The sequence below is a fragment of the Rhipicephalus sanguineus genome, chromosome 11 (assembly GCF_013339695.2).
Source record: "Rhipicephalus sanguineus isolate Rsan-2018 chromosome 11, BIME_Rsan_1.4, whole genome shotgun sequence".
Taxonomy (NCBI): domain Eukaryota; kingdom Metazoa; phylum Arthropoda; class Arachnida; order Ixodida; family Ixodidae; genus Rhipicephalus; species Rhipicephalus sanguineus.
This window is the reverse complement of record NC_051186.1, coordinates 44,208,750-44,280,838: the sequence shown is the minus strand read 5'-3', so window position 1 is coordinate 44,280,838 and position 72,089 is coordinate 44,208,750. Positions and strand designations below refer to the sequence as shown.

General features: G+C 47.7%; 1 protein-coding gene across 1 annotated transcript; it reads left to right on the top strand.

The window, feature by feature from the left end:
* Positions 1–13,101: 13,101 nt before the first annotated feature.
* Positions 13,102–67,837, top strand: LOC119373540 (uncharacterized). Its single transcript, XM_037643592.2, has 9 exons — positions 13,102–13,450; positions 14,093–14,341; positions 16,339–16,544; positions 20,893–21,050; positions 22,233–22,246; positions 27,076–27,459; positions 30,249–30,446; positions 39,875–40,080; positions 67,310–67,837. The coding sequence occupies exons 1-9, from the start codon at positions 13,381–13,383 to the stop codon at positions 67,442–67,444; spliced, it is 1,620 nt and encodes a 539-aa protein (XP_037499520.2). The 5' UTR covers positions 13,102–13,380; the 3' UTR covers positions 67,445–67,837.
* The last annotated feature ends 4,252 nt before the right edge of the window (positions 67,838–72,089 follow it).

Below are 72,089 nucleotides of genomic sequence, written 5' to 3'. Positions count from 1 at the left end.
AACAGGCGAAGGAAATGCAGCACTACTGCGGCTGATGTAGAAGGATTAGTTTTTAATTGAGGCGTTGGGGCAGCCGAGGTGACCTTGTTCAGAATGTTGCTGCAGTTCCTGGAGCAGCACCTGGAACTGGGAACGGGTCAAAACTCGCCTCTAAAAACTTTTGTTGCGCGGGGCGATGGCGTCGCGGAACCACGTTTGAGAACCACTCTTCTATGTTATGCATTACTCTCCCCTCCTCCTTTCTCTCCTCCTCAACCTCACTCCCCTTTCCCGTCACCTTGCTATACCATACTATACCAAGCTATGATGTGCAATGCTAGCGTGCCTGGATAGCCGAGTGGTTAGGACGCTAGCCTTCGGTTCGCGGGTGCAAATGCTGCCTCACCAAGAATTTTCTTTTCGCCAAGAATTTATTTCTTTCTTTCTCTCGTTCTCTGTTTCTCTCTTTCTCTCTCTCTCTCTCTGTACTCATTCTCTCACCAATCAGAGTTATGCCTTCCTGCGCCGGAGAAATCGGAGCATGTGTTTTGGGAGCGAAGCAGAAGATGAAGAAGAGGACTGAGAGGAAGAAGAGGACGAAGAAAGCGCATGCCGATTTATGGTGATTATAGTTCCTGTTCGCACTTCCCGGTGCAACGAAAAACTCAGACATCCGCCTTTAATATGTTTGACGACTCAGAGTACAATATGCTCAGAAAAATAATTGAAAAGTTGACAATAGTTGAGGATGTGCTCTACTTAGGAGGGCGCGGCTCTCCCTGAGACTATAGGGAAGTGTAGACTTGTCTAAGACGACAAAGCCAGAATTCTATATCTGCTTAGAGTACATCATTAATGATTTAGGGTGCTATAGGTACCCTACTATGGGACAGCAGCGAGCTGCCCCGGTATGTTCTTCAAGCTGTATGAAACCGACGAGACACCGGACGACAAATAAACTTTCTTACTGCTCTCGCGTCGCCGTAGATTTAGATAGGTAGATAGAAAAACTTTATATCGTATAAACTTTATATTGTGCTTGTAGGTATTTTATATTGTTTCGTTGTAATTATGATTGATATTAGTCTATATATTGTCAAACCTGATGTTTCGATTTTACACGGTGCTGTGCCGTGAGCACGGACAACGAACAACAACGGACAAGCTTCGACCTAAGGTGCTTCGCCGCTAAAAGTTTATTCCAATGGTAGGACGCTACCAACACTTGAGAACAGTGTCTATACAACAAGGACAATAGCATACATTAAAGGGGTCATGAACCACTTCTCCAGGTAGTGATCTAATGACCTCATTAACGGATTTTACTGCTTCACAAATTGATTGCCGCAAAAATTTCTCGATTCCATCAAGAGCGAGCGGAGTTACGGGGGTTTGGCGCACGCTCTCAGCGCTTTCTCTCTTTACTCGTCCCGGCGAGCGCACTGGAAGCTACACAGGGAGGGATGGCACGGGGGAAAGAAGTTACGTCAGGGAGAGTCATGAAACGCGATCGCTCTCCCGCTGTGATTCGCGTGCGCGACTGTGGCTACCGTGTAATGTTAGCAGACTGAGGAGTGCGGCGCCAGCAAGCGGCGGCACCCCGTGGCAAGAAGCGCATCTGATCCGAACGCCGCTCTCGATTTATGTCGGCTATCGCCCCATGAGGATGCTATGTCTTTTGCGACGCGGAGAAACAGATATGCGACGTCAACTGGCAGACGCCCCGCCCACCGACGAGAGTGAGAACCAGCCTCTGTTTGAAAAGAGGGCGCCTGAGAAAGCAGTAACTTCGCGCTCCGCTTGTAGCGTTTACGCGGCGCGCACGACTGCAATATTTGGCTGAGCAGTTCATAGCCGTGTCAACTTTCCGCAGGATGTGTTTTTTCAACAAGCCCAAGGGGTGCTTCATGATACATTTAAGAACTACGCACAATACATACATGAAACGTTGTTGCAGAAATGTCCATAGGACGTCCCTAACGCATATTACAAAGAACTGTGTTTAAAATGAGACTGACGATTCAGAGTACTGTGGGTGCTCTACTATGGGAGAGCCGTAAGCCTTCCATGGTTGTGCTGTTGCACCTACAAGCAAGTGTACAACCGTAGAGTTCAACCGAGAACGTACAGATAATTCAACTTCAACGGGAAAGTGAACTCATTCTATATGAGATGCGACCTACGCAAACACTCTGGGTATTCTCTTCTACGTCCGGGTCATACGTTAGAGGTCTTAACGTATTTGCAAAAGGCGCCGAAATGTCATGCATTATGAGCTTTTGACGCATTCTACCTTTAATTTAATGCTTACCGTGTGACTCGTGTAAGGGCCGCACTTTTTTTTTTTTTGCGATTTTGATGGGGTGCGGCCCTTCCACGGAAGTGTGAAATTTTTGTTTAATTTTCGATCCACGCATGGAAAAACCTATTTAATAGGGGTGTGCGAATATTCGACTTTCGTATTCGTATCGAATAACACCTAATCGAATAATTCGATTCGTCTTTCGAATTGCTAGTATTCGAAGTTTCGAATAATTCGACAGGACGAATACCTAAAACGGGAGAAAGGCGAATGGTGCAACTTGGTTAGCGTGGGGTGGCTAAAACTAACGCTAACGTCGTTACGGCAGGCCTTTCGTTAAAGCTTTCGCCGATATCCTGCTTCATAAGCGATCGCGCATGTTTATTTTAAAGGAGATTATGTAATTTGCGTACGTCAAAAAAAAAAAAAAATAAGAACACATGGAATAACTGTCAAGCCCTTCACAACTTCGCTTCCGAAACGAATCCACGGACTTCTTGTGTAGTTCGGTAGCGCATGCCGCAAGCGCCGTAGAACGTACCGACTTTGGCCCACAAAACCCTCGGTGATTGGCTTCACATGTGAAAACTTGTTCACGCTGTGCAGTCGCCACTGCCGCACCGCACCGTTCGTTCAGAAACTCCCATCGTCCTTGCACGCAATTGAAACGCTGCTGTGAACGGGCGCTCGAAGATTTTTAGGCCCAGAGCACCCAGTGCGATGAAGCACGACATTACACCACTGTATGATGAGCCGTATTACGCTACCATAGGGGAAGAAAAGCTAGCTACCGTACCCCCTTCTGTGAGCCGTTATAGGAGGTTAGGAGTGGCGCTGCTTATGGGATGGCGGCTCCGCTATAAACACGCTTGCGCGCCTATAAAAGCTGGGAAAAAAAAAAAATCTCCCGAACAAGCGCGTAATAAAGCTGTCGCCACGCCCTAGCGTCAGTGATTTTTCCTTTGCCTTGCCGTAAATGGTGGTAGACGTTTCGTGCAAATGTACTATTCGATATTTTTGGTCCCTATTCGGCACTACTCGATTCGAATTCGATTCGAGATCAAATTTCACTATTCGCACACCCCTGCTATTTAATCGTGTCATGACATATATATACCTAACGATGGGATATCCGGCGTCTAGCTGCGGACATCCTCGCTAGATGTCTTCATCGGTATCGCCGCTCGGGTTCGGCTCGTCGCCGCTGCTCGCGGGTATCCGCACGTTCATGTATCCAATCGTCCTCAGTGCCGTGCGTGGCATTGGATCTCTAGTAGAGCTTCAAACTCTTTACAATAATTTCCGTGCACACCGCAAGCGGTTGTGCTGTAGGCAGTCGTCAAAATGAACGGCAGCACAAAGGATCAATGGCGCCGGCGAGAAAAGCGACAAGATCTCCCTGAAGCACCTGAAGCTCACTGATAGCGGGATAGCACCGCGTGACGAAGCCGCAGGGCAGCTATTGTCATCTGGTGGCTCCCGCGAAATGCGCCTTACGCGAGACGCGATGACACTGCCGTTTGATGGCGAGATTTTCTTTTCTTTTTTTTTTCAAAATTTGGGGCTGCCAAGTTAGGGGGAACGGCTGGCCCTTACACGAGTGCGACCCTTATTCGATTATATACGGTATTCCTTTTAAATGAGAAGCATTTCTTAGCGAACCTTTGGCACTTTGAGCGTTTCTATCTATCTATCTATCTATCTATCTATCTATCTATCTATCTATCTATCTATCTATCTATCTATCTATCTATCTATCTATCTATCTATCTATCTATCTATCTATCTATCTATCTATCTATCTATCTATCTATCTATCTATCTATCTATCTATCTATCTATCTATCTATCTATCTAGCCGCCTACGTCTGCGTGTTCTCATGATCGCTCCCTTAGCTTGGTCAAGACCAAAATTGGCATGGGAGGGTAAGAGGATTTGACGAATGTGACTGTCGGGTCATGGCATGAATAACGTGAATATCCTGTCGCGTACGCGTCGTCAAACTCTTTCCTCCAGACATGCGTGGCACATACCCGTTTACCACGGGCCGCGGCGTACTGGTATGCGCCACAGGTGATTGACAGTTTTACAGCGAAAGCTGTTATGAGATCATTTCAATGGCCGTTTTTGGTGGCGTAGTTGTCCGCCGCCGCCGCCGCCGCCGGTGTCCGTAACCACTATCGCTCGAAATAAGAAAAAAAAACGAAATAAGAAAAAATTTCCAGGATGGAACGGGGTTCGAACCTGGGCCCTCTGCGTGGGAGCCCAGTGTTGTACCTCTGAGCCATGCCGGTGCTTGGAACTGCCTTGCAAAAAGACGCTATACAGGCTTCATGTCCAGAAGGAACCACATTAACATATGTAATTTAGTGTGGTAGAAGATTGAAATAACAACCACGCACCACACAACGCGAATTCTGTAACCAGGCGTCACACAATGCGAATTGCGCAACGAGTGGGCTGTTGGATGCCTCCAACCCGCTACAAGGGGCTCTGCAATAATTCTTCATTGTCATCAGGCACAACGCCAACAAAGTTCGCATAATGCCTTACATGTTTTTAGCGGGTACCACGGCTCTCCGTTGAATGACGAAAAATGGCATAGTGGCTGCTTCCCTACTTCAGAGAAATTATGATTTGTAGCATAGTGGGTTCCTCGCAAGTGCACTTGCATTGGTTGCCAAGGAAGCCCATGAGCCCATCATCCATATCCTCAGGGTCTCAATAAAGTTTTTCCCCCTCTGTCTGTCTCTCTTTCTCACGTCAATGTATGTTATATTGCATGGTGGGAGCGACCGGGCGTCACACAATGCGAATTACGTAACTGGTGAGCCGTTTAAAGCTTCCAACCCAATATAAAGGGCTGAGCCACAATTCTTCGTCGTCATCAGTCGTCACGTAAACAAAGTGCACATAATGCCTTACATGTGTGTAGCTGGAACCTCGCTTCTGCGCACAATGACGAATAATGGCGTTGTAGGTGCTTCCCAATTTCACAAATATTGTGATTTATGGCGTAGTGGTGTGGGTACATTGCTAGTGTGCTTGTATTAGTAGCCCCAAGAGAGTTTACAACGGGCTCTAGAAATGCCGCTCTTCCAGCTTTCGCTGTGACTGTGCTGCGCTTTCCGCGCAGGCCTGGCATTTTATATCTACCCAGGAACGGCGAGAACAGACATTGGTAATTTAAATACGAGAGCGTTAAGAAAAATCGACATCGGCAGCGTTTACCCGAGCAATGGAAAGAATAAAAATTCGGATCCCACCAGGAATCGAACCCAAGCATTCTGCGTGGCAATCAGGTATTCTACCACAGAGCCACGCCAGGGCTATCCGCGATGTGCAGCGCCTATAGGGGCGCCACTGAAAGCCGCGTAGAGGCGGCCGTTGGAACCGCTCGCGGGTCGCGTAGCAGACGCCTCATTTGCGCGCGTGCGATTCGTCGATTGTGCGCGTCCCAGATAATTACTTTTGCGGCAACAGTGTGCGCAAAGGAGCCACACTATAATAGTGGACATGTGTCCGATGTCACAGCTGTGTGGGACGACAATGTCCCCATACGCGACAAGTGTTTGTCACAGACAATCGACAACAAGCTTCTCCTACGAAGCTCATCGTAAGTACACCGCTTTCTTTATAACCTCCCGATCACTAACGCCTGCATGCGTTGACGCGTGAACCAACGTTTTTTCTCGACACAGTAGCTTCGTTTACGTGCCATGTGCTGATATAGTGGATTTTGAGGGAGCGCTGTCGCACCGGCGTATAGATTTCACAGGGTCGGCCACGTGAAGGGTCAGCGTTGGTAAGACATTGAAACCAGCACGATAAACTTGTGAAAAAATAAACGATAAGCTTGTCATCATCGGTGCAGAAGCGCGCAGCGAACATTCTGCACCGATGATCGCATTCCAGTGCCATCAATAGGTAGAATGCAGCCGATTTCGTACAGCACACGTGTGATTCCACGGCGCTTTTTTAAAGGAGCCGTCACCTGCCCTACATTCTCTCGCACTGCGCTTCGCGCCATTCGTTTTTCAATTGAGCCAAGGTATCGCGTCTTATCAGCAATAACAACCTCATGTGAATTGTAGTGTCGACAATGCAGGCGAGGCGACCAAGTGTAAACGTAGTAGCGTTCGCTGAAAACGTAGCGACAAAAAAGAAGAAATAAAAACACGGTAATCGTTCTAACACTGCCGTAAACAAAGCGCGATTGCTTACTTTCTACGTCGTACAGCCGCAATCCACCGCCGCCGTCGCTTTCGCTCATGAAATAGCACCGGAAACCTGTAGATGTGCGTTCCTGGCGATTTTTTCTGTGTGTTTGAGCAGCCGACAACGCAGCAGGTATTTTTCGACATCGCTGAGGCCCGCCAGAATCGTTAATTCACGATGAAAAACACATCCATCCGTGCACTCGCGTATAGACGCTCGCGGGAACACTGCTCGCCGGGCCCCGCGAGCGCTTCCGAGCCATGGCGGCAGATGGCGTCGTCGGCGCTTTGCGCATCGCCTATAAACTGGTTCGGAAAAACAGCCTATGCAGGCGTAATGTTGGTGCAACGTCAATTGACGTTGTGGTGCTGGCTATCTAATTTTGCAAGAAAGCAATAAACACAACATGATACTCCTACGATGCAGGCGTCATATCACATTAACGTCGGCGGTTCCAGTGTTGGCTCCGCTTCAATAGCAGTCTAATAAACATGGCATTTGTATTTCTATGATTCAGCAAGCTATATTGAAGCATTGCTCGACCCCGGAGGAATAGATTAACGAAAGTTACGTATGATGTTCACATCATCGCACCGTAAAGTGCACTTAGTCCGCCAGAACAACGCAGTGTTCTTTTCCTTTCTTACGAGGCTGGGCGATGGCCTCACGCTGACCGAGGATGATGCCAGACTGACTGACTAGACTAGGCTATACGCCCAGGTAGTCTACGAATACGACAAGCACCATCCACTGACGTTGGTCTACGTAGCGCTATCCAGGCCTACCAGCCTCGACGGCCGATGTCGACAGACAATTTGTCGACGAAATGACCGAGGCATTTACAATTTCCAACAGCTGTACTATACCTCATACTTCACTACACATCGACCCCTCGTCACCGCTATCACGACCGGATTCGATAACAAGTCATGACCAGCTGCTGGTGCTCACTGATTACGGTGATGATGACCTTGTTCAAGAACTGTCAATAACCTCTTCCACACATGCACACGGGTTCGTGAAACGTGCGTGCGTTCTTCATCATAAGGGACAAATATAAGCACTACATATCAGCTTACCGCTTCTGGTGTTGTTAATATCCACGTTGCCGGTGGAAGCGTTACCCAATTGTAAATAACTGGCTATTCGCAATGCCCACGAACTATAGGTGGCGCGCCGTGCTTTTCAAGATGGCGCCAGGAGGAGGGTCAACCCGATTGTTAGCATAGGAACAGAAGGACGTGCAGACGTACGGACGACTTCACCGCTTTCACCGGATGAAGTTATGAGCTGCGCTGAAATGGATATGAGACTAAAATACTTTCCCAAACCATGGAAAGTGCTAAGTACTCCCCACCTAATTATTTGCTGCGAAGTGAAAGGTTATATTTCAGCTCCGTTACCGTGCATAACGATGCTTTGCGAAATCCTGTGCGCGCTACATAAACCTGTATGAACTAGAATTGACGTATGAGCTGAATGGCACTCCGAGGTAGTACGTACCGAGCCTGCCTGACGGATTTGCCGCAGTAGTAGGCCGCCAGCGAGTAACGCCATCGCTGCTGCGCGTGATGATGGCTTGCAAACATAAAAGTGTTCTGCGATAATATCCCTTCGTCATTACTTGCGCAGTCGGAAACGCGGAGTCCGTCTTCAACGGAACACAAGCATTTAACATGCCATTCAGTAGCGCTTGTGTCACCAGCCATGCTGAGACTCTAGCCGTGTGTTCTTCACTCGCATGTTGCAGGTTCGATCAGCACGATCGAAACATGAATATCGAAAAGAATGCACACGTGTGCTTTTCGCAACGTCGAAGAAGTTCGCCGAGAGGCGTGGATTGTGGCCGTGACTGCACGCTCCATCGCTCTAACGATTTCGCTTCACTGGTCGAGCTCGAGCGTGTTGGCGGCATGCAGCGCTCCATAATATCCACAATAATTGTGATACATGCAATGCACAAGAGGAACTATGTTTTTATTTCGATCTCGCTCAAGGATATTATACATTAAATACAATCAAAGTGACTTACGAGCGTAAAAGAACATTAACGCACGAGGGGACGTGAAGTGCAACTCGCTCCTCGTGAGTTAGCAGCTGGTGGTTCATCGTCGCTGTCACTCTCGATGCTTTCACAGTCTTCTACGTCCAGTGAAACATCCTCGTCGTCAAGATGGTTTCTTTCAACATCACTGCTGAAAGCAATCTGAAGAATTTCCTCCGCCGAACGACTTCGACCATTCCGCGTCACCACGTTTACAATTAGAGAGCCGTCTGGGCGCGGAGAACGTTTTGCTGGTTTTGCTCTCAGACCGGTCAACAAGCAAATCGCTTGCAGTGTGCTGCCACCTATCAACAAACGTACAAAAACAAGCGGCGCAGCGGTGGCTATGAAACCCAACACCACCAACACACTGGCGAAGGACGGCGTGGATGGAAAGCGTTCGCTCCACGAAAGGCGTCGAGCAGACGCGTCCTCGAATGATTGAAACGTCGCTCGCACGATTCCTAGCAGCGCTTTGCTGACAAAGGATAGATGCCCTATTTTAATGTATCGCCAACTTGAGATCGCTCAGTTATACATGAGCACATAACGAGCCCGCGCGACCTCCCTCCCGCGTACAGTGTTATATGGGACTCATGCACTACAAGAAACACTGACCAATTATATATACAAGTAAAACAGGATGAGCTTCAACTGAATATGTCAGACGATAACATTTAACTTACTTACGTGGCTACAGTAAGCCTCGCGAAGCTGATAGTATGTGTACACTGTGGGCTAGCATTGAAAGCGCGAGTTGCCACGTATTTTCACGAAAACTTCGCTTCTCGCAAGAACGAATTAGATTTCTCGTGTCACGGAGGGCTCGGTTTGTTCACTGACGCAGGGAACATGCAAAGTCGCAGTGTTCCTTTCTTGCCAACGCGTTAACACTGAGCCTAGCACAGCCGAACAAGGGAGCGACTGCGTAGTGCCGCCATTTTGTCGTCTACTAACCCTCCTCGAGAGGACGCTCCTCGATTCCGCTCGGTGGCGCGACAGTCTATGGGCATTGCGAATATAACACATATGCGGCTCTTCAACATATATGTGTGCGTATAAAATTTATACAAACTTTTTGCACCATTTTGTAACGTTTCGCTCAGTAAAAAAATTACGCCACAGTCACCTTCCCGCCGCATGCTTCGCATAACATCGACTCCCACGGTACGTGGGATCCGCCGAATTTTTTTGGCTGAATTGGCCCAAATGCCTTTTTTTTTTTTTAGCGCAGTATCCGAGCCAGCTGCCCAAAGTGACGTCAGACTTAGGATATCTTAGACGAGGGGTCTCAAACACACATCCCGCAGCCCGCGGATCTTTTGCTTGCGACCCGCGGCTTCACATGGAAGTAATTAAGTTTTGTGTATTTGCTAAAAGTGCTCGCATTACTTTCTCGCCTAAGCTGCAGAGATGGGACTGGTCTCCGGCGTTTTCTTTCTTTTTTTTCTATTCGTGAGACACCCCATGCGGTCACTATGAGTTGAAACATCACCGCGGAACGAAAACTCTACATTTCAGAATCGGTGTCCTGAACTGAGTCATTGCGGAAATCAGTATCTATGTTTTTCGAAACCTGACGCCAACCCCCTTCTGAATTGACCGATATGTGGGATAGGATATGAGAAAGGCTTTCCTTCAAATGGTCTCGTTAGGTGAGGTTGTGTTCAAGCTCTCTCTTTCTCTCTGCACCCCCCCCCCCCCCCGCTCTCACCGCAACCACTGACCCGGATCTTGTGGGACAAAATTTTGTGACTGTGGTCCTATAGATGAGGTGAGTTTGAGACCCCTGTCCTAGACGTTCGCGTACTTACATTTAGGTGCACGTTAAAGGACCCCACGGGATGAAAATTGCCGCAACCCTCCACAATGGCGTCCTTCATAATTATGCCCTGGTGTTGGGACGTACAAAAGCAATATTTTTTTTCACATAGTGGGGAACTGAGCGTATACATATTTCAAGCGTGAAACATTTACTATGGCTTCCATGCCTCATCAAACACGAAAGGTGACCGTCGGTGTCAACACGAAGTGGTTAAAAAACCGTCATTTAATGACGGCAACATGTGACGACACCATGACGTCACAGGACGCTAAAATTTTTGATGTCGTCTCCCGCCATTATGACCTGACGTCCCATGTTATCCTTGCTTGTTCGAAGAAAGGCCGATGCCGGAGGCACTCCAAGACCACGTGAACTGCAGAAAGCTTCCAACGCCTCCGATCACGGAGGCAGTGCAAAACCACGCTTTAGGGTGCAGACTGATTTGAAGGAAGGGTGGTCAATACGATCGACCGAGAAGAAAACGAAGAAGGCTTTCGCCTTCGAGTCGTCTTAGGCGAATGCATACGGGACCGTATGACGTTTTGGAATACACTCAAACCTCGATATAACGAACGCGGATATAACGAATTATCGGTTATAACGAAGTAAATGAGGAATAGTCTTGTCGGAAACACAGTGTTACGAATAAACGTTTATAACGAATTTTCGTATAAAATGAATTATAACGAATATTCGGATATAACGAATTTATTTTCGTGGCATATGTGACTTTGTTATAATGAGGTTTGAGTGTACGTCTCGAGGTTTCTAGATGCCATTACCTTGATCTATGGCGGTAGGAGCCTCAGACGACGCAGTAGTCGTCCTTGTGGGAAAGCCCGTTGTCTCTGCCCCACAAAACGAAACAAAAAGAAGTTAAGGCCGCTTCGCACTATTGGTGCCAAACCTGAAGGAACAGTGGTGCCGGGCTTCCTTCCTTGCCTCTCTTTATTTTTACCTTTCCTTTTGTTCATCTCTTTTTTAATCTCTTTTCTCTCTCTGTTTCTTTCTTTTGTTTCTCCCTCTTTGTCGCTCTTTCTATATTTTCTTTAGTCTCTCCTCCTTTTCTTTCTCCTTCTGTGTCTATGTCTCGCTCCCTCTTTCTTTCTCTCTCTCTTTTCTCTTTTTCCCTTCTGTCTTGCTCTGTATGTTTTCTATATCTTTCTTGCGTCTGCTTCTTTATCTCTCTGTCTATTTCTTTCTCTGCATTTCTGTCTTTTTTCTCTTTCTTCCCATTACTTCTCTCTCTTTCTTTTTCTCCCTCTCTCTCTCTCTGCTCGTTCTCTCGCCCATCCGAGTTATTGCATGAAGGCGCAGCGGGGGAGCCCGCGACGGGCACACGTGTTCCGGGAGCAAAGCTGAACATGAAGAAGAGGACGAAAAGAGCGCGCGCGCCGGCCAAGTTATTGCGTTGCACGCGCTAGGCGCACCTGTGCGAGGTGGTTGCTGGGCAACGCCGCGAGTTTTCTGTCTACGTTACGCGGCGCAAAGGAAAGCTTAAAGAGCCCCGCTGTTAAAAAGCTATATGCATGTCCGAAGCTAGAGTAAGCATTATGCTCCCCAAGCTTTCTTGTTTTTTTGCTTTGCTCGCGGTCGCGACTTCGTGCATTAGAAATATATACCGAGTGATTACACTTGCCGCCTTGGCTACGAGTGGCGCTGGCTAACACTATCAGGGATGACGCGTACTGAAATACCCCAAGAAGTGGACGGGGAAACGCCTTCCGCCGTAGCCCAATCGGTATAGAGCATAGGACGCGTAATTCGAAGGTTGCGGGTTCAGATCCCACCGACGGATAGGGTGATTTTTCGTTGACTTTTGATTCATTTCAAATCTACGTCGCAATCATTGCACTACAGTTGAAGACGACGCTTAATGTACCTATGATTTTCTCAGCCTAATCGTCCGTTGGATTCATTCGGTTGTGTCTAACAAAGAAATGAGCCCCTCGAAAAAAATTTCCTTACTGGCTCATCGAATATTTACACCGAGTTTCGTAGCCACGTTCTATCGCTTATGAAGGTGCCAGCGTCCCTCACTAAACTCAATGTTCACTTCCTGTCTTCATGCACAGGTGAATGAGCTGTGATCACGTTTGCTATCTTTTTTTTTTCACGTATAGTGTTGATAAATGTAAGCTGGAACTCAGCGCTAGTCCTCGTCGCTCCCTTGCCTTTGTATCTTCCGCGCTATTTACGTAGCTATGGAATACCAACTAGCCCGGTCACACACCTTGCTAAACTCACCCGTGTGGCAGTCAATACAACGCGAATCTAGGTTGCTAGACATTCTTCGCGAGCGCGGCGTCTCGTCAAGGGCGTGTGAGGTGCGAGATTTGCAAAGAAATAATAAATAAATAAAAACACAAAGACCTTGCGCGGCAAAATCGGTCGCTCGTGAAAAAGTGACACAATCGGAACGACGACGCGTAACGTGCCTCGACAACCGGAACCTGTATCCTCTTAACTCTTCGTCTGAATATATAACATAGAAATTGTGAAACAAAAAAAAAATAATAAATAGAGAAACAAAGAAACAAAGAAGAGCGACAACTTCGGATCGCATGAAAGGCAGAAACAGCTAGAGAAAAGCCGAGGACGCAAAATAACTTAGCGTGTATGAGCGACAGAATGAGGAGGGCAGTATTCGAGCGGGCTGGCAACAAGCGCAGCTCGCACGCCGCAGCTACTTGCGTAAAGGTTTTGCGGGGCGAACGCCTTGTGTGAAAGCACTCGATCAATCACAGTTATAGACAACGTCTTTGTACGTGTCGTGCCTCTTACGTTATTGCACCGTGGTTTTGTCGCGACCGGTGCTTCGTATACGAATAGTGTGGAATCTTCGACGCAAGATCGACCCGAATGAAGGAAGCAAGGAAGGAAGGCAGTCGTGGGATGTGACGTATGGTACCGCACGATAATCTTGCTAGTAGAGTGACATGAAACACCTTTCGCCGGAGGAGACTGCTTGAAAAGTGTACGGTGCAACGAAGGGCCGCGTTGTGTCGACCATGGTTGTCAAAGGACTTGCCGCAGCGCTGTACGTCGTCGCTGCGATAGTGCTGGACAATGCGGCCCCAGGTAAGGCGAAACGGTAGAGCTGTATTTCGTGTAGTGATGGTAATAGTGCAATAATCGGTTGGTAATCGGATGGAATTAAAAGTAGGCGAAAAGACAACTTGCCGCCGGCAAGTTGTCTTTTCGTCCACTTTTAATTTCTTCGCATTTAGCACGCAATTACTACAGATAACGTCACCTATGCTTTCCTTTTCTTCATTCGTCTGTTGGTTCTGGTTAAGGTTGCGTATAACAAAGAAAAACGAACTCTCAAGTTCCCCTTCTATCGTTCATTCACTGTGTCCTTGTTGTTCAGGCGTGTCCCAAATTACAGTATGTTGTTCCAACTATAGCCCAAGAAGTAAACTCCTGAAGTAAGTACAGTGTCACAGATGGAATAAATAAATAAATAAATAAATAAATAAATAAATAAATAAATAAATAAATAAATAAATAAATAAATAAATAAATCACTCGCTAATGTCGTTCATGTGTAGGTTGTGTTCATGTGTTCATGTGTAATATAACGAAGGAACGCCTTCATGTGAGACGCGAGTTCGGTATAACGCAGTTCGACCGATAAATGATTGACGTCTTCGACCGCGACTGATGTCTCGAACGATGTTCATCTTTCTCCCGATTAATACTGACTACATGTGCCCACAGGTCTCGCCGGCTCGTGGTGGCAACCGAGGATGCCGATTTACCGATTGCGCGTGAAGATGGCCTGCTCGGGGATTCGGTTCGTGTACCGGTCAGAGTGGGGTGCCCGGCCGGCCAAAAACCACAGCCGACTCGAGGTGCAGCCAGTGCAGAAGTTCTTCGTGCACCACACCGAGGGTCCGGAATGCTTCGACTACCGGAGCTGCTCGGAGCGCATGCGCCACTGGCAGAACTTTCACATGGACACTAGAGGTATACGCTGTGAGTCTGAGGATTTAAGGGATAGATCTTATTTTACTTCGGGGCCGGGTAGGCGAAGGATTCAGGTCGCGTTGTTCATATTCATGTGAAACGTCCTAATGGGACAACTGCTGACCGAATTTTATTTTAAGGCGAAAGAGATCCCTCATCAAACGCGATAAATGACCGGCGGCGTCGGCGGTGTCACCATGAGTGACAGAAAAGATCACCACGTTATGAAGTCACCGTATATGACGTCATCATGACGACACAGGTCGCCAAAACTTGTGATGCCATCATGTGACGTCATTAGATGACATCGTCGCTTGGTCAAAGGTGAGCCGATCCCGAAGGCACTGTAAAACCACGTGAGATGCAGAAAGCTTTCGTGGGAGGGAGTAGGATATCTCGGGTCGGTCCACCTATGATAAATCAATGGTGTCGCGTGATGACGGGGGTACTTGCCTTCGCGGTGTGTGACGTCACTGTGACTTCACAAAATTTGGCGATCTGTAACGTAATGGTAACGCCCTATGATGACGTCATCACATGATTATTCTTTGCATCACTTCGTGCTGACGCCGACGGTCACTTTTCGGGTTTCATGAGGTATCTAAGACTTTTGCATTCATATAAATAACCCTGTGCATGCCATAGCCAGCGGCAGGCCCGTAGCCAGGGGGGGGGGGGCTAGCCCCCCCCCCCCCCCGAAATTTTGGTGAAATAGGTGTTTTTACCAAAAATAATAATGAAAATAGGTGTTTTTCTCAAATAGTCAAGGTTTTCAACAAGTCCCCCCCCCCCCAAAAAAAAAATTCCTGGCTATGGGCCTGGTTAGCGGCGTGACGTAATACATCTCAGTTTATCTTCGCAATGCGATGCTGGGTCCCTTCAAATTGCTTCCATCCCGTCAACAATAGCCTTGATCAAATAACACTTAAGATAACCACACTCATTCGTCGCCAGATTATGAATCATAGGTCGGCAAAAAATGTGGAGCTCACTCAGACTCAGCCATGAAATATATTTTGCCCTTAGAGCTCACTAGGACTCAGATTCCCGAAAGCTTTCCTCAACCGGACTCACTCGGACTCAGACTCACTGAAAATTTTCTCAGCAGACTCACTCAGTCTCAAACTGACGAAATTATTACTCACCCGGACTCACTCAGACTCAGACTCAAAGCTCTGTCTGAGTCTGAGTGAGTCGACTCATGAGTGAGTTTGCCGACCTATGCTATGAATACAGCAATGCTTAATTGTTTGCTCATTTTCACTGTGCCTAAATATCTGAGACATGAACTTACGACTCCATTGCGGTGCAGCGCGACAGATACAGACAAAGGGAAGGAGACGGACGCCACATCGGAACCCTGTGTAGGAGGAGAGCGAGCGTAAGTGGGCTGACATTTGCGGTGGCGAGGCAGGGAGGAGAAGACTACACTGAGGATCTACAGGGAATATAAACAAGAGATCCGCGTCGAACCTCTCTTCGACATCACTGTAGCCAGCAGCCTCCTCTTCGAAGCACGAGCCGGCGATCTCAGAACTCTGGCATACCGCCGGTGCTTTGATGATAGCATGGGTAGTGCGATGTGCCGCGTGTGTGGTGCAGACGAGGAGACAATCGAACACATGGTCGCGAAGTGCGAGGGCCTCAGGACAGCGCCTACAGATGGCACCACCTTACAGCAGGCGCTTGGCTTTTCGCCCACTGACGCTCCTAATGGCGGCGGAGTGGCTACGACTACAGCTACGACTAAGAAGCCACTCAGCGAGTAGTGGACGCGCCGAACCTCCGCTCGTCGAACATGCATACACACAGTGGTAGATGGTTGAATGTGTGTGTAATTACTTCTGTGTGCTTTTTTGTTTTCGCTTGATGTCTTCAAGGCCAGGGCGTCGGTTGATGCCTGCCCGTTACAAACGTTCAGGCCATAAATCCAATCCAATCCATGTACCGACTCGTCCAGTGTTCCATTTTACGAACCTGCGCATTCTGCCCCGCAGGTTGGGACGACCTCGGCTACAGCTTCCTCATAGGCGGTGATGGGAGGGTGTACGTGTCCCGAAGTTGGGACCGGAGCGGCGCCCACACCAAGGGCCACAACCACGATTCGCTGGCGGCGGCCTTCATCGGCGACTTCTCGCGCCACCTGCCTACTCCCGGGGCAATGGGGGCGCTCGCGAGACTGCTGCAGTGCGGCGTTGCCTTGGTAACGTATGCGCGCCATCGTAGATAGTATTGTATCGGAAACAAATTCCTTATTCACTTAATAGTGGTAGTGATGGTATGAGGAGAGCAAAGACGCTTATTTCTGTAACCCATAAGACAGCACGGAACAGCGTCATCGGGGGAAGGGGAAAGGGGAATGAAAGAAGAGTGCGGAAAATAGACGCCACCTTCTCAATACATAAGTGCAGCACTTACACGATTGTAGGCCGATCTATATTCATCCATATTTTAAATCAGAGGTTGGGGGTCGACTTACAATCGAAACCAAAACTAGTACCGCCAGTAACTGGGGGACAAGTGAAAAATCGGGGATGCCGTGACGTGGTTGCAACAATACGTTTGCTTTCCAGTTCTACCTATCGCATATAATCATTTCGCGCTCTTGTTTTGAAGATTTTTTTTTCTTTTTCAACTTTCTCCAAACCACTGTTTGCCGTCAGAAGTGCGGCTGCTGACTGGAAGAGCCGCTCTTCAATGAGCGATCGACCCTTTTAACGCTTCCATATGAGCTGTACGCGCCATACTTTAAGTGTCGATTGTTGATGGAATAGCCGCTGCTCCAGTCACCAGCGGCACTCCTGACGGCGAACGGGGACACAGCGGCGATTTGTTCGGGTGCCACCGGTACTTGATGTAAAAGCTCTTTTTTACTTTCTGGTGCATTTTGATGTGCAATTTTGGGGGTCGACCTACATTAGAGTCGACTTACACTCGTGTAAATATGTAATAACAACACCGAGTATGAAGCCTGTGTACCTCTATTGCTGTTAGAAAAACACCGGTGGGCGACCGGCCTTACCTTAAAAAAAGCAAACAAACAAACAAACAAACTAACTAACTAACTAACTAACTAACTAACTAACTAACTAACTAACTAACTAACTAACTAACTAACTAACTAACTAACTAACTAACTAACTAACTAACTAACTAACTAACAGGAATCTCTTCTCGGGACTAGGAATGCAACCAAGAACATCCCGCATTTTCACTCACTTAGAAACTCACCGCCACCGCCACCACCTTCTTTAGCCTCTCTTTTCGTTCGGGCCCCATTCGCGGCTGCGCAGAAGCCACGTGCTTCAAGTCAACTCTGTGGACGGTGTTTTCGCGCTGACGGTCCTATTGTATAACGCTATACAGGGTGTTTCAAGAAATGTGTCCAACCTTCTCAAAAAATCAGGAAAATGCGATAATTGCTCGGGGCTTTCAGAATTGCTTTTTCTGTAGCGGCATGAATCTTAAGGTAGTTAAGGACATCATTTCGGACAGTAATTAAGAAAGTTACATCAATTAACTTTTTAATTAGTGGAGTTAGGTGATTGTGTCAAACGGGAGAATTGAAGTGCTTCATGGGAGGAACCCATCCGAGCTTTGAGATTTCGAAGAAGCGGCCTCTAGTAATTGTTGTGGCGTAATGAAATTCAACGAAATGCAACGGCTTTCAACAGCGAAAGCCATAGAATTCGGTTGAATTTCATTACTTCGTAATTATTACTGGAGGCCGCTTTTTCGAAATCTCAATGTTGGGATGGGTTTCTGGCACGAATAACTTCAATTGCCCAATTTGACACAGTCATCTAACTCCCCAAATTAAAAAAAAAGTTAATTAATTTAACTTTCTTATTACTGTCTCAAGTCATGTCTCTAGCCATCTTAAGATGCCTAGCGCTACAGAAAAAGTCATTCACTCATTTTGGACGTCTCAGAAGAATATGGCAGTTGCGTTCTTCCATGTTTCTGTTTAGGTTTCGCCATTGAATTTGGTTGAATTTCGTTACTTCGTAATTAATACTAGATGCCACTTTTTCGAAATCTCAAAGTTGGATTGGGTTTCTGGCATGAAGAACTTCAATTCTCCCATTTGACACAACCACCTAAGTCCACTAATTAAAAAGTTAATTAATTTAACTTTTTCAATTACATCCCAAATTATTTCTTTAACCATCTTAAAATCCCTGCCACTGCAGGAAAACCAATTCTGAAGGCAGCAATCAGATATCGCATTTTCCTGATTTTTTGAGAAGGTTGGACGCATTTCTTGGAACACCCTGTATAAAAGCAAAGAAGACCCAAGTTTTTCGTGAACAGTTTTTGTAATTTTAACACGCAGATGTTGCGCGGGCTCTCTGTTCTTACTTCCAAGCTGGTCTGTTCACAACGAGGTCACATCGTAAATAGAGCTTGTGAAAAAAAAAAAAAATTACCGCATCTTGCCCTAAGTCTCGCAAGGCTGCATGGGTCACTGCAGAGCTGGTGAGCAAGTTTCAGTTTCTCTTGTTAAAGGAGCACCGACACGAATTTATAAAAAAAAAATCTGATTTTCGCTCTAAATAAAAATACTGGTGACGAGAAACCTAAAACGAGTATTGTGGTGCCTGGGAATGCATCGAATATATTTTAATTACCGCTACCTTAAAGCGACACTTTCGGTTTCGATACAGAGGGGTCGGCTTCTCAGTGACGTTCATAGCAGTGCAACGTCACGCGGATACAGAAACTCGCGACGTACTAGCGGCAAATCCGCCATCGGCTCGTGGTGCACCGTAAACAACGATGAGCTAATTGTCGCCCGGTGACCATGACTGTGATTTCTGCGATTTAGGCTGCGTGCAGGACGCAGAGCTCGCAAACTCGGGAAAACTGTTGACTCAACGGAATAATGTCCATTGCAGTGAGGCTGGCTTGCAGATGCTCGGCGACGAAAACTTCAGTCAAATTAAAATATTTTATACGTGTTCTCCGACTCCGGAATGTGGAAAGCGTTGAGACTGCATAACAAGGAAACGAAAAATGTCCCTTTAGCAATGTCTCAAAATCGTGTCAGTACTCCTTTAACCATCTGTACAGAATTCTTGGCGGTCATTGAGCGCGTGCCGGTTCATGATGATGATAATTTTCTATCTACGACACACGGCAAACCTGGACCATAACAGCTATGTTGTAATATTTGAGCGTTGTATTCATTCCAAACAATATTACGGTATTCGTATTCGCTTCGATACAAATTGAAATTTTCAGAAATTTCGAAACGTAGTATTCGAAACGAAGAAATAAGACTCGTTTTAAACACGTGTAACTCGCTTGAAAAGATGGTTTTGCTACAGTGCAGGGCCGTCACGCAGTGAGACTGCCTGTTCTGGGGAAATCGGCACTGCAGCGAAGTAACCTTTCATGGTTTAGCGTGCATATTACCAGCACCCCATTAATTCCTTTTAATGTAATTTTCGGGCTAGGTTCGCGGAATTTTGAAAATATAATGTATTCTACGGCTCACAACTTACGTGCTGCTAGTATTAAAACCCTGCGACTAGTCGCATTCATGCGCCGCCGCGGTGGCTCCGTGTGTGTACTGCGCTCGGTCGCTGACCCCAATGCCGCGTGTTCGATCTCGGCCCCGGCGGTCGCATTTGGATGGAGGCGAAATGGTTGAGGCCTGTGTACCGTGTGAAGTCAGCGCACGTCAAAGAACCGCAGGTTGTCGAAATTGCCCGGATAGAAGTCAGGACACCAGGAACGCCGACTAAGAACTTAAAAGGCGCACAGCGGCGGAAGTCAAAGTAGGCAAAAATACTTATCTGCGCATGCCTGGGCAAGAGGTGACGCCTATAAATCCGACACGCGCAGGGGTCTACGTGAGAGATAACTGTTCAGGCAGTTGGTTGCTTCTTTATGTAAGTTAATCGACGGTTGGCTCAGGCATGCGCTACTGCTTTTATCGATATGCCAGGCCTCATTCATTAGACAAGTTTCTTCATTCCTATGCCTGTATAACTTCCAACTAAGCTGACCTTTCCGACAATCCACACACAGGCACAAAAACAAGCAAAGGCACTCACAGGGTCAAACATGCATTATCCTAAGACCACTCGAAGTCGAAGGCCATCATCTTCTTTTTTTTCTGCGCAGTCGATGTATTGATCCCCACCTGACCTGCTCCGAAATCTTTCTGCACCTAAGGAGGTATTGCGCTGCCTCCAAGATCGGAGGCATTGCAAGCTCTCTGTACCTCACCTGGTTTCGCACTGCCTCCGTGATCGGCCCACCTTTGAGCAAGAGATAACGTCATGTGATGACGTCAGCACGTGACGTCACGGTATGCGTTGTCATGATTACGTTACGAATTCTGACGCTATGTGACCACCTGATGACGCCATATGGTGACGTCATCACGTGACGATGATTTCTGCATCACTCGTGTCGACGGCGACGCCGCTGGACGCCGACGTCCAATTTTCGCGTTTGCATGGGCATATAAGGCTCTCGCCTTAAAAAACTAGGAATATTTGACAAGCCCACGATTCAATAATCGGCATATTTTATCGCAGGGCAAGATCCGTGCCGACTACACGATCCACGGTCACCAAGACGCCGCCTGCAAAGCATGTCCCGGTGGCGTCCTGTACTCCTACATTTCTCGCTGGAGGCGCTTCGGCGGGAGGGTGAAGAAGTACGTGTGTGAAATGAAAGATAAGAAGCCGTCATAGCCAACCGAACACCGCTCGAAGCACACAAGCAGCTAGCCCGCCACTAACGCATCACCGCAACGGAACTCCTTTACAAATTTAAATGCCTCGCCGAGAGACATTTCCAAGTACAAGCAGACAAACGTCAATCAAGCCACCAGCCACTAGCACGTCACTAATGCATCATCGCGAAGGAACTCTTTTAAATTCATCGCCGAAGTGCATTACGAAGTTCAAGCAAAACAACGTCCATAAAGCCTCCAGCCACCACTCTCTGCCTAGCGTTGGACTTTTTTTTTTTACACACATCGCGCGTGAAAGGCTTCAGGGAAGATAATAGGAACCAGTGTAAACAGTGACCCAAGTATTCTTGAACAATACTCAACTCAAATCTGGCGAGCTATTCCCTAACTGTTCATTCAATGGACTAGTCCAGTTCGGCATAGCGCATTCAGTTACAGTAAAACCTCGGTGATACGAATCTCGCGGGGCTACCAAAAATATTCGTATCATCCGAAATTCGTATCACCAGAAAACATGGAAAATTAGTATGCGACAAAAGAAAGTTGGCATACGTTTTGATTCAGTGTTTCTCAGGGCCGCAGCGACGTCATGAACAGCTCTGAATGATTGCCAGTAAAGTTTTTAGACGTCAACGATCATACTTGTACTCGTAAATATACGGTGCATGCGCGTGTGTGTAATTAATGAACCAGATGTGGTGTGGCCCACCGCTAGTAGCCCCTTCCTAATCTTACTGCGCTTTTCTGCAAGACACCAGAGTAATGCGGCGAAAAAGACTTAGGAAGCGCTTCGCTCACGATAGATAGCGGCCAAGCTCCTTCGACAAGACCGTCCGCTCCATCTCTTTGGGTCTTCGTAAACCTTTAATGGGACTTTATGACGGACCCGCAGCCCAAGTTTCAGTCTTGTTTCATAGAATGTCTGATTGCACGGACATGGCTTGCATCGACGTGGCAGGCACGTGTTAACACAGTACAATGACGCTGCTGCCTCGAGCAAGGAGCACGCGTCAACGCATCGAGAAAAACAAAAGCGCAACGTCAACGTCATCTGTATATATACGCGAAGACGCCTAAAGACCTCCAAGATTTGCGCGCACCATCTCGGAGGCAACGACGCACCGTTGATGGTCGCGCAGCCTGCACGCCCTCGCGTGATTGCCGCGTCTTGCGCAACAGCGCGGGCAGCACCTGTTCGTACCTGTGCTCTAGCGTACGTTCGTATCAAACGTCGCGGGGTGCAAATCGGTTCGCAACAACCCTACTCGAATACATTGCAGGCTGATGCATGGGCCTTGGCCGGGACCACAGAAAAATTCGTATCACCCCGAAATTCGTACGAGCCGTGATCGTATCACCGAGGTTTTACTGTACACTAGAAAGCGGCAAGCCGTGGCGTCATCGCTCTCTTGACCACGCCGACGCACCGCATCCGCATGGCATATGTAGTGCCAGCGTTAGAAGGAAGAAAGTGGACGAAATGCACAGTCATACAACACTTGAACAAACTTGACAAGTCTGTGCTAGCATATGGGCGTGTCCCAGTTGCTTGCGGACGATGCAGGGAATGCGTAGCGACGTTCACAGGTGCGTTAAACCGACGGCCGCGTTAAACCTAATTCGAGGGCTAACTTGATCGCAGAATCACAGTTCATGCACGACCTCCGAGATTCGAGTGGCCAAAAGCGGATCTCTGGAGGCTGCGTTCGTTGCGCTGAAGCGCATTCCGTCCCTCTCATTTGCATCGAGAGTTGTGAAAACTACGTGACGTCAAATTGACGTTGCGGAAGAAGAACCGGAAACAGGGGGCGCATTGCTCGCCGAGCTCCAGCCAATCAGCGGTAGCCGAAATGGACAGTCCGTTACATGGACGGTTCGAGAACATCTCCCCTGGTCCACCTAGCGCGACCACATTCCGCCGAGCGAAATGCGGGATACGCTCACCAGGGGATGGGGGAGATTGACACATTACGATGAGAAATTTACAATAATTACTTTTTTTTTTTATTTTGGCGAGCAATTTTGTATTGCTATATTTTGTCACCTCTCAAAGAATGAAACAGAATAACTGATACGAGCTTAAGTTGAGGTACACATCTGTGCCAAGAAACACATCTAATACATCAATGTACTAATATGCTCGAATACGAAACAAAGTTGCAAATGAGTTCTGCGGAATCCCGCAAAGTGGCGGAAGGGTTAAGAGACGAAAATTGACAACCACCCGTTTGTAGCCCCAAAGCCACAAGGAACTCCATACGGATTTCTCATAAAGAAAGCTTCTTCGCTGCCGAAGAATTCGTCCTGGTCCGGTGATCGAACCCGGGTCCAACGCCTTTCCGGGGCCGCCGCTCTACCGATTGAGCTAACCAGGACGCTATCAAATGGCAGCGCGAGGGCGAATTCCGCCGAACTAACTTGTAATCATGAGTGTGCATGAGGTTCGAGTTGTAGATGAATTCAGCCACAGTGGATGCGTAATGATTTGGTTGTCGCCATGTAAATATTTGATCGCTTCACAATAAAGGTTGTTTGGGGTGTGGCGGTGTGATTCCTGTCTGCGTTGTGAATGTGCGCTGGCTTTCGTTGTAACTATGTTGCAATCAAGGTAGGCGGAATATTTTTGTGAGGCTGCAAACGCTGCCGCCTGCATGCAGCGGTATAACGGTAGCGACAAACGTGCGTAAAAGCGGACGTCGTATTTCGCGCAGGCGTGTAATCGCACGCCGTGTATCACCATTGCTGTCAGCGTATACAAGTGGCACGACTTTCCCGCTGTCGGACCGAAGCTGTAGAGGCTGTAGGGCTGCAGTCAGTCTATTGGCCTCGAGGAGTTACGGAGTCGCCCTCTATCGGACGCGCCTCGATTGCGTGCTAGGCAGGATACCGCCGGCGTGCTCCCCATAGGCTTTGCTGTCGGCGCTCTACAAAAACACCTCGCGGAAGCCCTCCAGAGTATTTCTGTAAGTACTTTCGAAATGAACTGTGTTCTTTACTGTCAAGATAATCATTTTCGACGAACTGAAAGCACAAGATAGTCTACGGTCGCTGTCTCTTTGCAGAAAACCGAGCACCCGCTTCACGCTGTCACCGCGTTGGAGACCCCTGAACCGGCTTCTTGCGTAAAAGGTAGTCACTCGCTGAGTGCAAACTATGTGAAATATCTCGTTAGAGTAGACTGCCTCTCTAACCAAACGGAGCATAACAGAAAGAAGCCTCAAGCCAGCGATCGCACGGGTTCGCGACGACTGACGGTGCCTCTGCATGTATGAGCGTCTGCATGTATGTTCGTACTGATGGTTTAGCTTTTGCTACGAGCGCGTTTTGGCACCGCGCCGTGAACTTTAGGCCGCAAAATACGAGAATTTGTGAGTAAACAAACAACTACAGTTGCGCGGACGCTATCAGAGCAGTTCAAAAACAATTTCCTTACAACTGCGGCTTCGGTGCGCATGGCAACTTCGTGATCTGCCGTCCCGACGATTCAGTGTTTTTTTTTCTTTTTCGGTCTAAATTCTGGTACGTTTCAATGTCATTTGACAAGTTATCTCGCACTCTGTATTGATCGGTCTTCTCAGCGAGCAAATGCCGCTTCTTCTGTTTCTTTATTCAGCGCATTCGTTTCGTTTGGTGCTCACACGAAACGTGACCAAATGCGACGCCTTTTTTTAATGCTCCTTAATTATCGTTCCGTTTTCATTCCAGTGAACTTACCGCTCTCTGTGATCAACAAATTCATAGACCAAAGCTTCACCACTTCGAGATTGCTGGTGGAAGAAGAACCAGTCTACGAGAACGAGCATGTAGCAGCATGCGACGCCTAGGAAAAAAAAAAGAAAATACATTAACGTTTGCCGGACATGTTCTGCAAACGTCGGCTGTGAAATAGGATCCACATGAACTTGAAATAGCGGTGAATAAAATAGAAGGTATTGCAGCAACCAGCAGCCGCAAAACAGAATAGTAATTATTTGGCGTGTACCACAGCAATTTTGGCAGCAGTGTCGTGTCTAACGCCAACAGGGTGGTAACTTTCCCACGTAAATAAATGAGGCTCCAAGAAAATACATGGGGTTGGTCGGTGGGCCGATCATCGTTGGGCCGATCACGGAGGCAATGCAAAATTTATGTAGCTTATGAAGCAATACGTGCCTCATCAAATGGGGAGGTTGCCCGTCGGCGTCCCGCGTCGGCGGCGTCAACACGAGTGATGCAAATAATAATCGTCACGTGATGGTGTCACCATATGACGTCATCATGACGTCACAGATTGCCAAAATATGTAGCGTCATTATGACGTCATATATTGTGAGGTCACATGATGACGTATTCACACGTCATGGTCGCTTTGCATTGCCTCCGTGATCGGTCACGGACGCCGTGCAAAACCGCGTTAGGTGCAGAACGCTTTTGGAGGGGGGCGCGGGAGAATCAGTACATCGACTGACAAGAAGAAGATGGTTTCGCCTTCTAGTCATCTTTAACGAATGCATAAGGGACCCTGTGCGTTGTTTAATTCAACGTATCTAAACAATGACTTGCGCATCTGCAGCCGATATTGTGGACGCTGAGCACGGGGCCGACGATCAAGAGGTCGCATTGGAGGGTTCTGAGATGGCATCGCACGTGGTAAAAGGTAGCGCTTTCACCATCCTGTGGCAGATAAGCATCATTTGCCGGCGGGAAGCGCGCGCGAGCCATCGTCTCAGTGCGCGCTGTCTACTACACACCGAACATCGCAGGCCCGACGCAGTAACAAAAGTCTTCGTCCCGGAAGTGCTTGTTGCACACAAGACTCGTAGCGGATGGCTACTTGCCGGTTCTTAGCTTTACAACCCACGCTTCACGCTGTTTCTTGTCCCGCGGTTAGCAGTGCAGGCTGACACTGGGCTCCTTTGCGTAAGCGCGGCACTGCGGCACCGAGCGGTAGAGCCCCATGTTCGTCGCCTTCGGAGGCAGCCACTCTATTACAATGGTTTCAATTGAGTAGAAAATGAGAGAAAACTTCCGAATTTGAACAGACCGCAGCGCATGTGGGTCTTGAAACTCGTTTTCAAAGCACGCGGCAGTGCGCCACAAGCAGCCGACACGGCCGCTGAGACCACGTGATCCTGCCAAGCACGTCACGCCGACGTTGGCGCCGGCGTTTCCAGTGGTGGGCCTCGAGGCCATATGTTGATCCGGTACACCCACAATCGATCTGTTTGCTCGCTCGGAAAGCAAAAATAGCTACAGAGTCCCTTGTCGCACGCTAAGGCCATTAGATGGCGAAAGCTGTTACGTCTGCACTATTTTAACGTCTGTGTTATTTCGACGTCATATTCAGTTCCTTTCAATTACGGTCAATCACTTTCAATAGGAATAGAGTGCACCGTTCAATTTCCCACGCCTGCACGTTTTCGTGCACAGATCCATGGTTCGGTTAACGACTGCTGTTGTTATATGGTTGTATTCGTGTGCAGGGGAGGCAACATAATTTCTTTTTACTAGGAGGGGGGGGGGGGAGGTTGGGGGTGGCATGCACAAAAAGGGAATTCCTTCAAAGGGGTGGAGGGGGGGGGGGGGTGAGTGCAATGGGGTACAGGCGAAAATTCTTAGGGGGTGCTTGCATCCTCGTGCCCTATCCTGACGGCGTCCCTATTCTTGTGCGCGAGATGTTCTTTCTGAGAGCTTTTTATTCTGATTGGTGAACCAGCAGCATCCTATAGGTCACGTGCGAGATATGGGAAACCGCTTTCTATGTTGCACGCGTGAAGGAATGACCAATTAGGAATCCGAGAGAGCGTTGCATAGCGCCATTAACTACCCTCATTACAGAAAAAAAGTAATTATGTAGTTGAGCAACATGCCGTCCCCACGTGAGAGCCCGTGTGCAGGCAGGCAAGGCGACCTGACACTGCGAGGCAAACAGCAAAACTTCGCGGAGAGTTTCGCTTGCCGAAGCTTGCTGCGTGACGTAATGCTATCCCTACCATACGGTTCATATATTCCTCCGCGCATCCGTATGCACGTACGGGTAAAGTGTGGGAGCGGCCTGCGGATGATGCTGACGTCACGCATGGCTTCCTCCAACCGGAAGCCGAGTATACAGTGCTGAGCCGCGTTTCGACGGGGACAACGTGCAAGAGACGCGTTCGCACAACAAACAGTCGGGGAAAAACACTTTATCAGGTGACTTGCGGGGCGGGGGCTCAGAAGAAGGGAGGATTAGCGTTATTGCTAGGCGCAGACCACAAACGGATAGTCGCCGGGCAACGCGGTGCTGTCACGCACTACAGAGGCGATCTCTCCTGCGATCACCGGAGAAACAAAATGTTGCGATCGTGCAAGTACGGCTACGTGGGGAGTGCCAAGAACCTACTTGCGCTTGGGGCACTTGGAGCGATTCTACAGGGCGTGACGATCGGTGAGTATCGATTCTTACACAATCTCACGCAACGCTTACCAGAACAATAGAAGAGCACCCTGAAAGAAAAGAATTGCGACGCTTCGCAGGAAAGTATCTCTTTGTCTTTAACCCTTTAAGACGCAATGTACACAATTGTGTGCACCACTTGTTTTTGTTATTTATATCAACTAGGGGCTAAAAGAGAGCGATATATATGGAGCTTTGAATGAACTGAACCTCCTGTGTAATCAAGTTGTCTCCATTTGACTTCATTTTGCACAGTGCTGTTGCATGTGATCACTTTGCTGAAGGCGCTACCACGTTCGACGTGCCGATTCCCGCAAGCCATGTGAAACGTGTAATTTTTCTTCGCTCAGAATGAACATAACCGAAAATGAACTTGCACTATATATATTTCCAGCCTGAGATTTCATTCTATTTATGCCAAAACAGAGCATCAATGACTTCAGGATAAATGGATATTTGATTGCAAGTTAATTAGTATAAGTTATTATAACACACATAAATTACTATACTGTGACAATATTTTTGTTTCAATAGAATATGGAGTGCCTTGAAGTAACGTTGTGCCGATTTGGCACATTTACAGACAGTTCTTCGTAGGTGCTGTCTGAAAGGGTTAAAGGATTCCGAAAACAACTTCTGAATTTAAGTACAAAGATCTAGCGCGTTATTCTCTGCTCGCGGTTGTCTGTCTTTTCGGCGTGATTTGTGACGACAGCAGTCTGTTCACGTGACGTTACAATAAAATAAACTCTCGATTGGTTCATATGCGAGGGATATCAGTTGTGGATTGTCTCCTACCCTGCTATGTCACACAGTCGCACGCCCGGTCTGCTTTGTCTTGCATGACTACCGTGCGCGATCAGCTGATTTCACTTCGTCTTATCCGTTTCGGACAGCGCTAGCATAGATAGAAACGTGTAGCCGAACAGCGCGAAATCCTGATAGGCTCAATGGTTAGTGCTGACATTGTCCGCGTGTTTTAAGAAGAAATAAGTGGCGAGGAGAGGACAGCGCCTGTAGGAAAGGTATTCAAGGCAAGAAAGAAACCACTATCTTGTCTCCTAACTCGATTGATTTAGACTTACGCTCCTTATCATTATAATTGTTGTGGTTTTACGTCCCAAAACCGCGATATGATACCGAGGGACGCCGTAGTGGAGGGCTCCGGAAATTTCGGCCACCTGGAGCTCTTTAACGTGCACCTTAATATAAACAAACTGGGGTTCATTGTATTTCCCCGCCGTCGAAATGCGGTCGCCGTGGCCGGGAACCGAACCCGCGCCCTCGAGCTTAGCAGCGCCGCAACGTGCTGAGCTACAGCGGCGGTCCACGCTCCTATATATATATATATATATATATATATATATATATATATATATATATATATATATATATATATATATATATATATATATATATATATATATATATATATATATATATCCAATGTAACTGCCAACTTAAACCACGCACAACGATTTCTTTAATGAAAACCAACAGATAATGAAGGTAAGGAAGGTATAGTTGACGTTCATTGCACTATTTTAAGTGTATTGTTGTATTTGTTACATGGATGTGAAGAAAGTAAAGTGGACGAAAACACAACTTGCCGCCGGCGGAGACCGAACCTGCAACCTTCGGATTACTTGCCCGACGCTCTAACCAATTGACCTACGGCGGAGGTCGTTCTGTCGTTCACTTTATCGGGTATTTATGTGCATGCAAACCGGCGGCAAGCTGTCTTTTCATCAACTTTACTTTCTGCACATCTATATTCCAATTATTGCAACACGCTTAGAACAGTACAATTAACGTCCCCTATACCTTCCTTGGCTTCATTACCTGCTGGTCTTCATTAAGGTTGTGTTAAACTGAGAAACGAGTCCTCAAAGCTCCCTTTCTTCACACAACGATTTCTATTTTTTTTTACAAGACGTTTCATGAAGATTCGGTAAACCGGAAATAAATGTTTGACCGGAAGTGGTTGGAAGAGCAAGATTAGTGTCACACGGCGCTCGTACCGCTAAAATTTCAGCTTCTTTTTCAACCATATTGGTTTGTCGTTATTATTCCTCTTTTTCCTTTATTATATCAGCGTGTTATTTCGTAAGCTGTCTATTTCTATATGTACTCGTACTTAGAATACAAAACAATTTCATTTCTAAAACAAGGTGCCACCCGTCTCATGGCCCTTCCCTACCTCTGGTTTCATGGCGAGAAGTACGGAAGGTTCCGCACTTTAGAACAAACTATTGTTATCAAATGCTACGTAATAATCTCCTAAGTCTACTGAATTCATACAATAGAACAGGCTATAATTTTCAGCATTTGACATTGTCATAATTTAAAACGTTAATGCGTTCCCCTCTCTAGAATGTGTTATTAATGTTATTATTGTGTGTTACGTTTTTTTTCATGTTTTCTTGCATCTTATGAAGTGCATATGATTAATTTTATTGCCGCTTTATCTGAGCCGTGTAATCATGTGTGCAAATCTTTTATTTTTCTTATACATTGTATAATTGGCATGCATTGTGGTCATACAAGTTTAAAATACAAAGCATGCTTTACCATACCGCCATACTGTAACGAAGGGGGTGAGGTTCCCTCAAGCCGCGTTTATGCGGCTTTTCTCCCTCATCCACCTCCATTTACCACCCTGTTGTACATGTGTATATAAATGGAAATCAATAAATCAAATCAAATGAAATACCCCACGGTGGATTGCGCCAGACTACTAAGAAACAGCCAACTAACCAACCAACCAAAATTGAGCGCAGGCGCCCAGCGTTGCCCGGGCGTGGAGATCGTGTCCCGCAGCGGATGGGGCGGCCGGGCTCCGAGAAGCCGAGTGGCCATGAAGAATCCGCGCGCTCAGTACGTGTTCATACACCACACCACGGGATCCCAGTGCAAGGACAAGGCAGGCTGCAGCAGGCTCATCCGAGGACACCAGAACTACCACATGGACAAGAACGGTGGGTGGATATAGCTCGCCCGCATCAGCGTCGTCATCAGCCTGACTACGGCCACTGCTGGGCAAAGGCCTCTCCCATGCTTCGCCAATCAACCCGCTTCTGTGCTTTTTTTTTTTTTAAAGTAAAAGTAAACTTTATTTGGGCATAACACATACAGCGTTTGCCCGCGAGGCAAGGCAAAAGGAGGACTTAAACCCCCTGACTAGGCCTTACCTCGCTGGGGCAGCAGAGACAGCGGAGTCGAAAGTTCCAATTTCTCTAGAACGTGATCAATTAACAAGAACATAATCACTAATACAATAAGAACACGATCACTATTTACAGTAATAACATAATGACAGTAATGACATAGTAGCAGAACATAATCACTAATGCAGTAATAACAACAAGAACATAATGAATAATGCAGTGATCAGTAATGCTCGCTAACAGTAACACTTAGTACCATTACTAATGCAGTAACCAAACATATTAACATTTATACAACACCTCCAGTTCCGAAGCAAGAAACATGTTCATTATTGGATGTTTAAATTCATGAATTGTTTTACAATTTCTGGCTAATTCAACAACATTAGGGTACATATTACATAAACACATAGTTTCATACTCAATGGTTTGCATACCATAGTTTGTCCTGGCCTTCTTTATTACTACTGATGTGTGGCGTAAACTGTATCCTGTGTCTCGACTGAGGTACCGATTTGAAAATGCCTCAAAGTTGCTGGAAACTTCTTTAAACAGCCGAATGCAAATCTTTGCTCTGTAAGAGTTTCTAATGTTAAGGATATTGTAGCGCATCATTAATTTAGAAGACCCTATGTATTCATTTGAAGAGTTAAGCAAACGAACAGCTCGACGTTGTAATACTGCCAGTTTTTCTATGTCGGTTGTGTTTCCGTTCCCCCATACTAATAAGCCGTAGCTAAGGTGCGAATGTACAAGTGAAAAGTACAATTGTCTGACGAGCTTGACAGGCACATAGCATCGGATTCGTCGTAGTAAACCTACAGAGCGTGCAACCTTGGTGCGGACCTTATTTATGTGCTCTGACCAGCTTAAATGTTTATGAAATATAACACCTAGAAAAGAATGGCTTGTCACATGCTCTAGTTGCGATCCACAATAAAAAAGTTTTACATCGTACCTTATTTCTTTATTCTTGGAACAAAAAACCGTAAACTTTGTTTTCTTCGCGTTTAGGTTAAGCTGATTTACATATAGCCATTGGTGAAGTTCTTTTAACCAAGAATTTGCAGTAACTTCTAGTTCGTGAAGGTCAATACCGGAAAAAAAACACATTAGTGTCATCCGCGTACATGATCATTTCATCTGTGAGTGGAATGTGTACTATATCGTTTATATACACGATAAACAATAGTGGCCCTAAAATTAAACCCTGTGGTACCCCATATTTAATCGAGCTTTTCTGTGAACTGTAATCCTGCAGGGAAGTATACTGCAATCGAGAATTAAGGTAACTATTCATAAGTTCTAAGGCTGTGCCGCGAATGCCATACACGTGGAGCTTGTTAAGCAATATTTCATGCTTTATAGAGTCGAAGGCCTTTCGAAAGTCTAAAAATATACCAATGGTCAGTTTTTTTTCTTCAATATTATTTATAATTGTATCTCTGATTGTTAATAATGCCATTTCGGCTGACTTGTTCTTTTGAAAGCCATATTGTTTATCCGAAATAATACGCTTATCCAGTAGAAAGCTATTAAGGCGCTTATATATAATACGCTCAGCTACTTTTGAAAATAATGGCAGTACCGAAATCGGTCTGTAGTTGTTTAAGTCGTTGTGATTCCCACCCTTAAAGATTACTGCAACACGAGCTACCTTCATTTTTTCAGGAAAAATTCCAGTGGAAAGTATACTGTTGCAAATAAGTTCCAATGGACCGCATATTATGTGAGCAACTGCTTTAATAGGTTGAGCTTTGATGCCATCCTCTCCAGCGGCTGACTTGTTACTCAAGGAGTTAATAACGGAAGAAATCTCACTTTCAGATGTAGGCGTAAGAAATATTGTCTCGCTGACATGATTACCGATGTAGCTTTCATAATTTCGATTATGGGAAAAACCCGATATAGAGGTTGGAGCACCAGCATTAATAAAATGATTATTGAAGAGATCAGCTGCATCATTGCCACAAAACTTAACATCATTTACAACAATCTCTGACGGAACATTTTGTGAAGAGGAACCTATTAGCTCGCGGTATATGTTCCACATTTTACGACCATCACTCATAGAAGTTTCAAATTTACGCGTGTAGTATTCAGATTTTGCTTTCTTCAGATCACTGTTGAGTTTGTTCCGGTCTTGTTTGAATTCTTGAAATATTTGGGGGTCTCTGGTCTTTAAGAAGTAACTGAATAATTTGTCTCTGTGCTGAATGCGTTTATATAGTTCATGATTTACTCATTCCTTTCTAGCTCTTTTATGCCGGACCACAGGGGAGAAAGGAAATGCTACATTGTATATTTCTTTCACTTTGGACACAAATAGATCATACGATGCTGAGGGATTTCCTTCAGCATAAGCATCAGACCAATTTGCATTGGAAAGTAACGTTTGAAATAGCTGTATATTTCGACTATTTATGACGCGCTTGAAGTTGTGATTTCTATCAATGCGCAAACAGAATGGTAACGCAGCAAATATCGGCAAATGATCACTTATGCCAGAGCTTAGCACACCAGAACATGTTTCGTTCTTGGGGAAAGAAGTGAAACATAAATCAATCAATGTTTTTGAATTCGGAGTTATCCGCGTAGGAAGTTCTATAAGGCTTTCACAACTATTTGCTAACATAGTTTCAATAAGTTGGATACTTTCATTATTTTTTGAAAGTAAGTCAACATTGAAGTCACCCACAATAATCGAATGGAATTTCTTCATGTTAGCAAGTTCAAGCACTGAATCCATATAATGAAGTAGTCCTGTTAGGGCACCTTGCGGTGGGCGGTAGACAGCAACAATCAGAATGTTTCGAGAAACTACAGCAACACACTTAATCTCATCAGTCCACCTAACTTTCTACCTCTGCCGCGCGCGCTTGCCTTCTCTTGGAATCGAGTTTTTCACTCTATATGACCAGCAGTTATGTTGCCTTCGCGCTGCATGCCCTGCTCATGCCCATTTCTTCTTGATTTCGACTAAGATGTTCTTAACACCCGCTCGTTTCCTGACCTACCCTGCTCTCTTCCTGTCCATTAAGGGAGGTGACGCTCGCATCACCGGTAACGAATAATTACGGCCAGGTTGCAGGGTTGCAGGTTGATGCGCTTGAACAAAGTCATATGATAGTCGTTGTGTAGGCCATTGGAGATGCAGACGTTTATAGAGCTCGTTGCAAAAGACTTGTCATGGCCGTCGTTGTTAAATATAGGGCCGCCATTGAGACGTGCTTATCACAAGTTCTTTGAGCTCCTCTCTCGCTGCCTTGTGGCTTCGACAATACCATCTATAACCGTATAGTACATGGCCGGTCTCGTTTTCTCCTAGAGCGAAGCTCTACTGCGCTATGGCTGGCAAGGTCATTCATCGCGTCGCAATGACCTTGAGCCGACGTAGTGCAAGTGTAGCAAGCGTGACGTTACGCCACGTGATCCTTTGCGGAGAGACGTCATGCTGCTGCGCTCAGTCGGAGCCTATAGCTGCTGCGGTATGTGCCACGTGACCAGGCTTAATGAAACACTGCGTACATAACGTTTGTAGCACCAAGCCAAACACAACCCTCCCTCGTGACTAGGTTTAGAAGAGTTAACACTCAGCCAATTTTTGCCTTCCGATTTTGCTAACATCAGTTCAGAGTATACGTTCAACTGCTGGCTCGCATGCACATGACATGACCAAAGTTACATTACCCCTGCTTTCAAAGGACATTCAGGATTGATCTCTTTAATCACCGATATATTTGCTCGCTTGGTAGTTCATAGGATTCTAACAGTTGTGCGCCAGTACCCCAGGCTTACTTGAAGGAAAAAAATTGAGAGCCCTTGATCTATCGGGAAAATTGGGATGAGTGCAGATTGGCGTGTGCGTGCCTGACGTATTGTTCTTATTCCTTTCTATCGCATTGCGTAATGCTCCCTCGTAACCTATTCCTCCGCCCCCCCCCTGCCGGGATTTGGAGCTTCAACCACAGGCTTGCGCACAGGGGCGGGGCCGGGACCGGGGGGGGGGGCTTAATCATCTAAAAGGGGGCGCCAATTCTGCTTCATACCTTTACTCAGTCGGACCTTCCACATCATCTTTTAATGCGCAGGGTTATAGATAAGCATGTTTTTTACTACAGCGGCAAACGAGGACCCCTTGTGTGGCATTCAAAGAACTGTTTACTTCCCATCTTCATACCCGGAAAGCCGGGGACAACCGGCAGGCCGTTGCAGGCAATCGCCGCTTAATTTTTGTCTTCAGCGCTTTTATCCACTCGAGTTTTGCCCCTACTCCACAGTGAGTAGGAGCCGCCAAGTTGAGGAAAGCAAAGCATACGTGCCTCCGGCGCGCCACAGCTGAAGCTGCTAAAATTATTGTGGGTTCCTGGTCGCTATGGGTTACAAATAAATGAAATGGCCGATTCCTTAGCGCCAGCGTCGCTGGATGGGCCAATAATTTCGGTACTTCCAGTAGTGTAATATATAACAGCGATCAGATGTACAAAATTAGAATTTGTGCAGACATGATGGAAGCAATATTGAAATGGAGGGAATATCAGGCCCTAAAATTTCTACGGAAACCTCAATGGAGTCAATCTAGTCAACCAGAAGTTAACCAGATTTGAATGTCGTGCCCTTCCCTTAAAGCAATATCTGCACAGGGCTGGTCTGGCGACATCCGAGTCAATCTAGACAATCAGAAGTTAACCAGATTTCAATGCCGTGTCCTTCCATTAAACCCATATCTACACAGGGCTGGTCTGGCGACATCGCCCCTCTCTCAATTATGCGAAGAAATAGATGCTATAGAACACTATTATTTCTCATGTCGTATATATGTTCATAACTTAGAAAAACACTTCTCATTATACCGCTTTTCAAGATAGCTTTAAGTTTAACTGCAGAAATTGCACTAAACTTCGGTGCCTGCGCTTTGGGATATTGCCACGGGGATGCCTTTGATTCGGTTTGCAGTTTTATTCAATCTACGAAACGGATCCCATTTTAATCTCTACTTTAACAAATATTCGTCAAGCAATTTAAAAAAGGAGTGTTGAAATCTAATGTATCTATTTAAAATTGCTCTGGTCAGATTAATACAGCTGTCTGGTCTGCTTGTGCAATCGCGCAAAATTGCAGTATTTCGTTAATATATTATCTGTTAATTCCTTTTCTATTTATTTATATTTTTAATAAGCACTTTTCAAGTTATCAGAAGTGCTAAACGGGTACCGACACCTATATTCGAAGATGTGTTTATTCTGCCATGAAAATCTCCTGTGTACAGAAATGGCTCTGAGCAGCTCTGAAGCTCAGGAAATGCTGGTAACATATTTCACGGCGAAAGCTGTTATGAGATCACAACAACCGATTTTGGTGCCGTAGTTGTCCGCCGCCGCCACCGCTGGTGTCCGTAACCGCTATTGCGCGAAATAAGGAAAAAATGAAATGAGAAAAAATATATAGGATCGGACGGAGGTCTTAACCTGGGTCCACTTCATGGCAGTCGAGTATTTACCACACAGCAACGTCGGTGCTTGAAACTCCTTCGCAGAAAGACCCGATACAGGCGTTATTTCGGAGAAGGAATCGCGTTAACATATGTAACATAGCGTCATAGAAGAGTAAAATGACAACCAGTCATCACACAATGCTAATTGTGCAACGAGTGTGTGGTTTAATGCTTCCCACCCACTGCAAAGTACTCAGCCATAATTCTTCATTGTCATCAGCCACATGCAGCATCAACAAAGTACCGTAATACCTTACAGATGTGTAGCGGGTACCTCGCTAATCCGCAGAAAGACGAATAATGGCGTAGTGGGTGCTGTCCTACTTCACAAAAATTATGATTTATGGCGTTGTCGATACCTTGCGGAAAGCCAAAACTTCAAACACAGTTGGCCTTGCCCCAACACGCTTTTTTATTTTGACGTTAAAGCCAATTTTTGCTTGCTGCATCCACTAACATCAACACTATCTTGACGTCAAGCTACAGTCTCCAGTATGGCTAGTTGTGATGACGTCAGGTACCAAAATATTGAATATAGTCGCTTGTGCGCTGCCAAGAAGATTCACAATGGCTCCTTGTGTGTCACCAGCGGTGTCACGGAGCGGCGCGGTCGTGGAAATGTCACAATATCTCGAGTAAGCACGTAGCGAGAAGCCCATATGGTGTTGTACCGTCAGGGTACAGTGGGAACCGAAGCTAGCTTTTAAAAGCATATTGTAAATAAATTTTCAGGGTTCACTTACACTTGCCAGTACATTTTCTAGGCTCTTGAGTGATTGGCTATGTCGTTTGACGCAAAGAAACAACGAGTGAAAATTTTCGTGTCAGTAACCCTTTAAGATACGTAGTCTAGGCCAATCCCCCATAGTGGCTATGTGCCATAGTGTTGATGATAAAGACAAACAAAACATCGGGCGCGAGCTGCGCGTTCTCCTTGCGCTGGATATGTCCTAAGTCCGCCATCGAAATCGGACTACCGCGACCAACTCTCCAGTTGCATCGATCTGACCAGCTTCGAGACATGTGGACCGTCTCTACACCAAAGCGCAACAGAAGGAGGAAGCGTAAACCGAAGCTCTGTTTCACATTCGGTACGGCAAGAAGCGGACCCACTCATTCGCCGTTCTACGCAGAGGCCAACCATTCACGACATCTAGCCCTTCTTGAAATCCCGCAGAAAGCCGAACAAGGGCAGTGTCACTGCATCGTTGGCGGCGGTTACTCCGAGCAAGTAGCTGCTTCCCAGACCCATTCGAAGACAGTTTTCTTCCCGACTCCACCGACACAGCCGCGTGACAAGCCGAAAGCCAAGATAGGATCGCTGAGCCTCGAACATTTGAACAAGTACGAGCGCAAAGTAAGCTCGTCCAAACCTGCCGAAAATGATGCCACTTTCGTAGAGGACGATTTCATCGTGCGGTGCAAACCGGTACCGGCGCCTCTGACCCAAATGGACGTGGCGGATATCATGATACAGCTACGAAAGGTCCTGCAGAAGAACGGTCCATCCCAGGAGGACGACCTACCGGAAGCGCTGTGCGCTTCACAGGCTCAAATATTCATCGGTGTATACGGCATGATCACTGCATTCCTGGACCAGTGTCCAAAATTTCAAGTATTCTACGAAGAATTGTACACGTTCATCGACTGCAAGTGCACCGATCATGAAGACATCGTGGACGGAAGTGCTGCCGTGTCATGTCGCTCCAACAAAAGCGGACTCCAGTACTCGTTTGTTGGCGGTGGACTTCGGCGAACAAGTGTCGTTCCTTCTAGCAGCCCCTCTGGAGTAGGGGATAAACGAGAGAAGTGCCGAATGAAGCATGGCTGCAGCCAAGTTCTTCGGCCACATCGTTACAGCTCACGAGCCCTGCAGGCTGTTCCGCAAACGTGCGAAGCCGAGATCCAGATTGAAAGATGTTCCAGTGCCTGGTTAGCCGAGACGAAGTCCATGCTTCAGGAGCGTGAAAAACAAATTACTGAGCTGAAGAAGAGGCTCAGTACCACCCGAGAGAGCCAAGCCCGTGAAACGCAGTTGCTCCGTGATAAGACTAAGCTGCTCAAGGCGGCAGCACCACCACCACGGAGGGTCAAAGAAGAAAGGACGATCGAGCAGCCCACTGGTACGAATGCGGCACAGGAAAGCACCCAGCTGCCACGACCACGGCCGTCACAGGGTCAAAGATCTTCGTCACGACAGCCCAAGGTCGAAGAGAAGCCACGGCTTCTCTACTTTGGTCAAAAGGCCAGGCTAGGTACCCCACATTGTCGGGGAACGCGAGCACCTCGACCCAGAGCCGAGAAGCGACGAGCGTGCCCTGCCGGACCAACGGTCCGACCGTTGTCCCCACTGCGTCGCAGAACGCCTTCACCCCGACGAAAGACCTGGGTGAAGCCACATGCGCTTCGCTTTGGACAAATGACCCGGCCCCCGGTGCGTAGGAAGACACTAGCTCGACCCAAGGCTGAGGAAAAGTCACGACTACGTACCCTTGGACTAAAGGCCCTACCATTCTCTCCGCTGCGTCGCAGAACGCCATCGCAGCGACGAAAGTCAGATAGGAACTCACGCGTGCTTGCCTGTGGACAAGCGTCCTGTCTAGGGTTAGCAATGCCTCCGGGAACACGATCACCTCGACCCAGGGTCGATGAGAATCTACGAGGACGTCGTCCCCTTGGACAAAAGGCCAGACTGTTGTCCCCGCTGCGTCGCAGGATAGCTTCAGCACGACGAATCGCCGAGGGGAGCCGACCTGTGCTGCCTTTTGGACAAAGGGCCCGCCTAGTGCCTCCGATGCGCCGGGAAACATCGTCATCTCGACCCGACGTCGAGCACTGATGGACGCGTTCCCTTGAAGCAAAGGACCAACCAATGTCTCCAGTGCGTCTAACTCCGTCTCCACGACCGATGTTCACTTCCGTTTGGAGCCATGACCCTACTACTGCCCCCGCTGCTTCGGGAAACGCCACCGCGACCTAATGCTACCGAAATGCCACGAGCGCGTCCCCTTGGACCTAACGCACGACTGCCTCACAGAACGCCTTCGCCTTTACGAAAGGCCGAGAGGAAACCCCGAGTAAATCCCTTTGATCAAACGGCCCAGCTAGTGTTCCCCGAAGCGCCGGGAAACACAATCGCGCCGACACGAGGCCGAGGAGCCCCGGGCGCATACCCTTAAAGGGACACTAATATGAAATAATAAATTACTTCAGATTGATAAATTATACTTTGAAAACTGTAGTGTCGTTAATTCCACCACTGTAGGTATATTAATAGATGAGAAAAATCAGTGCCAAAGCTTTCGCTTTTATACTTCCGGCCGAAATGTCTGATGGTGATGTCATGTATTTCAAAGTGTTTTCTTTTTTTGTATTTTGGCCGCACTGGCTCAACGAAATTTCCTGAAACTCGGTATGTTAAGTCTCTGGCTCCCTCAAAAGACAATGTACTTCACTTTTACCGACTATAGTTACTACGCAGATCCTATTAGACGCCTTCAAAATCTATGATGTCACGGCGATTAGCGCTGAAAGTTTTAAGAACGCGTCGCCACCTTCATTTTCTGTTTACGCGTTTTTTCTTTTACCAAGCGTTTTCTCGGGACAAGTGTGGGTATTTCGGCAGTGTGAAAGAGTAATTTACTAATACGAGAAATATCGTTTATCTCTTTAGTGCCTCTTTAACGTGCACGTAAGTCTAAACCCTGCACGCTTGTTTTGCATTTCTTTCCCGTTAAACAAACAGGATGGCCAGACATCGGCTACAGCTTCCTCGTGGGCGGCGATGGACGTGTCTACGAGGGCCGCGGCTGGGGTCAAGTAGGAGCCCACACTCGAGGCTACAATTACAACGGCATCGCCATCTCCTTCGTTGGAGATTTCATGAAGTCGACGCCCAATCAAGGGATGCTCAACGCAGCCAAGAACCTCATCACCTGCGGCGTCAAAATGGTAGGTGCCGCTGGCCGGTCGGTGTTCATTGAAAAGTCAGCAGTCGTACAGGTCTGACGGATAATCAGATCTATCTATCTATCTATCTATCTATCTATCTATCTATCTATCTATCTATCTATCTATCTATCTATCTATCTATCTATCTATCTATCTATCTATCTATCTATCTATCTATCTGTCTATCTGTCTATCTATCTATCTATCTATCTATCTATCTATCTATCTATCTATCTATCTATCTATCTATCTATCTATCTATCTATCTATCTATCTAAGCTTGCAATGTCTCCGATGACGCATGCAGCGTAAAACCGCGCTAGGTGCTGAAAGCTTTCTGGGGCAGGGGGATGAATATAACTGACTGAGAAGGAAAAGATGGCTTTTGTCCTTTTACAGTGTCCCTTTAAGGGACACAAAACCCACAATGTCCCTTTAAGGAACCCTGTGGGTTTGTGCGGAAGATAGAACACAGTTGCCTAGCCCATATAAATAGCTTCAAAGCCTGGGTACAAGCCGAGAAACGCCATGAAAACTTACTTTCTTTTATACATTCATTTCCTTATAGCGATGATCGTCTTACGCGACAAAGGGGCGGACGGACGAACAGTTTGCACGCTAAGTAAGCATAGAAATGCTTACGCTTTGAAAATCATCAATAGCACAAACATCATCCAGCACAACGGCTTTGTCCTGCAAGTTTTGTGCAAAACTTGCACAAAACTTGCAGGACAAAACTTGAGTTTCGGTTTAAAGAATAATATCTGGGGTTTAACGTCCCAAAACCACGATATGATTATGAGAGACGCCGTAGTGGAGGGCTCCGGAAATCTCGACCACCTGGGGTTCTTTAACGTGCACCTAAATCGAAGTACACGGGCCTCAAACATTTTCGTCTCCATCGAAAATGCAGCCGCCGCGGCCGGGATTCGATCCCGCGACATTCGGGTCAGCAGTCGAGCGCCATAACCACTAGACCACCATGGCGGGGCTTTCGGTTTAAAGAGTAGAACGCGATAGCGTAATCAGACCGTGTTCGTATCGCCTTCCCAATCGCTAGCCTGCTTCGCTGCTCGGTGAAGAACTAAATCACGCCGCAAGGAAACCCAAAGTGGGAACGCCCCCATGCATGCGGCGCGACGAAACATGGCCCCACCGTGGGGTCGTGTTTCGTCGTTTAAAAGCTTTTTATTTAACTTATGCCGTAGGGCATACTGGCGCCAATAAAAAAAAAAGAAAGCACGCCCCTTTAAAGTCCCGCCCCTTGGGCCCTTCGCACCATTTCGCGGGTTTTAATCAAGCCACTGAAGAACCTTCGAGATGTGCTAACCACCAACGCTAAATGGTGCATATAAATATCTCGCCGTTGTGTTGGATGACGTATGCATGGAGGCCGAGCGTCTAAACGCGTCGCGCCACGGAGCGAGGGGTGGCAGGTTCGAATCCCTGGCCCTACTCGAACCGAAGACTTTTAACTGTTTTTTTTTTATTTGCATCTACCTTGAATTTTCGTTCACGGACAACGCTGATTTTTCGCTCACCACCGAAGACGCCGCCGCCGACACCGGAATTTCTGCTAAACCAGCTCTTTAACGCTATCGCGTTAATATGTAAAGCAGACGTGGAGGATAGTACATACAAGGAAAACTTACACTCTGCGATAATTTACTGCCAAACTCGCGTTTCGGTGGTCGCGGGATGCGACTACTCTAAGACTAGCTGTTCCAGACGCTGACGAACGCCCGGAAAGAGGTGAGAGAAGCGTTATATATGCCAATGCCGCCAGAAAACGACGTTCTAAGGAAAGCCGCAACCTGCGCTAAAGCAGTATACGCTTACGCTTCACCTCCAAATGGACGTTTAGCGTGGAGATTTTGTTAGAACACCACCTGAGGAGTTAACGCAACGATAAATATCCCCCCCCCCCCACACACACACCATCTATCGCTTTGCCTCCTTCCCCTTAAAAAGGGCGAAATGACATTTTCAAAAATTTCTAACGCCAGCACCTGTGTAGCGTAAGACTTGGAAGACATTGGAAATGGTGAGGGGGAGTGGAGAGGAGGTGTGTGGAGAGGGTATGCGCATGCGCAGTAAGGGTGGTCACGCCGCACACCACCACCACCACCACCACCGGACAGATACTGCCGGCTGCCGGGAGATACGCCGGACAACGGAGACGTGACAAGGTTAGACTAGGAGGAGCTACGCCCCTAAAACATAATATTGTCACGTGGTCGTGACGTCGACGAAGAAAGCAGTCGGCGTTTGCAGAATGAAACTGTTTATTTGGCCGAACTTGTGGCCGGGAAAATGAGAACTAGAGCTACAGCAATACACGCTGTACAATGATAGCGGCGAACAGGGCGTCGTCCGTCGATCAACTGACAAGCGGTCAATCGCGTCGGCTTTTATACAGGCAGTATCGAACTTTCCAGCAATATCGCTGGTGGCGGCGTTATCTCTAGACAAAGCTGGAACGTTCGCGTGCGGGGCGCAATCTTAACAGAACGATCTACTATAGACGTGAAGTTTCTCGAACAATGCTTCGCGGACAGCGTCGAGCGTTGATAACCGTCCCTGCCGGTCAAACCCGAATACATCAAAACAAGACAAGAAGTGGGCGTGGCATTGCCCCCCTCTGAAAAAGCATCGTCCCGATGCTTGTGAAAGAACATAGAAGAGAGAAAAAAAAAAACAAGTGCATACAAAAATAAATTACAATAACAAAGGAACAAAAATAGAGTCCCCAGGTTCGCTAACGCGCAAAAAACGGCTTAAGGCGCACGACATGGACGACTTCAGGTCGTGCGCGGCGTCGCTGGGAGTTCGTAATGCCGTCCGGGATCACCTCGTAGTCAAGAGCGCCGAGGCGTCGAAGAACCTTGTATGGCCCGAAGTATCGCCGAAGGAGTTTTTCGCTAAGCCCACGTCGGCGTATCGGCGTCCAGACCCAAACACGGTCGCCGGGCTGGTATTCCGCGAAGCGTCGTCGAAGATTGTAGCGACGGCTGTCGGTGTGCTGCTGGGTCTTGATGCGCAGGCGGGCGAGCTGTCGAGCTTCTTCGGCACGTTGTAAGTAAGCAGCGGCATCGAGGTTTTCTTCGTCGGTGACGTTGGGTAGCATGGCGTCGAGCGTCGTCGCCGGGCTCCTTCCGTAGACCAACTTGTACGGCGTTATCTGCGTAGTTTCTTGGACGGCCGTGTTGTATGCGAATGTCACATACGGAAGGATGGCATCCCACGTCTTGTGTTCGACGTCGACATACATGGCCAACATGTCGGCGATGGTCTTGTTTAGCCGCTCGGTCAGGCCATTTGTCTGTGGGTGGTACGCTGTGGTCCGGCGGTGGCTTGTTTGGCTGTATCTCAGTATTGCCTGAGTTAGGTCAGCAGTAAACGCCGTACCTCTGTCGGTGATGAGAACTTCTGGGGCGCCATGACGCAGGACGATGTTCTCAACGAAGAACTTCGCTACCTCGGCGGCACTGCCTCTAGGCAGGGCCCTCGTCTCGGCGTAGCGTGTGAGGTAGTCTGTAGCTACGACGATCCATTTGTTTCCGGTATTGGACGTCGGGAACGGCCCCAGTAAGTCCATCCCGATTTGCTGGAACGGCCGTCGAGGTGGCTCGATAGGCTGCAGAAGTCCGGCTGGCCTAGTGGGCGGTGTCTTGCGTCGCTGACAGTCCCGGCAGGTCTTCACGTAACGAGTGACGTCGGCGGAAAGGCGCGGCCAGTAGTACTTCTCCTGTATTCTTGCTAGCGTGCGAGAAACACCCAGGTGTCCAGCCGTCGGGTCGTCGTGCAGAGCCTGGAGGACCTCTGGCCGCAATGTCGAGGGTACCACGAGAAGGCAATCGGCTCGAAGCGGTGAGAAGTTCTTCTTTAGGAGAACACCGTTGCGCAAGAAAAATGACGCCAGTCCCCGCGTGAATACCTTCGGAACAACGGTGGTCCTGCCCTCGAGGTATTCCACAAGGCCCCTGAGTTCTGGATCCGTTCGCTGTCGTTCGGCGAAGTCGTCGGCACTTATGATTCCCAAGAAGGAGTCGTCCTCCTTGTCGTCCTGCGGCGGTGGGTCGACGGGGGCGCGAGACAGGCAGTCGGCGTCGGAGTGTTTCCTTCCGGACTTGTAAACAACGGTAATGTCGAATTCTTGAAGTCGTAGGCTCCACCGTGCGAGGCGACCTGAAGGGTCCTTCAAGTTAGCTAGCCAACACAATGCGTGGTGGTCGCTCACAACTTTGAAGGGCCTGCCGTAGAGGTAGGGGCGAAACTTGGATGCAGCCCAGATGATCGCTAGGCACTCCTTTTCTGTTGTGGAATAGTTCGTTTCTGCCTTTGATAGCGACCGGCTAGCATAACTGATGACCCTTTCCTGCCCGTCAGTCTTCTGCACAAGGACGGCGCCGAGTCCTACGCTGCTTGCGTCGGTGTGGATTTCCGTATCGGCGTATTCGTCGAAATGTGCTAGTATAGGAGGCATCTGAAGGCGTCGTTTCAGTTCTTCAAATGCTTCGATTTGCGCCGTTTCCCACTTGAATGGCACGTCGGTCTTCGTGAGGTGAGTTAGCGGTTCGGCGATTCGTGAAAATTCCTTGACAAAGCGCCTGTAGTAGGCGCACAAGCCGAGAAAACGGCGCACGGCTTTCGTGTCGGTGGGGGGCGGGAAGGCAGCGATGGCAGCTGTTTTCCGCGGGTCTGGGCGAACACCACCCTTGCTGATCACGTGACCCAAAAACAGCAGCTCCTCGTATGCAAAGCGACACTTTTCAGGCTTCAAGGTGAGGCCAGAAGTCTTGATTGCTTGTAGTACAGTGTCAAGGCGCCGGAGGTGTTCGTCGAAGCTTGAGGCAAACACAATGACGTCGTCCAAGTACACAAGGCAAGTCTGCCACTTCAGTCCAGCCAGCACGGTGTCCATAACGCGCTGGAACGTCGCAGGTGCCGAGCAAAGACCAAAGGGCATAACCTTGAACTCGAAGAGGCCGTCTGGTGTTATAAAGGCAGTCTTCTCTCGGTCTCTCTCGTCGACTTCGATTTGCCAATAGCCGGTCTTGAGGTCCATCGACGAAAAGTACCTCGCGTTGTAGAGTCGATCCAGGGTGTCGTCTATCCGTGGGAGAGGGTAGACGTCCTTCTTCGTGATTTTGTTCAGGCGGCGATAATCGACGCAGAAGCGTAGGGTTCCGTCTTTCTTCTTCACTAGCACCACGGGTGACGCCCATGGACTCTTCGACGGCTGGATGATGTCGTCGCGTAGCATTTCGTCGACTTGTTTCTTTATGGATTCGCGTTCTCTCGTTGAAACTCTGTACGGGCTCTGCCGGAGTGGCCTGGCATTTTCCTCTGTTATGATGCGATGTTTTGCGACTGGGGTCTGGCGGATTCTTGACGATGACGAAAAGCAGTCCCTGTATTTCAAGAGCAGGGTTTTGAGCTGTTCTTGTTTATGCTTCGGAAGGCTAGGATTAACGTCGAAAACTGGTTGAGAAGCTTGGTTCGTCGGTGTTGGCTCGGAAGAATCGGCGATGGTGAAAGCCATCGACGTAGCCGTGATTTCTTCGATGTAGGCGACTGTCGTGCCTTTGCTTACGTGCTTATACTCGTTGCTAAAATTTGTGAGCATCACTGTTGCTTTGCCTCCCCGCAACTCTGCTATTCCTCTTGCGACGCAAATCTCGCGGTTAATCAACTGGTGCTGGTCGCCTTCAATGACGCCTTCCAGGTCTGCTACTTTCTGAGAGCCGACGGAAATGATGACGCTGGAGCGAGGGGGAATGGTGACTTGGTCTTCCAGCACATTCAAGGCATGCTTCCCTGGCGGCGTGTACCACGGTAATGCTTTTTCTGTAGATAGTGTTATCGACTTCGATCTGAGGTCGATGACTGCACCATGAAGGCCTAAGAAGTCCATACCAAGGATGACATCTCGGGAGCAATGCTGAAGGACTACGAAGCTTGCGGGATAAATCCGGTTGTTGATGGAGACCCTCGCTGTGCAGATTCCTGCCGGCGTTACTAGGTGACCTCCCGCTGTGCGGATTTCGGGGCCTTCCCAGGCAGTCTTGACTTTCTTCAGCTTCGTCGCGAACGGTCCACTGATGACGGAATAGTCGGCTCCAGTATCGACGAGAGCGGTGACGTTGTGGCCGTCGATGAGAACGTCGAGGTCACTCGTTCGTCGCCTACCGTTTCGATTTGGTCGCGGCGTCGGATCACGGCTACGTCGGTTTGTCCCGCTGCTTCGTCGTTGTGTCGTCAGGTCTTCTTCGGGCCGTGAAGTTTCGACGTCAGGGCTTCGTTCGGCTTGCGGCGTGTTCTTTAGATGTCGTTGCAGCGTTGTCGTCGGCGGCGGAGGATCTTCGGTATTTCGTCGTACAGCAACCGCACCTCCATCGGTTGCTGCCCTTAGTTTTCCGGATACGGGCTGGGTGACCGGCCTCGCGTTGGGCCAGTGTATGGTCGGCGTTGGGGGGAGACGTAGCGGCCTGGCGACGGCGAACGGGAAGGTTGTCGGGGCGTCCATTGCGTTCCCGCGAGGTAGTCGGCGATGTCGTGTGGTCTTTCCCCTCGCTGTGGACGCGGCGCGTCGATGGCGAACCCACGCAGTCCCATCTGTCGGTACTGGCAGCGGCGGTAAGTGTGGCCAGCTTCCCCGCAATGGTAGCAGAGTGGGCGGTGGTCGGGGGTGCGCCAAACGTCGGTCTTTCGGGGGGCGCAGCGTTGTCCTGTCGGCGGGCGGTATGGCGTCGGTGGTGGTGGCGGCGGTGCCTGGCGGCGGAACTGCTGCGGCGACGCGGCGTCTTGACGTGGGCGAGGGGGTGGGGCGTTGCGTCGGGCTGCAGCAGCATAGCTCATTGCTTCCGGCTGAGCCTGCGGTGCTTCGGGAATTCCAAGCGATTGCCGGACTTCCTCGCGGACAACGTCGGCGATTGAATGCACTTGATGCTGCGGCGAAGGTAACAGTTTGCGCAGCTCTTCCCGCACAATCGCTCTGATGGTGTCACGCAGGTCATCAGACTGCAGCGCCTGAACCTCCCCGTAGGTCGTCGTAGGAATGCGGCGGTTGTACTGCCTAGTGCGGATTTCTAGTGCCTTTTCGATTGTGGTGGCCTCTGAAAGGAATTCCGAGACCGTCTTCGGCGGGTTGCGCACAAGTCCGGCGAAGAGTTCTTCCTTCACTCCCCGCATCAGGAAGCGAACTTTCTTTTCTTCGGACATGGCTGGATCGGCATGGCGGAATAGTCGAGTCATTTCTTCGGTGTACAGTCCGACGTTTTCATTGGGGAGCTGTACACGGGTCTCGAGAAGGGTTTCAGCCCTTTCTTTCCGAATGACGCTCGTGAAGGTGTTGAGAAATCCGGTGCGGAAGAGGTCCCATGATGTTAGCGTGGACTCTCGATTCTCGAACCAGGTCCTTGCGCCATCTTGAAGGGCGAAGTAGACATGGCGTAGCTTCTCGTCCCAGTCCCAGTTGTTGAACGTGGAGACTCGGTCGTATGCCTCCAGCCAGCTTTCTGGATCCTCGCATGGTGATCCGCGGAATGTCGGCGGCTCCCTCGGTTGATGCATGACGACCGTTGTAGGTGCCACAGCGGTTGTCATTGTGGCTGTTGTCTTCTTCGTTGTGATCCTGGTCTTGTCCGGTAGGGGTCCGTATTGTGGGGGTAGTCCTTCCAGTCTGCGGCTGGCTCGACTGCCGCTGATGGTGTCGGTGTCTTCTTCGCGACGTGGGCTGGGTTCAAGGCTTGTCGGGGGCGTCCGGAACATGAACGAGCAGCACCTCCACCAGATGTCACGTGGTCGTGACGTCGACGAAGAAAGCAGTCGGCGTTTGCAGAATGAAACTGTTTATTTGGCCGAACTTGTGGCCGGGAAAATGAGAACTAGAGCTACAGCAATACACGCTGTACAATGATAGCGGCGAACAGGGCGTCGTCCGTCGATCAACTGACAAGCGGTCAATCGCGTCGGCTTTTATACAGGCAGTATCGAACTTTCCAGCAATATCGCTGGTGGCGGCGTTATCTCTAGACAAAGCTGGAACGTTCGCGTGCGGGGCGCAATCTTAACAGAACGATCTACTATAGACGTGAAGTTTCTCGAACAATGCTTCGCGGACAGCGTCGAGCGTTGATAACCGTCCCTGCCGGTCAAACCCGAATACATCAAAACAAGACAAGAAGTGGGCGTGGCAATATTCATTAGAATAGAGGATGCACCAACAGAATGCACATTAGTGGCCGTCCGTACGGCGTGACTTCTCGAAATTCCTTGAGTGCTGTCAAGGGTTCGACCCTGGACAGCCACTCGGAGGCAGGCTCTTGGTACTTCAAAATACCGCTGCATACAGGGCTGGGCAAAGATACTTTGAAATTGTATCGCGATACGATACAAGATACTCAGGCAAAAAGTATTGGAGATACAGATACAAGATACTGCTGCAATAATTGTATTACGATACTAGGCAATTGTATCTTAAGATACTTCGATACATTCTCAAATTTGTTATTATAGATCCATATAATGTAGCAGCAAACACCTATACACGAAAATGCCTGCTTGAAAATTTCTTAACTGTGACCTATTTTGTTTCAATTGAATGAAATGTCTTTAGTATCTCAAAAGTTTTGCCCTTCTTGCTCAAGGTACATTAGTTTTCTTCCAAAACAACTTATTGGAGCTTGTTTTAGCTTCTTCACAGGACAACTCTTCATACATTTCGCTGACTGCGGTTACTGCTTGTCATTTTTGCAATTGATGGGAGTCGCTGCTCAGCTTGCCGACCAGCTAGCGGGTTGCCATGTAATCAGAATAACATCAATAAGAAGCCTTCGCACGACGGCGCAAATACCGGTGTGGAGTTTTACCTTGTCCGTAAAAGACACACAATACCGTATATCCGGACAGGTGTACAGCAGCAACAACGCTGGTAGCGACTTTTTTTTTTTTGAAGGAGGGGGGGGGGGGGGGCGGCGGGGAAAGCAGGGTGTGTACGGAGTTTGATACCCTTCGCTAGTCGACCGGCCGGCACACATGACCGTATCCGTCCCATTTGCTTTTACTTTTTAACTATGTTCGTGAGCTACACTGGCATGACTGGTCTCAAGCATTTCTTTCGTGAGGAACATGTGGTCCCCATGTGCTGAAACATAACCGTGGAACAAAAACTCTATATTTCAATCCGCGTCCACATTTCGCTCGTTGTGTACATCGGTATCGATGTTTCTCGAATCCTGACTCCAAATACCCTTCAGAAATGACCTATATATGAGATATGGGAAAGGCTTCCTTTCAAATGCCAACGTCATTTTATTCAAACTCTCTCCGACCCCATCATCTTCACTGTCGCGGCCCTTGGAGCTCAATTTCGCGACTGCGGCCCGCTGGCTATAAGCTGAGATTGAGACCCCTGGTGTATACGTAGATGACGTAAAACTACAATGAATTTCACACTCGTTGTAAATATTTCTATCAGGTTCACTTGCGCATTTCATTTTTTATATTCTTTCTTTTTATTATTATTTCCTTCCCTCTCTTCTTTAGTCTGTCAATCCCGTTCCCCATCCCTACACAGAGTAGCATGCCAGCGGTATACTGACGCCAACAAAAATCTCTCTTTTTCCAATAAAGAGTCTCTCTCTCTCTCTGCAGTGAATTTCCATGTTCTATTCACTGCTGGCGTAAGGGATTCTTTGTTGATATACTCACTAACGTGCAAACTTTTAGCAATTTTTCTTCAACGAGAGAGCATGTGCAACACAGAAATGTCTCAGACGTATTGTATAGTTGCACAAATAGTCGCAGGACATCGCCGCTATTCGCGCTGTTGCCGCTTATAGCTCCCATAACGTGGCGATTAGTAATACGAAAAATATTGAAGGCCTAAAACAGGAAAACAAATATAATTTAAATAGAGAGGTGGTTGTGTATCAAACATTCACATTGAATGAGTACAGAAACACAATACAGCCGGCGCCCTTAGTAGCTATGAGCATGAAGTATCGTCAACTTACCTGTTGAAACAATAGAAATTTCAGTGCCCATGGAGAATTGCCTGAAATGGCTCATTGGAACGCTCATGAGTAAAACGGAGCATTCAGTAAAACAATGTTTCTCGGATACCCTTCCTAACATCTTTAAGATGGCTCCTAATGATTTTCATTATTATAATTCAAACTCAATTTCGCTATTTTCATACGCGGTAAGCAGAATGTTTTGTACTGTATACTCAAGGCACGCCCACAAAATAATATATTTGTTTTCAAAATCGCCTTGGCAACGTGTAAATGTGGAAACAGTTGTAGAAATAAAGCAGACAGAAGAATAAAGCAGCAATCTTACTTTGGGAGTGCGTTACAAACGACATACTGTAGTGACCAGACCGGAAAAACAGTGCAGAGACCTAGGTTATGTATGTGATGCAAAATGACAGCTAAGAAAGCACTTGTGCTAATAATGAAATTATGGTTCCATAAATTCTTTGAATAAATGTAGATGGAAGTGAAAAATACGGTAAGCCAATGCATTTTCTGTTAGGTAAACGCTTGCTCTATTAGATCTAGCATCAGGCAGTGGTACAAAAGTTGTTAGAATCTTGTTTGCATATAAGTTAATTCATTGCATGCAGGTCAAACTTACATCCACGAGATCCTTCAAATCGCTGATATGTAAAATCCACGCGACGCAAAGCAACCCCATTCTTGCACGCATCACATTTCGTTACGGAGCAAGACGCAAGAGAATCTTCAATAACGGCACTGTAACAACATCGGAATTTGGGCGACAGACGCCGCACGCAGTGGAGTACGCGGCGCAGGACAGTGGCTAAGAGAAAGTGTCGCTGCATTGGCGCAACTAAACAGAAAAGAAATCGAGAAAACAAAAGGTACGTGGGCCGGGCGTAGACGTCCGCGTGCTTGTCTTCCTGATGTTCTACCGTCACTGGATGACTCTGGCGTAAAAATAAAATAACGTCACTGACCTTAGACGTATTCAGATGGCTTAGTGGCACCAATACCAGCTTGAGAAGCGGAGCTTGGCCAACGATTATTGTTTCGCACGGTTGTGTTGCGATAGAGGTATCTTGTATCTTAAGGTACACGATACATTATCGAATGTATCGGAAATACAGATACAGATACTCGTATTTCGAGACGTATCGCGATACAGATACAAGATACCCATAGAGTATCTAAGATAGTATCTAAGATAGTATCTAAGATACATGTATCTTCGATACTGCCCAGCACTGGCTGCATACAATGACCAAAATATACAGCGCAGGGGTTGTCTGATCGGGGTTCTCCGTGACCAAGTAAAGTTCATTTCGTCTCACCTGACGCGCCGCTCAGGCGTTCGGGTCACAGTGGTAGCCCGCTATTCTTGTGCGGGTATTTGCCAATCAATGACGATGCGTGAAACCAGATCACGCCTATGGGCCTCCACATTTAGCTGGGCTAAACAGTCCCTATCGCAAAAGGTTAATATATTTAAACCTTAAAGGGGTCATGAACCACTTTTCCAAGTAATGATCTAATGGCCTCAGTATCAGAGTGTACTGCCTCCCGAATCGATTGCCGCAAAAATTTCTCGAATCCGTCAAGAATCAGCGGAGTTACGGGGGTTTGGCGCATGCTCCCAGCGCTTTCTCTCTTTTCTCGTGCCGGCGAGCGCACTGGAAGCTAGACAGGGAGGGATGGCATGGGGGAAAGAAGTTACGCCAGCGCGCGTCATGAAACGCGATCGCTCTCCCGCTGTGATTCGCTTGCGCGAGTGCGGCTACCGTGTACTGAGGAGTGCGGCGCCGGCAAGTGGAGGCACCCCGCGGCAAGAAGCGCATCTGATCCGAACGCCGCTCTCGATTTACGTCGGCTATCGGCCAATAAGCATGCTATGTCTCTTGCGACGTACAGCGGACAGACGCCCCGCCCACCGACGAGAGTGAGAACCGGCCTCTGTTTGAAAAGAGGGTGCCTGGGGAAACGGCAACTTCGCGCTCCGCTTGTGGCCATTACGCGGCGCGCACGACTGTAATATTTGGCAGAGCAGTTCATAGCCGTGTCAGCTTTCCGCAGGATGTGTTTTTTCAATCAGCCCAAGGGGTGCTTCATGACCCCTTTAAGAATACGTTGTGCACGCTGTGTAATAAATATTAAAAAAGAAAATGCCTTCTCTGAAGGCTTCGCTGAATTTTGTGGTAGCGGAATAAAATCCCGCTCGAGGAGAAGAGGTAAAGCCGACATGGCGGTACATAAGCATCAGGAAAATTTAGGAATTGCGATAATTTAATGCCAAACTCGCGGTGGTCGTGTGATGCGGCAGCTCGGGCCATTCTAGACGCTGACGTGTGCTAGGAAGAAGGTGAAAGATGCCATGCTGATGCCGGCCGAAAACAACGTCCCATGGAACATTGCAAGCTACAAAACATTGCATTCACCTAAGACAACTCATGCATTCACCTAAGACAACACCAAGATGAAGCAATCTGCTTCTGCCTTTTCCCTCAGTCGATGCATTGACCTTTCGCTGCGCCCTCCGAAAGATTTTTGTACCTTAAGATACAGCTCAAGAAGTACGGACAGGCTCCGCCCAGATGTCTGAAGCGCGGCAGCCATTCGCCTCCGCGACTAAAGAAATACAGTCCCGCTCACGCACGCGGTAATGTTCTCCGAAGGCGGATTCACCGGTGGTCCGGCTCATGACGTCAGTCTGGAGTGCGCAGCCAATGGAGCAGGCTTGTGTGCATCCGCCTTTCAGGAGGAAATGCCGCGGACTAGTAAAGTTGTATCCGACTATAACGTGGTTTTGCACTGCCTCCGTGATGGGCCCACCTTCACCGAGCGGCGATGCAATGGTATGACGTCATCATATGACGCTACGTAATGTGACATCGTAGTGACGTCACGATAACGTCACAAATGCTGGCCATCTGTGACATCATGATAACGTCATTGATGAAGTCATCACGTGATGATGACTTCTTGCATCTCTCGTGTTGACGCCAACGCCGCCAACGGTCAATTTTCGCTTTTGATGAGGCATCTAAGGCTTTCGCCTTAATAAGGCTCTACGCATACGCATCACTTAGACAACTCCAAGGAGGTGTACAAACGTACGCAGTTGCACTCAACGCGAAATCTGTAGGAAGTGCGCAGCAGTGATTCGCCTTCCCTGCGGCGACGCTGGCGTTCATGGGCAAGCAAGCGCTGCCTTTCCAAACGTACAGCCTGCTCAGCGCCCATGGCGGGAAAGGAAACCTTCATTTGGGATACATTGGCACCCTCTCCACACCTCCTTTTCCCTTCCTTTTCACCCTCAGATCGCTCCTCCTAATCCTTTGCCTGAGTGACGACAAGCGATAACATGAGATGACAGCGGATGATATCAGACATGACACGGCACCCCGGGCCTCTAAAATACTCCGCACTTAAAGGGGTCATGAAGCACCCCTTGGGCTTGTTGAAAAAACACATCCTGCGGAAAGCTGACACGGCTATGAACCGCTCTGCAAAATATTACAGTCGTGCGCGCCGCGTACGGCCAGAAGCGGAGCGCGAAGCTGCCGTTTCTTCAGGCGCCCTCTTTTCAAACAGAGGCCGGTTCTCACTCTCGTCGGTGGGCGGGGCGTCTGCACGTTGACGTCGCGGATCGCTTCTTGCCACGGGGTGCCGCCACTTGCCCGCGCCGCACTCCTCAGTCTGCTAACTTTACACGGTAGCCGCACTCGTGCATGCGAATCACAGCGGGAGAGCGATCGCGTTTCATGACGCGCGCTGACGTAACTTCTTACCCCCGTGCCATCCCTCCCTGTCTAGCTTCCAGTGCGCTCGTCGGCACGAGAAAAGAGAGAAAACGCTGAGAGCGTGCGCCAAACCCCTGTAACTACCCTCATTCTTGACGGATTCGAGAAACTTTTGCGGCAATCGATTCGGGAGGCAATAAACTCTGATACTGAGGTCATTAGATCATTACTTGGAAAAGTGGTTCATGACCCCTTTTAAAAATCACAGCATATCCACGGAGTGAATGATGATGAGTGGGCGAAGCTGCGGAGGTTCATCGGTGAACCGTGAATCTTCCGTGAATTCTGCCCAGTACATCATCACCGACGTGAGATCGGGCGCGTTTATACTAAAGGTTCGATGAGTTATGACGACTTGCAGCGCACTTTAATTTTACATGTACGCTGTGAATTTTCATTGTTTAGAAAACCATTGCTTAGAAAACATCTGGCGTCTTTCGTTAAGCAGCTGGCGTCTTTTCGTTTTGCTTTAGAAACATCTGGCGTTCTTTCGTTTTGCTTTTACAAAACATCTGGCGTCTTTCGTTGGTTTATTTCATCAATCAACGGCGTTTTGAACAAAATTTTTATTGTTTAATCACGCACAGGAGAAATCTCACCAGGCACTACCTTGGAGGTAAAGAATGGCTGCTAATGGGAATGAGAGACAGAAGAAGTCGGGTTTTAGCTAACGCTGCGAATTTTTTATTGTTCAACAACGCACAGGAAAAATCTCCCACCGGCACCACCTTGCACGTCAAAGCGTAAGACTGGTTACATACTACGCTACGAGGGACGAACGGGTGCCGCTATAAGGAGCTTCGCCCCTAAAAAATCTCCCACCGGCACCACCTTGCAGGTCAAAGCGTAAGACTGGTTACATACTACGCGACGAGGGACGAACGGGTGCCGCTATAAGGAGCTTCGCCCCTAAAACATTCATTCATTCATTCATTTACTGCTATGTTCTATCAGTGCTTCTTTTGGTAGATTCTGCCCCTTGTTTCGGGAATAATTCGTAGCAGATATTTAATCGGCAGCATTCCAAGAATTTAATTTATCTTGTTGTCGTTCGCTTAAAGGATAGAATGAAAATTCAGTTTATTTTTGTGGCACACATTTTATTGTGCAGGCTACAAGTAAAGTTATTTTGGACAGACAACCAAATCCTGAGGTATTACCAGACCTTGCACGGAGGCTTCTCAGGATGACTTAAGCTAGGTGTGCATTCGTACTTCGACTCCATTGACGACTGGTGCGTGAGAAATTTCATGGCTGGGGGTGTTACTCCGTTTACCTCCCATAGGATGTCTCAAAGGTACACTAAAGGCAAATAACAATTTATGTCAGAGTGAAAGCTCAATGTATGACAACGTCTAAAACGGCAATATTATCAATAGCAGTGCCCTACTTACTGAGAAATTAAGCTAAATGTATCACACGATGAGTTCCACGAGCGGGACATCTTGGAAATGAAGCCGATGACGTGGGAGAGTCCGACTACAATTAATCACTCGTAATCAACTTAGCTGGAATAAAAAAAAGAACCTTCCGTGCATCAAGACACGTAATAAAATGCTGCTTGTTCGTTTCTGTTTGATTCATGGAAAAAAGAACCTCTTTGGCGTTGCCATGGGGAACGGCGCGCGTGGTTCAAAGGTTCCGTTTTCGCCGAACTGCGCTTCGCCCGGCGCCCTGCTTCACTGACGCGGTCGCGTCTCAGTGGTAGTTTCGGTATCGCGCACTGCCGCGTGTGTTTTGCGCGCTCGTGAAAGTCGCTCTGACAGAAAGTTCGACAAAATGCCGCATGCATGTGATTAGTACACTATACATGTGATGTTGCCGGATGCCCGAATGGTGCACGCCGCCAGTGCACGCCGCCGCGCAGTAAAAGCGGGCAACGTTGGGCGCGGCAACAGTGACGTGGACAGCTTTCAGGCGGGTGATTTGAAGAGGGCTAAGGCGATGCGGACCACTAAAACGTGAATTTATTTCAAAATAAGCACTTATTTGGCACAAAAGTAGCACTACGATGTTTCTGGACCGCTATTTTAACAATCAATGTCGACTTAATATTTGCCTATACACCTTTTCACAGGAGAGAAAAAAACGCCGCCCAGTTCCGGTTCCGGAGTTTCCGGAAGGAAGTTATTGGGCCACCTCCTTCCGCTTTTTCCTTCCATCTTGTTTCCACACACGCGAGACAGCAATTATTTTCCTCTGCTACAGTGAACTAGAATATCTTTACCTCTGCTGCCGAGGGAATTTTCGCTCGGTGTTTCTGCGTCGCTAGGGATGCCGCCTCGCTGCTGCGCACCAGGCTGTCCGACGCGATGGAATACCGGTAAATCTCTCTTTTCTTTACCCATTGGTAAGTATGATGAAGAGAGAACAGCCGTCTGGCTGCAGCGCATTGGACGACAAGGCATCCAGCCAAAGAAGTCGGCACTGAGCACCACGTAGCGCTTCATACACATGTGCAAAAGCAGCATTTCATACACATAACGTACTGCGTGCCGCCTCGCAAACCTACCTTCCCGCGCAGTATAAATATTCCGCCCGTGTGGTCCACTGTTAACTTCTAGTGAACCAGTGGGGTGAGTAGCGGAATTGTTCATTCTGTCTACGACACACGCAAACCTCGCGTTCGATGACTGCATGGCGTAGATGCGGCAACAGACGCAAAGGAGGGTCTTTCATCGACGCTTGACCGACGTCTGAAGAAGCAGCCGTGGAATAGATATGTTCGAACTTTACATTGCAAAACGATTATATTAATCGGTCACAATGCCCAGTCTATGAGCATTCACACCAGTATGACGTTGCAGGAAGGCGTTTAAGTCACTTCAGGCAGACCAAGCGAGCTTAACTTCACACCAAGCTCGCACACTGAAGCTCGCATTCTTTCATTCGGCTCGCCTTTTCGCCGCATGACGAAGGCACATTTTCGGTGCATCGCACGAAACTTCACACAACACACATATCAAGGAGGTCCTTCCATCGGGCGAGATGCACTTTGGCAGTTGCAATGCCCGCCTTTTCCCCGCATCGACGTCGTAGCCGCACGGCGAAGCCACATTTTCGGTGCATCGCACGAAACATCACACAACACACATATCAAGGAGGTCCTTCCATCGGGGGAGACGCACTCGTGCAGTTGTAATGCCCGCGCACGCATCACATACGCACAGCTGCAGTTCCCATTGATCTCCTAGACGCTTAGCTACATCACCTAGTGTGTGCATTTAGCGAGATCGATGTACATCAAAGTTCCATTAAAGCAAAATCACGACCGATCCTCCGCCGGCAGGAAGGTTGCGGAGACAGCCGAGCGGCAGGACAATCAGGCGGAGGCGGGGGTGGGGGAGGGTGCAACCGGGAAACATCATGGCGGCACGTCCGCTTCCGCTGCGGGAGATCCGGTTCAAAGGTAGAGGGAGAGGGCGAGTTGGCGCTACTTAACCTGGTTAGAGTGACCTAGAATAGGGGGAGTGTCCAAAGCGCCAGCTCCCGCGTGGGCCTTTTGCCGTGAACTCCCGCGCCGCGCCGCTGCTGCGCCGGACCCGTGGGCTTTCCGCGCTCGGGAAGCGCGCGGAAAGCGAGGGGCGTCTGCTACGCGCTGTAGTTTCTTGCGCCGCGTTTCCACACAGGGCACTTGAAGTCTACTTAACTTCTATAATGCGGTGCGGAATGGAGCTTATCCGTCTTTAAGCGTTGTGTTAGTGCTGGGGCAACAACCGAATGCGAAAAATCATGTGTCAAGCGGCATCAGCGTGGCCTAGTTCCGGTCACAGAGTTCGAGAACGTTGGTGCGTGTGTAAAAACGCGCGAAACGGACACGCACACGCAACGAACGATAACAAAAAACCTTATTCGCTCGAGTAATCGGGAAATAGCATCACGCATGCTCGAATTAGGAGTAATAAAAAAAAGTAAATTGCACGCGCAGTCAGCTGAAATACTTGCGCGCAGTGACCGCTTCACACTACGAGCTTTTTACCCATGGTCGCCACTGGTTTGCTAGCCATATGCACACCTCTTTATTCGACAATTCATTAGCCTCCACTAGCTCTTTATTATGGACTGAGCACACCGGGAAGACGCAAGGGAAACAAAAAAAGAAAAAAAAAAGAGTAGAGACGGCCATATACGACCGCAATGCTGTTGGCTTACTTTTGCTTCTGAGTTAGTGCACAACAAGGCTCGCCGTGCGCAAACATTTGAAAGAAAAGCAATGCCAGGTAAACTAACTTTATTCCACAAGATTTTGCATAAAAGGGGTAATATAGAAAATGCTTTACAAATATCCAGATATCATGCAATAAAGTTACAAATGCCCGCATTCTTGCTGTACAAGCTGCCTGAACGAAAATACGGTAAGAAATTGACAAATAGAAGTGTAATATCTCAATCACTTCAGAAAATTGTTCAAATGCAGAGATTCCTTATGTACCTAGCCTGAAAAAATGCAACATGCGGCAATGTATATATATATATATATATATATATATATATATATATATATATATATATTGCCGCACGTTGCATTGGATCGCTGACGTCAGTATGAAACGTTCGCGCGAGATGCGTGCATTGCTTCAAGCCTTCACTATACGAAATGAAAACAGTTTCAAACAACTTATTCTCAACTTCAGATGTTGCCACGGTTCTCGGAGGTTAGCGTTCGCCCGGTTCAGAGACTTTACAAAAAGATGTGGACGAGTATAGTTACATAAAATACAATTGTTTCCGCGGCAGTTGAGTGCGCGCCAACAGGGCACCCGACCGCAATTTCCCGCTTTTTCCTGATGACCTCAATATAGCATCCACCACAATTTCGTGCTGAAGCTCCGGAGTACTTAAATAGCGGGTCTGGTCATCTGTTGAATAAATATAAAGAGATGACCAGACGGGTAAAGCAAGCCTCTTTTGTCCCGCAGACGCGTGCAATCAGCTGCTCTGAACTGAGAATCACGTTTGTTTTCGGGCGATCGCTCGTAACGTGAAGTGAGGCATACACGATGATGCACTGTTATCGTTTCATTTACTTTGATTTGTCTTGTTTTTTTAAGGTAGAGCCTTAGATGCCTCATAAAACACGAAAATTGACCGTCGGCGTCCCGCGTAGCCAACACGAGTAATGCACAATATCATCACGCGATGACGTCGACAGAACTTGTGACGTTACTATGACGTCATTCAACGTGACGTCATATGATGACGCCATCACATGACACGGTCGCTTTGCATTGCCTCCGTGATCGGGGGCCGGCAATGTAGACAGAGGCAATGTAAAAGCAGGTGAGGTGCAGAAAGCTTGCAATGCCTTCGATCCTGTCGGCAGTCCGAAAGCACGTTATGTACAGAAGAAAGCTTTCGGAGAGGGGCGAGGGAGGATCAATGCATCGACTGACAAAAAAGATGGCTTTCGTTTTCGAGTCATCTCAGACGAATGCATATGAGACCATGTTTTTTTTTTTTTTCATGTAATTTTTTCGCATACATTTTACCTATGCGGTCAGTTCTTCAAAATGTATGGGTAAGTCTAACATGTTTACATCGATACAGGTGACCACCACGTTTTTTATAACCTGACGAAAACAAATCGTCAGACCACACATCGTCAGAATTATTTCTGGCTACAGAAAGCGGGTTTGCGCGCCACACACCATATCATTATTGTTAGTCGTTACGCAAATGGCAAGCATGTCAAGTTAGTGATGGCATGACCTATCGGTCGTGTTGGGCATAGGTACATTCGTGCCCCTCCATGCTAATTTTCTCGTATATCACGTGAACGAGACGCGAGTATTTTTTTTTACTTTTTGGTACCGCGGCCACGCCGACTGACACATTCGGCTTGGCATGAAATGGCTTGAAACAGCAGAGCGCCGTAGGCAACCTTGTAAAACAAATCGAATGCACGAAATAAAAGATAGGATATGAAGGGTGCAAACGCATTAGCATGCATGAGCTAGTTACTTGCATTATGTGCTACCGTTCTCCTGGTTATCTCCAGTTTATTCTTTCCTGCAGCAAGTTTTCGTTCGTCATTCCACACGAAAGTTGAACGCCTTTTCTCACGCTGACGTGCGCGCAGAATGCGTTCCTCAAACAGCCGCGGAAGTGTGGACCAATGCGGTGACAAACCAGCTGAAAGAATATATACAAAATCCCCGTTTCACAACACACAAACTAACAAATGCGTTTTCTGTGTGATGAGTCGCTGCTGTATTATGTTGCAGTGACGCAGTATTAACTATAGCCCAAATTTCCGCAATTTCAGCTAATAGCGGCCAAAATATCATGCGCGTAGCAGACGCTCGCCGCTTTGACGCGGCGTCCGCCGCGGAGAAAGCCCACGGGTCCGGCACGGCAGCGCCGCGGCGCGGAAGTTCACCGCAAAAGGCCCTCGCTCCTCCTATGTATTCGCGCGGCGCTTTGGACACTCCCCCTATTCTAGGTCACTCTAACCTGGTCGGCGGAAAACTCATGGAGGGGCTTTATGCGTCGTCATGGCAACATTAACACCAGCCACGCGGCCCGCGCCTCACACCTCCTTTCCTAGCTCTCTCGCGCGCGCCGTTTAGACAGTTACAGTTTAGCGTTAGCGTGATAGCGGGGTTAAGGGAATAGCGTTACCGTGCTGCAAACGTTGGTTGCGGAAAGAGTGTTTTAGTTTAGCGGGATAGCGTTTACGTGCCCAAGCCGGGACGCTAGGTGGCGCTAGGTGGCGCCACCTAGCGAAGGAAGAATGCGTTAAAAAAGGGAAAAGAACAAAACCGAGAATGTTCGCCTGTATCCCCGCACGCAGCAATATTACTCCTCTTTTTGGTGAAAATAAAAATAAATAAATATGAACTAAGCGCCAAAAGCGAAAATTTTCATGTTGCAGACTTGTTTACACCGATCTTCTAGATAGGCCTAGCGACGTTCGAAATGGGAAGCGGTCTCAAAAACTACGCTAAGTTATCCGTAATACCGTAATACCGTGCCTGAAGGCAAGCGAAGCAATTTCGCACAGTCGTTTGCTACGAAAGAAGTGAATCCGTCCACATCAACGCTAAGTTCAGTTCGAAGCGGGCGTCCAAAACCGCCGCCATGTTTTACGTACACTACGTTAATCACGCAAACACGCTAACGCTAAATCTGAAAAATAGCGTGCGTACGGTAAACGCTACGGGTCGTTTACGGTACTGCGCATGCGCACTTCGATCCCGCTATTCCGCTAAGCCCCCTATTCCGCTAAACCCGTTAAACTATAACTGTCTATTGTTTTGTTTGCTTGCGAGGGCTGCACCATGGGCTGCGCGGCCGCCTCCCCCACTCCATTTTTTTTTATGAACCCGCTCGCCCGCCCCCTCGCGCGAGCTGCGCCGTGCGTTCGTTGCGCGTTGAATGTGCATTCGTGCAATCGTGCATTCTGCAAACACTGCAGTCGTGCAGCATGCGCCAGAAAGCAAAGTAATGAATTGCACTCACAACACAAAATATCTTTGGTCTCGTTTTATTGTCCTCGTTTCCGAAAATAAACATTTTAATCAAATGTGGTGCGATACAGGCTCAGGAGATTAATAGAAGTGATGAACGGATTAACAGGATATTAACATACACGTGTTCATGATCTGTAAACGACAAGAAAGTTCCCGGCAAAGTTAAGAACTGGTATATACGCACGATATTGCAAAAAATTGTCATAACTAAAAGAGTGATCATTCATTTCAATACAAAAACACTGAAAGCAGTTGAAATACCTTAAAGTAGAATAATAATGTAAAGATCATTTCAAAGATGTCAAAACGAACTCCACATATAACACAACTAATGCTGACTGTAATTTGTTGACTATAGTTCCAAAAAGCTTGATTTTCGTATAACTAGTGATGATAAACACGGAGAAAAGGAACGGATGATATCGGAGAATTCATGGCATATTCTTGAAATGTGCCTATTCTATACAATTCTTCAGCTTTTCTCTGGGCACACCGATCAGTTGTGTGGCCTGACGGAATACATTAAAAACGCTTCCATCCTGAAGAAAGTGACAATTTCCAATCACATAAAGAGAGCCGTCGACTCGTGCAAAAGTGAACTCGTTTGTTCGTCTCAGAGCAGTACAACTTTTCATACATCTACCTAGGGCCTCAGAAACGCGGTTATATACGATGGCGAGTAATTAACCGGAGGCAAGTGCAAAACACACATTCCAGCACGCGGTTCTATGAGAGTTGTAAACCTGTAACTATAGTTACGTCGCATGTGCTTCATGTCCGCTGGTGTTCGTATAACGATGTAAACGCAGCATCGTGCCCCTTTCAAATCAGTCAATTTTGAAAACATTAGCTGTAGCCCCACTGCAGAAAACAGCTACTCGGCATGGACGTGAATTCAAATTGACACAATGAAAACCGCGACTGAAAGAGCACGCTCACTTGTCGTTTTTTGGGGGCCGGCACTTGTTCTGGAAGTATTCGAGCAACAAAGCACGATGCACGAACAGCGCGAGTCGTACAACATTGCGGCGCACAGGCACACAGCGAGCGAGCACCATGAAACGGACGAACGACGACGGCTAACGCACGCCTTACCAACGCCAGACACGAAACTTTCTAACGGATTTCAAAGTCGGCGGCGCCAGCAAGGGGGTGGAAACCGCGCCTCCCGGAGGAGAGGGAGTTGATCCCGTCAGAGAGGGGGTTCACGAGAGTTGGGAGGAAAGAGACGGAACGCAGATTTTAACTCTGATCCCAGTTCATAGATGGCGCCTCAATTTTCTCTACCATAGAGTTACTACCATAGAGTAACTCTACTCTACCAGTCACGTGGGTTTCTTGGGTTTCTTTCACTAGCCTGACTTCGGTTCTGTGAAATGTCTCATACCGCCTCCTAAGTGCTCGTAAGGGACACCTCTCCAATAGCAGAGTTAAAAAGAGTACTAGTCGTCAAGCTTCCTTCTAAAAAAAATCACACCATCTCCGCTAAGGGGGATCATGAGGCGATGCGAAGCAGCGTTTCGGCATGTCGAGCCCGCGTTTTAGGGGGGAAGTGGAGGGGGGGAGGAGAGAGGGAAGGGGAGAGGGGAAGAGGAGAGGAAGAAAGTGGGGGGTGATTCTTAGAAGGAAGAAGGAAATGAAAATGAAAATTGGGTGTGGAGTGCACGATAACTGTCTCTCAAGTGAGGACAGGGGAAGGGGAGAGGGGGAGGAGAAGTGGAGGTGAAATTGTGAGAGAGGAAGGGGAGAGGGGGAAAGTGGGATAGGGAGAAGTGGGAAGTGGAAGAGGGGGAAAAGAGAGGCGGTGTGGAGAGGGTTCGCGCATGCACAGTAGGGGTGGTCACGCCGCACACCACCACCGGATTGAACTCCGCCATAAGATGCTTCGCATCTAAAATGTTGCAAGTCGGGCTCCCCATCCCCAGCGTAGCGACACATACAAATGGACAGCGTATTGCTCTCTCATAGTAGAGCACACAGTACTCTATATCGTCGAACGCTTTACAGCGAAGCTCTATATTTCTCGTTGCTCTGAAAATTTTGTGGCGTCAGCACAAAACTTCAATAGTGCGTATGTGCAACAGAAATTGGGGAAATCCCATTACTCACCACAGACTCTCCGTACCACTCTGCTAGCAGATGCACGCGCTCCTTGAGTTTTCGCCTAGGACGCTGAGGAAGGGCATTCGGAGAGGTGGACAGACGAGCTGACGAACGCAGCGTAGCGAAGGAAAGAGCGAAACGAGCAAACGCGTGTAACTCCGCTAGCGTTCGCTGTAGACTCGTGCGCAACCACAACGCCACAACCAATTTTTTTGACATCTGGGTGGTTTAGGGGCCCTTTAACAATTGCGGACAAACGGCATATCTTTCTTTGTAATCAGACTTACAGCATAGAGCTCAGTATTCCTTTTGTGTAAATAAAACCACAAAGAAGCGTCAAAACCGCATGATGCATGACAAGGCGCCTGTGAACAACAGGAACACCCTCCCGCGCGTTCCTGGTAAAGATTAGGTTGCAGCTGCTGCTTTGCACTTCACACGAGGGCTTCGAATGGCGTCAAACGGCCCTTCCTTCTCCCCGTGTGTGTTTTCCGGTTTCACATATAAAAGGGAGGCCCGTTTAGCAACTCATTCAGTTCATTCTAAGACTGCCATGGTTAGACCGCGGAAATTAGAGACACCAGAAGAGCGTGAATAAAATGCTCGACAAAAGGAAGAAATTCGTCATGCTGAAAATGGTCGCGAAACCAATCACGGTCTACCACAGCGACCACAAAGTCAGTGTCACTGCCATTACTCTAAAGTAATAATAAAACGTACCCCCCATCAGCATGTGTGGTGTTTGATACAGCTTCGCTGGGCGGGATGGCGGCCAATTTTTTTTTTCTAAACACAATGCTGCCTTCCATAGACCGTGGCGATGCTTGCGCTCTTGATAGCTATGCTGCTGCCTTTATAAGGACACTCTTTAGTGGTCTGCATAAGGCAAAATTATGAGTTAAATTGAAGCCGCACATGTGCGAACTTCAGGCGGCAGGACACGTGTTCGCCAGATGCTCAAGTACACAGCTAGTAGCTCTTGCCAGCTGCTCTAGGTATATGTGTGTCATCGTGTTTTAACAGCGGAGCTGCTTAAAGGGGTGGTGCCATCAAATTTCGAGGCTATAACAAGCCTGTTGTGGGTTTCCTCTGTATGCAAGGACACTGCACACCAAGGGTCGGACACAGCAAACGTTTAGAATATATTTTAATTCACTAACCAAAGTGTACCTAAATGCCCATTCTCCCGATCAAAACCCATCGCCAGCGCGCCAACACTGACGTAGATCTGTAGGATGGACAACGAAAGTTGTAGTGACGTCACACCAGATCTGCTGTAGTGACGTGAGTGACCTGCGGACCTCCGCCACCTCCGCAACGTACGTACCGGCTGTAGCGAACTAGAATGTATTCTAGTTCACTATAGTGCCCGCAAAGCATCGGTTGCTACATCACTCGCCGAGTTTAGATCATTTTCTGGCTAAGTGCGTCACAGCCTTGTGTGGTCACGTGACCACGCCTCCTACACTTTTACGTCACTGCCCAACCTCGGCGCCCAGAAACCGAAACCGAAAGTTGTCCACATCAAAAGGCGATATTAAATTATTTAGCGAGAATACACGAATCTTGGTGCGTGCATCGTTCTTCCTGGAGCTATAGCAAACGCTTACAGCAAAGAACGCACAAGCCACAAACATGGTGGCACCACCCCTTTAAGCTTGGCAATACTGCGTTGTCGTCCCGCATTAACTACTCGAGCGAGGAGGAGCTACGCTAAGAGAGGGGGGGAGCTCAGCCTAGCTGTGCCAAGCCATGCGAAACCAAGGAGCATAGTAGAGTGTAGCAAGGGTGTGGGAACAGGAAGTGCGGATGAGGTGGAAGGCAAGAAAGGGGAGAAGATGGCAAAGCATATCCATCTATAGTGTACTACAGCAGGGGGGAAACGGAAGTGAGGGTGAGTAGGATTGATGTGAAGGTGATGAGAAAGAAAAAGAGGAGGGTGAGATGGTAAAGCATAGCATAGCCATGTATAGTGCAGCAAGAGGGAAAGAGAAGCGAGGGTGAGGAGGGGAGAGGGTAAGACATAGCATGGACTTGTGTAGTATAGTGCAGCAAGAGGGTGGGAGAGGGAAGTGAGGATAAGATGTGATGTGATGGTGAAGATGAGGGAAAGAAGGAGGGGTGTGGGTAAAGGATAGCATAGCCATGTGTAGTATGGTATAGCAAGGGGTGCGAAAGGGAAGTGACGGTGAGGATGATGATGATGAGAGCGAGAAAAGTATAGCATAGTCTTTTATTGTATTGTATATCTAGGGGTTGGAAAGAGAAATGAAGGTGGGGAGGAGTGATTTGAGTATGAGGAGGAGGGAAAAGAGGAAGGGAGCGGTCGAAACAGTGAAAAACGGCATAAGTTTCGTCTGTTTATCCTACGACTAACTACAGACTAACTATCGCTTCGTTAGAACCCCAGCCCTCTCTTGGCTCTGGACCTCTCTTTTGCCTCAACTGCACCATTAGAAGCAGTGATCCGCCCAAAGATTTGGACAGCCGATCCATTATAACAGTTTAATTACGGCCAAGAAGCCGATGGAGAGAGTGGTGGGCTGTACGATCGAAGAAAAATAAGTGTCGGCCAAGCACACGCTTCCGCTCTCCAGGCAAAGGTACAGGTGTACGTTGATTAAAAACTACCCCAAATCAAATATCTTTATTTCACTGCTGCGGTTTGTACCGATACAATGAGGGAACATACGTACACGTAGGAAATGTTTTCATGGAGTGTTCGCTTGCCAAGGCTGGCTGCGCAACGTATGCGTGTGCAGTGGGATGGAAGATGGTGTAAGCGTTTGACTTACGGCTGCGTCATTATACGATTATACTTGGGACTCGAAAAAACAGTCGACACTATACAGTGTCGCTCTCACTCGTCCACCCTGCACTCGGCGACACAAAACAGTCGCGGCTCTTGCTCAGCATTCTAGCACGATTTCAGAATTTTAACGCCTTTTCGCAGAAATTCGGGTGTCGGCGTCGGCGTCGGCGTCGCTGGTTGTGAGCGAAAAATCAGCGCTGTCCGCGATGAAAAATCGAGATCGATGCAAATTAAAACAAATAAAAATATTCGGTTCGAGTGGGAATCGAACCCAGGACGTGTGTGGCAAGCTGGTGTTCGACCACAGAGTCACACCCATGCTTGAAATTGTTTCGAAAAAAAAAAGAAACACTAAATGTCACATAGTGCGAGGAGTGCCCTCAGCACATGTAATATTGCGTGGCAAAAGCGTACAATCGCACCGGGCGTCAGAACATTTGAATTACACAATTAGTGTGGCTTTAAAGGCCCACCCATTACAAAAGCTCAGGCATAATTAATCATCATCAGCAGCAAAAGCACCAACGAATTGAGCAGATGCGCAGGTTTTTGTGTTGCATTACGGACGCGTAGCGGATACTTCGCAAAAGGAAGAATTATGGCATAGTGGGCACTTCGCAAATGTACTTGCAGTAGACATCCTTGGACAGTTTGAAACAGCCAATGTAACTCGCACAGACGCTGCTTTCATTGCGTCGCTCCTGTTAGTGTTTCTAAATCAATTATCCGAAAAGGTTTAATCGATTAATTCGATTAGATGAAACACGGACATCAATGAAGATCGATCATATTGCGGGAAACTTTTCATCGGTTAATCGATTAATCATTCATCGATATTACCATCCCTACGTTCTGTCAGTCACAGAATGACTTTGGAAGATTCCTGCAGCAAAGAAGTCAGTTCTAACATTAAACGTTGGAACAGTTCAAGCATCTTTCATGTTCTCGTCTTGTGCGTCTTAAGTTTCCATCATGTCTTACCAGCATGCCCAAACAGTCACCTTAGTGGTTGGTCTTCGCTATGTTATTCCGCAGGGCAAGATCAATCCAAGCTACTCTCTGCACGGTCACCGCGACGCCAACTGCACTGCCTGTCCAGGAAACCGGCTCTATGACATCATCAAGAAGTGGGCCCGCTACGGCGGGAGACTCAAGAAGTTTGTGTGCTAGAAGCGCGCCCAGCGGCCGTCAGACGCGATACAAGAGAGCCACGCATGACGGTCTGCGGAAATCAGAGTGGATACCTAGGTTCTTCAATATTGCGTAGAAGGTGCCAGAATACTACTTCAAGATTAGCAACATCTCCATAATGAATAGTAATCCCATAATTACACAGATTGCAGGGCGAGATGAGGTGCTTGGCCCACGTGCGTCAGTGGCTCAGGCTTGAGCATTATCAGAGGATACCTCTTTTGGAATGTCCAGCTCAAGTAACCCAAGCCAAAGGTGATTGATTAATCGCCGTCAATATAGGAACCGACCTGTACAATAAAGCGATGTAGCCTGTGTATGTGTTCGTTGTGATATACAAGCGACCTCGTGGTGCTGCATATCGCGGTGATAGTCATAGGCTTGCGCAGGGCCACCCTTCAGTGGGGGCGAAGGTTAATCGCAAGCCCCCTCCCCCCTCCGTATCAAGTTAACGTATGGGGCAGACTTTGCGCCCCCCCCCCCCCCCCTAGGTGACTAGGTGACAGGTTTACCATCTGATGTATGCTCTTGTACGCTATTAGCGAATCTTCACAGAAGCAAATCATAGGCCCGCGGCTTAAAAACACAATATATATAAGAACTCCTTAAGATGTTCTTTATCAGAAGCGTTAAACCAACATAAGAGGCTATTTTGTTTTTCTTCTTCTACCCATGTCTGTGCGGATTTTATGCCGCTTCTTTTTAAAATTCTTTTTATTGCTTTAGCTTGCCCTACGGCATCAATACAATTACGTATTTTGGAAGCGGGTTCACTTCATTAAAGTGTATTTGTGCTCTATAAAGTGTATCTGTGCTCTATTTCAACTACAAGCTCCAGGCGCCCTACTTAACGAGTATCAAGCTCAGCAATGAAACCGGTCGGATCTACAACCTCGGCAGTTACGACGTGACAGGCAATAACTGCCAGACCACTCTGACGACCCTTCTGGGCCATCTCGGCATCTCACTCCCGCACGAGGTGAAGAAACTCAAAGAAACGCTGAGCCCGGAAAATGCGGCTGCCTTGGCGAAGGCATTCAACAAGACCGTACGCCACTGAACAGCACATCAAGCGGCATGCTATGTCAATAAACATTCTTTTTTTTTATCTTTGACCTCCTGATGTCCCACCACCTGAGGTCCGAATGTCGGAGCGGAAAAGATGCATGCGATGGTGGCTTGAAGCTACCAGATATGTACTGCACCCATGTGCAGATCATGTACAAAATACCGAGGTCTCTCGATTTCGGTTACTGTAACAATCTTACGCAACCAACAGAAAATACTTTCCTTGGTTTTGAAATCGAGCCCCTCGGTCCCACCCTCGCCTCGTACACGCCCAACATTTCTAGAACCAATTGAGTTTCGTAGCTCCCAATCGACGCTTGCTCTCTGAAGTAGACGTGACGGCCGTTCGAGAACTAGCGGTGCTGCAGTGCCATTTTGCATGTGTCCTATTCTCGTCGCAGCTTTCGTCGGCTGTAACAACCGAGATTTGCCATTTAAACATTTTCGAGAACCTCGAATGCTTGAAAAAGCAAATGTTTCACAAGCCCTGCTTCATAGACATCAAAATGTAAACAAACTTCGCTGATTATAATCGTATTTATCTCACACTTCTGGCTTTCCACTCGCACGAATATTCACATGCCGCCAACCTCTTTTTAGGTGGTACAGTGGTTACGCTGCTCGGCTGTTGACCCGATGGTTGCGGGTTCGATGGCGTCCCCGGTGGTCGCATTTTCTTTGGAGACGAAAGGGCTAGAGGCCCGTATAGATTTTGTATTTCTTGGTCAAAGTATGTCTGTTTCATTCCGAATAAATTTATTGGGGTTATTTTAGCTGCTTTACATGACAGCTTTTTATACGCTGCGCTGTCAGCGGTCCTTGCTTGTCGCTTCTCTGCTCTGCTTACCGACCAGCTAGTGGGCTGCGATCTAATTAGAAGAACTTCAATAAGAAGCCTCCGAACGATGGCCCAGATACCGATGTGGAGTTTTACCTTGTCCGCATACGTACTACCGTTTACGCAATGCTGGATCACGGAGCAGGTGTACAGCAGCGACAACGCTGGTAGCGCCATCTATTGTGATGCATCATGTATATGCAGACGACGTAAAATTGCAATGATTCTCCATATTATTCTAATCTGTTAGCTTAAAGAGCTCGTCAGCGACATAGGCACTAACGTGCAATATCTTTGAAATTTTTCTCCTATAAGAGAACATGTATATATTGCATTGCATATATTTTAACAAAGTGTCGCAGGCAACCGCCGCTATTCACACTAAAGCCACTTATAGCTCCGACTACCTGCAGTGGTGATTACTAACAATAAAAAAGATTTCGGGAGGCCTAGAAAAGGAAAACACACATGTCTAAGTAAACCGAAAGGCGGTTCCATATCGAACAATCACAGTGAATATCATAGAAACACAATTCAGGCAGCACCTTTATTAGCTATCAAAATTAGGCGTGCAGTATCGTGAGATCATCTGTTAATGTAAAACAATAGAAAATTCAGTGCCTATGGAAAATAGCCTAAAATGACTCGTTGGGACCCTCGTGAGAAGAAAGCAGGATTTGGTGTAGTAATGTTTTTCGAAAACCCTTCGTAATATATTTAAGATGGCTCATAATAATTTCCATTATTACAATGCAAACTCAGTTTCGCTGTTGTACTAAGTATTAATGAGAATTTTTGTTATATCCAAAGCACGCCCAGATTACTATATATTCGTCCTCAACATCGCCTTTACATAACAGTTAACTCAAGTGGAATGTAAGTATGTAAACAGCAGTAGAAATGACGCAGACAGTTAAAAGTAAGATTGAGCTTGCAGCTTATTTTGGCAGCACTTCACGAAAGACACATTGCAGTTAACGGACCAGAAAAAACAATAAAGAGACCTAGGTAAGGTATGGGACGCAAAAGAAGGACTGCTAAGTAGAAAGCACTTATTTTGCTAACGCTCAAACAGTGATTTTAAGAACTCTTTGAATAAAGATAGCAGGAAGAAAAAAACATACTGGACGCAAAGATATCTTCTGTTAGGTAAATGCTTGTTCTATTAGATCTAGCATCGCTATCAGCGGTGTTACAGCTGTTAAAATCTTATTCGCATATAAGTCAATCTCACAGCGTGTTAGTCAAACTTAAATCCACGAGATTCTTCAAACCACTATTGTGCGAAAGCCACGAGGCACAAAGCAGCCCCATTCTTCCATTCTTCAGACTGCTTAACGAGGCACCACAATAAACTTTGATAACCACACTACAGCAGCTACAGACGCCCTACGCACCGGAGTACACAGCACAGGACAGTGGCTAAGAGCAAGTCTCACGGCAAAAAAGCTGAAAAGAAAGAAAAAGACAGAAAGGAAAAGGTCAGCTAGGCGCACACTTTCGCGCGCTTGTATTTTTCGAGATGGCGCGAGCGCCACCACGTGACTCTGCTCCACCAATAGGGACCCACCAACCTTATCGCCTGCCCATTCTGGAGGACTTTGGCAGAAAGACTAAACAATGTCACTCTCTTTAGATTTATTCAGGTGGCATATTGACACCGTATCATCTTGAAAAGCGGAGTTCAGCGAATGTTTATTGCTTCACACGGTGGTGTTGCGATCGATGTATCTTGTATGTTATGACAAACGATACATTATTTAATGTATCAGATATACAGGTACAGATACTAATCTTGCGGGACGTATTGCGACACAGATACAAGATACTCAAAGAGTATCTAAGATGACATCTAAGGTATACACGTATCTTCGATACTGTCCAGCACCGCCTAGAAATAAATATGATGGACAAAGATAACGCTGAAAAGCCTGGCGAAAGAAAAAAGAGTTCAAGATTGGAAACCATACATTGGAGTGTATTACAAGAACATGTATACATGGGACAACTACTAACAGGAGAGCCTAATCACGAAAAAGAAATTCACCGAAGAATTAGAATGGGTTGGAGCGCATTCAGCAGGTACTCCCAAAATTTTTCAGGAAATCTGCCACTGTCATTAAAGCGAAAAGTATGCAAGCAATGCATACTGCCAGTTTCTAACATATGCTGCTGAAACACCAGAGATAAAGCAACCAGAGATAAAATTGAGGACCACACAGCCTGCAATAACGTAAAATGTTAGGCGTAACACTAAGAGATCGGAGTACGGCAGAATGGGTCAGGGAATAAACAGGTGTTGTATATATCTTAGCTGATATGAAGCGAAAGAAATGGACCAAGGCTGGCCGCGTAATGCGTAGAATAGACAACGGGAGGGAAGTCAGAGCAACAAAATAGTTACCAATAGATGGGAAACGCAGTCCAGCCTCGAGGTATGCAGAAAGTTCGATGGAGTGACGAAATTAAGAAGTTCGCAAGGATAAAATGAAATCAGCTCGCACAGGATACGGTAAACTGGGAATCAATGGAAGATAGGGGCGTAGCCAGAAATTTTTTTCGGGGGGGGGGGGGGGGTTCAACCATACTTTATCTATGTTCGTGCGTGCGTTTGTATGTGTGCGTGTATATATATATACGCAAGCAAAATTGGAAATTTTCGGGGGGGGGGGAACCCCCCTCCCCCCTTGGCTACGCCCCTGATGGAAGCGTTCATAG

What these genes read in the sequence shown, in the direction of transcription:
- LOC119373540 (XM_037643592.2), top strand. Translation starts at nt 13,381, where the DNA reads ATGGTTGTCAAAGGACTTGCCGCAGCGCTGTACGTCGTCGCTGCGATA. An exon ending in TGCAGTGCGGCGTTGCCTTG is followed by an intron (nt 16,545 to 20,892) that starts GTAACGTATGCG and finishes ATTTTATCGCAG; the next exon opens with GGCAAGATCCGTGCCGACTA. An exon ending in CTACCACATGGACAAGAACG is followed by an intron (nt 30,447 to 39,874) that starts GTGGGTGGATAT and finishes TTAAACAAACAG; the next exon opens with GATGGCCAGACATCGGCTAC.